At 43.3% G+C, this 71,498-nt stretch overlaps 2 protein-coding genes, 1 long non-coding RNA gene and 2 other non-coding genes across 5 annotated transcripts; 2 read left to right on the forward strand and 3 right to left on the reverse strand.

Moving 5' to 3' along the window:
• Positions 1–3,801: 3,801 nt before the first annotated feature.
• trnae-cuc (transfer RNA glutamic acid (anticodon CUC)) lies at positions 3,802–3,873 on the forward strand. Its single transcript has one exon. It is a non-coding gene; the product is annotated as a tRNA-Glu (tRNA).
• Positions 3,874–22,167: 18,294 nt separating this feature from the next.
• Positions 22,168–27,958, reverse strand: LOC147270661 (carbonyl reductase [NADPH] 1-like). The gene is made up of 6 exons (XM_086203041.1): positions 27,843–27,958; positions 27,532–27,701; positions 27,037–27,144; positions 23,232–23,440; positions 23,069–23,122; positions 22,168–22,920 (listed from the first exon to the last, which is right to left on the reverse strand). The coding sequence occupies exons 1-6, from the start codon at positions 27,953–27,955 to the stop codon at positions 22,747–22,749; spliced, it is 828 nt and encodes a 275-aa protein (XP_086059167.1). The 5' UTR covers positions 27,956–27,958; the 3' UTR covers positions 22,168–22,746.
• A 1,232-nt stretch (positions 27,959–29,190) lies between these two features.
• On the forward strand, positions 29,191–32,899 carry LOC147270662 (SET domain-containing protein 4-like). The gene is made up of 9 exons (XM_086205324.1): positions 29,191–29,204; positions 29,381–29,617; positions 30,006–30,125; positions 30,569–30,698; positions 30,776–30,950; positions 31,102–31,180; positions 31,635–31,715; positions 31,834–31,957; positions 32,036–32,899. Exons 1-9 carry the CDS (start codon positions 29,191–29,193, stop codon positions 32,189–32,191), a joined length of 1,116 nt encoding a protein of 371 aa, XP_086061450.1. The 3' UTR covers positions 32,192–32,899.
• Positions 32,900–34,085: 1,186 nt separating this feature from the next.
• Positions 34,086–35,600, reverse strand: LOC147270663 (uncharacterized). Its single transcript, XR_015115701.1, has 3 exons — positions 35,240–35,600; positions 34,840–34,952; positions 34,086–34,674 (listed from the first exon to the last, which is right to left on the reverse strand). It is a non-coding gene; the product is annotated as an uncharacterized LOC147270663 (long non-coding RNA).
• Positions 35,601–42,073: 6,473 nt separating this feature from the next.
• On the reverse strand, positions 42,074–42,145 carry trnah-gug (transfer RNA histidin (anticodon GUG)). The gene has a single exon. It is a non-coding gene; the product is annotated as a tRNA-His (tRNA).
• Positions 42,146–71,498: the final 29,353 nt, after the last annotated feature.

The raw sequence follows: 71,498 nt of genomic DNA on the forward strand, positions 1-71,498 counted from the left end.
AAAGCTTCGTTCATCAGACTGGTCTGATAGGATCAACTACTGGTTGCTCTGGAGTGGAAACAGCAACCTGTCAGGAAACATTAGCCAGAACAAAGCCAAGATTAAAGCAAGAGCCTCCAGATCAAAGTCAGAATTGATGATGATGTCATCAGGGGGCTTTGATAGTGTCTTTATTTGTACCCAGAATTCTGTCTTTGATCTCAGGAGGACATGAAAGAAAAACAATGGAGGAAAGTAGAGGAGAACATTCAGCTTCATTAGAAACACTTGAACTGTTGAACAGTAGAATTTGTTTGAAACAGTTTACAACACTGAGTGACAGGATTGAAGAGGGAAGATTTTTGTATTTTCAGTTTAATTCTAACTTAAAACTGGGCATGAACATTTTTAGTCGTTCATATTCTAACATACAGAGGAAGTCATGTCATTCCCTTTTTTTTAACCTGTCCTGTTCAGGAAATGGAAATGGAAATTTAGCTGCTATGTTGAATCAGAAAAACCTTTTGAAGTCTACTTTTGCTTCAGTCAGGAAGTGGACTGTTGTTAACTCTCACAATGGTTGGTGATTGTGGAGGAAGACAAAATCCTTATGAACCTCTTTTTAACAGACACACATTTCTGAAGACACTGGTTCATTTTATTTTTCTTCTTCTAGCAGAGGATGGTTTTGATCCATCGACCTCTGGGTTCTGGGCCCAGCACGCTTCCTCTGCACCACTCTGCTCTACCATTGACTGAACAGTCCTTGATTTAGGAGAGCATTCTCTGTGTTTGTCTCTGCCCTGCTCTCCTGCTCTCTTTCCCCCCAATCGGTCAAAGCAGAAGGCCGTCCCCACTGATCCTGGATCTGCTCGACGTTCCTGCCTGTTAAAAGGAAGGTTTTCATCACCACTGTTGCAGGATGTGCTGCTGGTGGAGAATTGTTGGTGTAGATTCATTGAAGGAGTTTGGTGCTGGACCTGCTGTACTAGTAAAGAGTCATGAGATAACTTTTGTTGTGACTTGACACACACACACACACACACACACACACACACACACACACACACACACACACACACATTCATTTCTTCCTGCCATGAACACAGACTGTGTGTTTAATGTTAACAAAAATTCTACTTTGTCAGTGAATGAATTCATTTGATATTGAAGTCTGCAACTGTCAGTGTCTGTCAGGATGGCCGAGCGGTCTAAGGCGCTGCGTTCAGGCCACAGTCTCTCCTGGAGGCGTGGGTTTGAATCCCACTTCTGACAAAGGACATTTTCTCCACATTCCTATGCATCCACAGTGGTAAATTCCAAACCCAGTTGAAGCTGCTCTCCAGTGATGGGAGTGAGTGGTTGAACTGGCAGCAGAGGAGGCAAAGGAGCTTCCCTGTGATGGTCCAACATCGCCTGGTTTCCTCCAACATGGAGCAGCCACCAAAATCTAACTTCAATGTTGGATCAAAGTCTGCTGAAGAAATGTGTTTTCTCTCAAGTCACATTTTGTCCATTAACTTCATCATCAGAGTCACCATCTCATCACATGACTAAAGTCTGGGTTCTGTGTTGGTGGTAAACATCCTTCCACTCACCCAGGCTCCCCACTGGTCTGCACACAGAAATGCATATTTTACTGGTTTAACCAGTTCCTCAAGTAGTTTAGGAAAAAAGACACTTTGTTAGCTCCTGTAAAGGTCCCACTTTGGGTCGTAACACTTTTTTCCTGACTGCTTGACGTCTCAGTCAGAACAGCTGAGATGAGAACTGAATGTCTGGATTTCTTCCTGACATCATCAGGGTCTGAGGAGTTCATTAAAAAAAGGATTCAGTCAGATGGGAGTTAGAACTTGGAGACCAAAGGAAGAACCTCCAAATTCAGGACCCTGAGATCAAAGTGAACACTCTGATCTCAGAGGTCTGGGATATTTCACATCCTGATGGCCCTCCAAAATAAGAGCCCTGTGTCACTGTCTAAAAATCATCATTTGTTTGTGAAAAAATCAGGGTATGTTTGTCAGACTTTGTCAGACCTTTCCCCAAATCATCATTTGTTTGTGGAAATTAGATCCAGAAAACCACTGCAGTCCCTCATACATGATTAGTGCCATAGTTTGTCTCACTTGTTTCATCTTTGATGGTTCCATGGTGGAATGGTGAGCACTCTGGACTCTGAATCCAGTGATCCCAGTTCAAACCTCAGTGGGGCCTCCAGCAGGTCTCTGACAGGTGTTGATAGAGGAGTTGTGGCTGCTGACTACAGTGGAAGACACCATCAACAATGATGTTTAGAAGCTCTCAGCTCCTTCAGTCACATGACTGGGTCATCCTGTCATGTCAGTGATGTCACTTGGCAGGACTGCCATTGCATTCTTAATTCTATAACATCTGAGATTAAAATCTATGGAATTACAACCAACAAGCAGCCAAACACCTGATCAGATGCTCCTTCATCAGGCTGAGGAGAATCAATCTAAACTGGGATGAAGAAAATTAACTGAGAGGAGAAACCTCCTGATTGGCTGACATGGACCCACCTGATCCATGTCAGCCTTGTTGGAGCAGAAAGAGGTGGATCAGAGGAATCAGTGGATCAAGACTCAGGTGGCAGATGAAGAATCTCTGTATTCACAATGAAGTCAGAGAAATCTTCCAACATGAGAGAACGTGACAGACCATTTTATACTGAAGACAGGCTGTGTGTGTGTGTGTGTGTGTGTGTGTGTGTGTGTGTGTGTGTGTGTGTGTGTGTGTCCCTACTGACTGGAAACTGAATAATAACCAGACTGACTTTTATCATTGACCAAGTCTGGTTGACTCACTAAATTCATAACTGAAGTGATTATTTAATTAATAAACAGAACATTTGTCTAAAGTCATGATCAAATTAATGTAAAATCTGAGCAACCAGGGTTTGAAAATGTTCCAATGAGCCAAACCAATGTTGACAGTTAAAAGAAGCCAATGTGGGAGGATTCTTTCTGTCTCAGCAGTAAAGACCAATCCCACAGCTCACGTGAAGCATCAGGTCCTCTGTGAGAGGTGGGAATCCAACCAGGGACCTTTGGATCCACACCAATCTTCCCTGACCTCATAGAAACTGGAACCTTTCAACAAATAAATTCAAATTCAACTCAGCAGCAACTCTAGAACAGTCGCTAACTTGCTAATTCCTGTTAGCTCCAGATCAGACAATGCAGGCTCACCTTCACGCTTGGTTGTACGACCGTCACCAGTTGAAGCTTCTCTGGTTCAACAAACTCTGGGGACTCAAGACACAAGTCAGCACCGGTGCAGGTCCAGATCCAGATGTTAGCTGAGGGGGACAATGGCTTAAGGGAGCTCCAGGGAGCTGGTTTGAACTGGTCCCTCATCTCTGTGAGTAGAAACCATCTGAGGTGGAGGGTGGAGATCTGCTTTGACCTCCTGATCTCCCAGTAAAGCCAGTATAGATGTTGAGCTTGGAGGAGTTGATGGCCTCCTTCATCTTCTTGTTGGAGATGTTTGCTAAACTCAGCACCACCACAGATCAGAGGAAAGTCCACTTGTCAGCTGGAAACTGGAGTTTCTAGTGACCTGCAGGATCTTAGTTGTGGTGGCAGCAGGCCTGTTCCAAGAGCTTTGCTCACATTCCTGATCAGGCTTCATCATGGTTCTGGACCACTGAGTGATAGAAGCTGATCCTGGGGGTGGACTGTCTTTAGGGGGCTGAGGTGTCTGGTGGTCTTGGTGGACCCTCTGTATCTCAAGCTGAGACCACAGAGTCCTGTGTTCTTGAGTCACTGTCTATAGTCTCTGTTGTTGGAGAGCTCAGTGTGGTCCCTGATGGTCTAGTGGCTAGGATTTGGCGCTCTCACCGCCGCGGCCCGGGTTCGATTCCCGGTCAGGGAATGAGTTATTTAGAGGTTGAGGGAGAGGTGATCAGGTGGTCCACATGATGGTGGAGGTGATGAACTGTGAATCCATCATGGCTCCACTCTCACCCCCATTGTAGTGTTCTTGGTTCACTCTGCCATGGCCCCATGTTGAAGGGTGACTGTCTCATTCAGGTTCAACCCTTTGTTAGACTCTATTAAGTCACTGACTCCTGCAAGGACAAACTGTAATCCTCCTTTGTAGCTTTGGCTCCTTGCAGCACAGAAAGTCCATTCACTGATGTAGGAACTGGAAAACTTAGAGCTCCAGTCCTCAGTTCCTTGCACCAAAGAAAGGAGGGAAACGCAATCAATGTTGAATTCATTTACATTTCTTTTATTTGATCAAAGCTAGAACTTAAGAAGCTGCCATCGACCTTGATGACCAACTCCTTCACTGTGTAGTTCAAAGTCCCTGGTTTGATTTGTGTCAGGACTTCAGAAGCTCCAATCCTCTCTAAATTCTAGTGAGGGTGGAAGAGATTATAAATGAGAGAAGCAGGGCCCTCACTCAGAACTGAACCAGCTCAGTTGGGAGAGCCTTAGACTGAAGATCTAAAGGTCCCTGGTCCGATCCCAGGTTTCAGCAGAGGAGCAGCATTGACTTTACTTTCCAGTGGAGGAACTGCAGACATGAAGGAAACTAACATCTTGTCCTGTGCATTCTTGTGACATTCAGGACATTTTTGGAGCCTCTTGTTGGATTTTGCCACAGAGAATCAGAGCCAATCAAAAGCATGGTGGACTTCAACATGGAGGACTGAACAAGTCAAGAAAGCATCAGTTTGACCTTCACAGGTGTTTCTGTTCCTGTCTCAATGCTGTAGAAAGAGCCTGAGGAGCTCAGACGGTAGAGCATCAGACTTTTAATCTGAGGGTCCAGGGTTCAAGTCCCTGTTCAGGTGCTGTGGAGGTTCCAGTGTTTGACAACATGGTACTGGATGAAGCTTAGTGTTGAACAAACTGTCAACATCAAAAGTAGAAGTGTTCTTGTCTTGATGCTGTGAGACTGTTGCTAGGAAAGTGACCAATAATAATTTCATGTGGCATGCAGTTAACAAAACACCCACGTTGATGGTCGAGGGGGCTGGAGCCTATCCCAGCATCTACGGGCCAGAGGCGGGGTTCACCCTGGACAGGTCGCCAAAACCATTCACACTCACATCTACAGTCAATTTAGAGTGTCCAATCAGCCTCATCCCAAATTACATGTCTTTGGACGGTGGGAAGAAGCCGGAGTACCCAGAGAGAACCCACGCATGCACGGGGAGAACATGCAGATTCTGCACCCGAGCCTGGACTCAAATCCAGAACCTTCTTGCTGTGAGGCCACAGTGCTCACCACTGCACCATCATGCTGCCGTGGTCTCATATACTTTTCTAAATTGTGTTTCTTTCATGTCCTCCTGAGATCAAAGACAGAATTCTAGCTACTGTCAAAGCCCTGATGGCATCATCAGGAATTCTGACTTTGATCTGGAGACTCTTGCTTTAATCTGAATTTGATCTGACTAATGTTTTAGTTTAGGTTGCATGATACCGACCACCTCATTTCTCCTGATGGACTGGTGACCTGTCCAGGGTGAACCCTGCCTCTTGAACAATGTCACCTGGGATCGCCCCCCCCCCCTCCATGACCCTTAAAGGATAGAACAGAAAGTGGATGGAGGGATGGACTCAACACTGAAATCAGCTGATCTGATCCACATTCTAATGTTTCCTGTCCCTCTTTAGGAGTCAATGAGAATAGTAGTGTATATAATAATGTATATCCAACCTTGTAGTATCTTTCCAAAGCTTTTAGTATTTCTTCTTGTTTCTACTTGTAGTTTTAGTGTCTGGATCTTTTCTTTTGATGTCCTGCTGTCTGCTCTTTGCTTTTGGAGCTTCCTTCAACAACTACCAGGCCTCCTGGGTACTGTAGGAAACATGGTCAAGTTCTTCTGACTTCTCCAGGAACGTCCTGCTCACATTGGTCTGTCTTCATTTTGACTCCTCCCACTGCCACAATGACCAGCCTTTATACTCTTGGTGACTGGGGCCCTGGTTGCTGCAGGCCTCAACACCAGCCTGTGGTTGTGAGCAGGGCAGAACAGAACTGACAGTATCTCCCATGCAGGACCTGGGTCAGCACCTGGTGCCAGCTGGGGCAACATCCTGGAGTTAATTCAGCCTGTAGAACCAGGTGCTGGTTCCTTCTTTTACCAGGCAGGAACGGGCAGCAGATCCAGGATCAGTAGGTGAAGATGTCTGCTTTGACTGGTAGGAGGAAAGAGAGCAGGACAGCTGGTCAGAGACAAAGACTGATCATGAAGAAGGAGTGCTGTATTCTGCTAGCACATGCTAGTGACAGTCAGAGATCAGGAGTCTCAGCAGGGAAAGATTCATGTCTTATTTCAGAGGACAATTGGACGTTCACTGGAAGACAGTGAATGTTTGAGGGTCAGAGGAGAAAAGAGGACAAGTGCACCTGTTGTGTGTGATGGGGCACCAGCATGGAGGAAGTTGTCAAACATTTTGAGCGAAAAAGCGTGAATCTTCAAGTAAAGAATTAAAATGATTTAGTTAACAATGAGGTCTCTGTCATAAAACAAAAGGAACAACTGACTCCCTCACCATTTCCACCCTCTTCAACAGATTCACATTTCAAAACAACCAGGTTTATTTTGTTCCCTTCTTCTAGCAGAGGATGGTTTTGATCCATCCACCTCTGGGTTCTGGGCCCAGCACGCTTCCTCTGTAAATCCATATTTTGGGTTCTGGCTTGTTCTGCTTTTCATTTTGTGTTTGTATTAAAGTTCTGTTGCTGAAAAAAAGACTTTTTTGCCTTTTTAAAAACACACACACACACACACACACACACACACACACACACACACACACACACACACTACAGCCAAGCATATAGAATGATACAGTCTGAGGTGGTTTTGACTGGTAGGCACCAGTGTGCACTGTTTGGCACTGAAGTCATGTGACTGAAGTCATCCAGTCACGTGACTGAAGTCATCCAGTCACGTGACTGGATGACTTCAGTCACGTGACTGAGGTCATCCAGTCATGTGACTGAAGTCATCCAGTCATGACTGAGGTCATCCATTCATGTCAGTGATGTCACTTGGCAGGACTGTCACTGCCGTCTCATTCTAGAAAAGAATCCAGACTCCACCTGTGGCTCCATGATAACTGATGGACCTCTGGTTGGAGGCTGGACGATGATGTTTGGTCTGGGGGGGTTAAGATGGTGGGGCTGTTTCAGTTCTAGTGCTGAAGGCTTTCACCATGACAGTCAGACTCTCCTCTGTCCTTCATGGTCCCTCAAATGTGCAGTGTGGACCTCACACACTGAATTTAGCCTGAAAACTCTTCATGAACAGCAGGAGACTCAGAGTCTCTGTGGCGCTCGGCTGTTAACAGAGAGGCTGGTGGTTGGAGCCCCCCAGGGACCAGGACCAGGCTCTACTGGTGCTGAGGACTCTGTTGATCAGCTGCTGAGTTGCTACTTGATGTCAACATTGGTCTGTTTCATCCTGAGTAGTTTGATCCTAGCAGAGTCGCTGCATCGATGATCTGAATGTGGACGGACAGACTGACCCTCCACAGCAGACGCCTGTCACAGATCTCTGGATGAGACACTTTGAGGTAAAGCCAGGTTCTGCCAGTCCCACTCACATGTTTCAATCACATGTTCAGAGATGGGTTTGTTGTTCCTGAATCCATTTCTTATTTTCTGATCACCTTGTGGATTGTTCATCATTCTCCTCATCACCATACTTTAGGTTGCAGTACGAACACCTGAGTTAGTCTGGGGTTGCAGGAATCATACAGCATCCAAATAATAGCAGGTTGAAACATTTATTTAAAAGAGTTTAACATGGTTACACACACACACACACACACACACACACACACGCAGCCTTTCTTTGGTATAAAATGGTCTGTCACGTTCTCTCACATTGCACAACAACACAACAAACAAAGACGGCAGGTCCAGTGTGGTCCTGATAAGACCACTGGACTGCAGGGTCCCAGTATCACTGGTGACAATGGTTTTACCAGCTGGGACCTTGGACAAGAACTTCTCAGAGGAAACTCATCATGGAGGCTCAGTGAAGAAAACTAGACCTGAGCTGCCTGCTGGAACCTAGCAGGTGAAGGACAGAGCTCCACCTCTTTAGAGACACCACCACTGTGGGCTCATGTTGGCAAAAGAAGTGGGTCAGTTTTTGACACACACACATCTAAACACACACAAACACACACACACACACACACACACACACACACACACACTTGGATATATATGCCTTTAACTGCCTCAATTACTGCAGGAACCAACCAGAACCATCCAGAACCTGAACCTCTATATCTGATCCTGGGTCTGTTTGTTTCCATAGGCTAGCACACGGCACAGGTCGGCCTGGTTTTAGAAAGTTTCTTGGAATCCTTATTATCAATAAAGTATCAAATATTTTGCATAATAAATGCATGCATGGCCTCATATTTTGCCATTTTAACGTGCTTTAAGTTGACGGTGCCCACCTGTGGTGTCAATGTTTCTATGTTTGTCTGTTCTGGTCTGAATGAAAGAGGAGGTTTTCTTGGTCATGTGACGTGGATGAGAGTTCAACTAGAACTTCCTGATTCAACAGGATTTGAGTTTGTTGGGATTTTGTCAAAGACACCAACCAAACCTCTGAGTGGTGCAGATGTCTGCTGACTCCTCAGAGCAGACTGGAGCTCAGCCTCACTCACCTGTGGGAGCCCCAGCAGAGCCACCGGGTGATGGAGTTTCAGTTTAGGCTCCAAGGTCCTGGATTGAATTGGTGTTTTGTGTTTTTAGGCCTCCTGGCACCGATGAATGAATGAACCATTGTTCCAGAGGGAGCTGGTGTCAGGTCAGTCCCTGTTTCTACAAGACCTCCTGCTGCAGAGCCACACTGGGAAACATCCATCCATCCATTTTCTTCCACTTATCCTGTTTAGGATTGTGTGTGTGTGTGTGTGTGTGTGTGTGTGTGTGTCAAGTCAAGTCACAACAAAGTTCTCTCATGACTCTTTACTAGTAGAGCAGGTCCAGCACCAAACTCCTTCAATGAATCTACACCCAACAATTCTCCACCAGCAAACACATCCTGCAACAGTGGTGATGAAAACCTTCCTTTTCACAGGCAGGAACGTTGAGCAGATCCAGGATCAGTGGGGACGGCCTTCTGCTTTGACCGATTGGGGGGAAAGAGAGCAGGAGAGCAGGGCAGAGACAAAGACAGAGAATGCTGTCCTAAAACAAGGACTGTTCAGTCAATGGTAGAGCAGAGTGGTGCAGAGGAAGCGTGCTGGGCCCATAACCCAGAGGTTGATGGATCAAAACCATCCTCTGCTAAAAGAAGAAAAATAAAATGAACCTGCATCTTTAGAAATGTGTGTCTGTTAAAAAGAGGTTCATAAGGATTTTGTCTTCCTCCACAATCACCAACCATTGTGAGAGTTAACAACAGTCCACTTTCTGACTGAAGCAAAAGTAGACTTCAAAAGGTTTTTCTGATTCACCATAGCAGCTAAATTTCCATTTCCATTTCCTGAACAGGACAGGTTAAAAAAAAGGGAATGTCATGACCAAACTGGGAAACATCGATCCATCCATTTTCTTCCACTTATCCTGTTTAGGGTTGTGTGTGTGGGAGGGGTGAGGGGGGTGGGGTGGGGGGTGGGCTGGAGCCTATCAATGTGAAACATTTGAAATTCAGATCCCTCTTCTTTTGACAATCCTGCTCCAGCAGAGTGGCTCAGCAGAAGAGAGCTGGGCCCAGAACCCAGAGATCAATGGATTGAAACCATCCTCTGCTAAAAGAGCAAATAAAATGAACCACAACCAGGCTCTACAATCAGTACCCCCCCCCCCCTCCAATCTGGGAGCAAAGGTTTGCACCTACAGCTCTTAAGGAGCTTCCTTGGGCCACTCTCCCCTTTTGGCTCCACCCCCTTGAAGGAAACCACCAGGAAGAGGTGAGGACTGACGTGACGACTGAAACTGCCACATTTACATGAGACAAACCTGATCAACACTAAATACCAGGCCTTGCACAGTGATTCCCACTGACTGACACTGGGGTCTTCATTGTCCACAGGCAGGATGGCCGGTCCCCCTGTGCTTCCCAGGTCCCTCCCTGGAACACATGGCATAGAAAATGTTTCACTTGTTTGCTGATTCAATAAACCTGACCATTAACATGTGTGTGTGCCTCTAATTTACATAAACTGTTAATACCAAGACAAATGCTACCTTCAATTAATCATTTATGTCATGGAACCCTTGGTCTCCATTACATTGGTCAACCAGAGAAGCTTCAACTGGTGACGCTCATTCAATCATAACTTGTTCTGTTGATCAGAGGAGCTGCTGGGTGATGAATGCTGATGTTTGTCCACTGGTGTGATAAAGTGTCCCCTGTTACTGAGATGTGAATGAACACCTCCTCAGGTCAAAGCTGCAATGAAGTCAAGTCATAACCCTGTAAAGCACCAAATAACAACAAAAGTTACACTTTACAAGTAGAACAGGTCCAGTTCAACACTCCTTAAATGAATTTACACCCAACAATTCTTCATGAGCAAGCACATCCTAGCTTAGGCCCAACTTTTCTTGGCACTCTCCCAGATCCTTGGGAGCTTCTGGGGGAGCGCTAGTTGGGCCTAAGCTAGGCGCTAAGCTAAGGTGGTCTGCACCAGCTAGTGATGGCTGGCTAGCTCTCGCAGCTTTGGTGCAGAGCCGCTGCAGGTCCAATTCAACCTCGCTAAGCCTCACCTCCAACACAACAAAAAACTACATTTAACACACTTATCAGTATCACTAAAGGAGGCAGAGGAGGGACAAAACATGTGGCACTCTGAGCAGGAGAGAGGAGAACAAGAGGGAGAAGCCATCGTTAGCTTAGCGTGTTTACAAGGCAGAAAGACTGTTGCTACCAGAATGACGGTCTTTTAAACTTCAGCCAAATAAAGCAATTAGGTATTAATTTTTGGTGGGTAATTAGTCAACGAAATAAGGAATTAGCAGGGAGGATCACACTTTAGCGAGCACAATGAAGCAAGGCTCTACGTTCAGCAACACAGAAAAAGGAGTTGAGGTCACAGGCTTCCTGCAACCAAGGTCAAAAATCCAGGACGGACGAATGGCAGGACAACAAAGACAAAGACACAAGAAACAGAGATAATAACCTTAAACTCCATAACAACCATAACAAATATAACCATACAGAACATATATAACAAATATAACAAGAAAAGCATTAAAAAATATGTCACCTCTGGTCAAATACCCTGATTTGCATTTGTGTCTGTCAGCATTTTCATTTTCATGTTAAAGCCTCCAGAATGAGGGGAGGGGTCAGGGGCAGTTTTCTGTGTCGTCTGCAAACTGAATTACAGGAAACCTGAACTTCCACTGTCAATGTATCCAACTGATGAATAATTGTTTGATCTATACATAGATAACTTGTAGTTATTGCACACACACACACACACACACACACACACACATTTTGTGAAACAACTCAGGAGTCATCAGGTGTTTTACTCAGAGGGATTCATTCATGATAAATGAGCATGGAGGAGACGCAGTAATCATCAACACAAGCGTCACATGAGCAGGTCACCACCCACTGTCACTGATTGGTTCTTGTAAGAATCACTCCTAACGCCATCAGGAGGTCATTTTTTGTCCTGCCCTGTCTCAACTGTTGGAGCACAACTACAGCCTGAACTCTGCCACTACCTTATCCCTCCCTAACAACCTCATTCAGACCCACTATCTGGACTAGCCTGACCCCCCTGACCCTCATCAGTCACTCGTAGTGCCTCACACTGGAGGGAATAGGAGCATCTGTGAGCTCTGACTGTTGGGATGCACATCCATGTGATGGAAGAGCTGTTTTAAACAGGGAATCATTTGACCTCTTGACCTGTGTGGGCAGGTACAGAGGGACAATTCCATCATGAACAATAATATTACTAAACAAATGGGTCTTTAGCTTCTTTCTAAAGGTGTCCACAGCGTCCTCATGTCCAGTGGGAGAGCATTCCAGAGTCTAGGAGCTGCAACCTGGAAGGTTCACTCTCCTTCAGTAAGGGACCCCACAGGTATCACTAAAGTGCTTTAGACTGCAAAGCACTCAGCTAATCAAGCTGGGATCAACTGCTGTGGTGATCAAGGTATCATCATATATAACAAACAAAGAAAACAAAGTTGAGGAAAAGCACACAAAGAAAAAACTATGAACATAAACAGAGCATCTTCTACACCAGATGTCACAGGGCTCAGTAGACCTCTGGTTTGACCCATAGCAGGTCCAGTCTCCAGGGTGCCCCCATCATTCTGCTTTTCAGTTGCAGGACATGCAGCAGAATCCCATCGCTCCTCTGCAGAAGAACATATGAGAGCGTCTGCTTGCTCTTCTCTGGCTGGACGTAGAGGAGAGTCTGCTTGCTCTTCTCTGGCTGGACGTAGAGGAGAGTCTGCTTGCTCTTCTCTGGCTGGACGTAGGGGAGAGTCTGTTTGCTCTTCTCTGGCTGGACGTAGGCGAGAGTCTGCTTGTTCTTCTCTGGCTGGACGTAGGGGAGAGTCTGTTTGCTCTTCTCTGGCTGGACGTAGGGGAGATTCTGCTTGCTCTTCTCTGGCTGGACATAGGGGAGAGTCTGTTTGCTCTTCTCTGGCTGGACGTAGGGGAGATTCTGCTTGCTCTTCTCTGGCTGGACATAGGGGAGAGTCTGTTTGCTCTTCTCTGGCTGGACGTAGGGGAGTGTCTGTTTGCTCTTCTCTGGCTGGACGTAGGGGAGATTCTGCTTGCTCTTCTCTGGCTGGACGTAGGGGAGAGTCTGCTTGCTCTTCTCTGGCTGGACGTAGGAGAGAGTCTGTTTGCTCTTCTCTGGCTGGACGTAGGGGAGAGTCTGTTTGCTCTTCTCTGGCTGGACGTAGGGGAGAGTCTGCTTGCTCTTCTCTGGCTGGACGTAGGGGAGAGTCTGCTTGCTCTTCTCTGGCTGGACGTAGGGGAGAGTCTGCTTGCTCCTCTCTGGCTGGACATAGGGGAGAGTCTGTTTGCTCTTCTCTGGCTGGACGTAGGGGAGAGTCTGTTTGCTCTTCTCTGGCTGGACGTAGGGGAGAGTCTGTTTGCTCTTCTCTGGCTGGACGTAGGGGAGAGTCTGCTTGCTCTTCTCTGGCTGGACGTAGGGGAGAGTCTGTTTGCTCTTCAGAAGTTTGCTGGACCTTCACTTGAAGGTCATGATTTTCCTCTTTCAAACAGCTTTTTAAATCATGAAGATTTCCCAGGATTTCCCTCTGAGCCCTGTTCCTTTTCTTCTTTTGTGTTCTCAGTGCACATCGAAGACTCTGAACTTCACCGTTCAGACTGTCACACTTTGTGGGGTCCTGGTCCTTCCTTGATTCAAGGTGGGCCAACTCAGCAGTGAAGGTCTCTGTCTCCTGAGATGCAGTAGAAACTCGTCTCCTCAAACATCCATTTTCTGCCTCTCTCTCCTCACTCTGGGATCTCAGCTGTTCAAGAGTCGTCTTCTTCTCAGTGAGTTCTTCTCTCATTTTGTTCTTCTCTGCCTGGATGGAGTTGAGCTCACACTTGAGGTCACACTTCTCCTTGTAAACCATCTTCACCTCAAGCTGAAGATTGTGGACTTGTGTGTTCAGGTCTCTGATCTGAACCTGGTTCTCCTCCCTCACAGATTCAAGGTTGCCCACCATGGCAGACATGTTCTCTACCAGCTGATATGCAATAATCTTCTCTTGTCCAAGACTAGAAACCTGTCCCCACAAATTCTGGTTTTCTGTCCATCTCTTGTCACACAGAGACTGAAGCTGATCAAGTGCACTTTTCTTCTCAGTCAGGTCTTCCTCAAGACATTTCATCTCCACCTGTTCACTCTCCCTCAGAGACTGAACCTGGGTCAGCTCTTTTCTGAGCTCATTGTTCTCTCCATCAACCTTCCTCCCCTCACACTGAAGACTGTGGACTGTTGCGTTCAGATCTTCTATCTGAGTCTGGTTCTTGTCCTGGACCGTTTTGAGGTTGGCCACCACAGCAGTGAGGTTCTGGAGCTCCTGGATTGCTCTTTTATTCTCACGTTCAAGAGGAGAAACTTGTTCCCTCAAATTCTGGTTTTCTGCCTGTGTGTTGTCACACAGAGACTGAAGCTGCTCAAGTGCAGCTTTCTTCTCAGTCAGGTCCTCCTGCTCTGTCAGCCTTAGAGATGGAGGAGCAGGATCACATTGACCAGGATCATTCAGTGGATAAATACAGCTCCTACTGAGATCCACCAGATCTCTGAATGCTCCAACTATACAATCCAATGGAGTCATAGCCTTCTGTCCTGGGTTGATCTGAAGATCTTGAGCCAGACTAAATCTCCTGGAACTGTCAAGTGTTTAAAGACCAAAACTGCCCCAGAAATGTGGAGTCTGGGTTCTTTTCTATAATGTGATGGCAGTGACAGTCCTGCAGAGTGACATCACTGACATGACTGGATGACTTCAGTCACATGACTGGATGACAGTGTAGATGCCAATGCAGAGGTTGGGGAAATAGTCTCTGAGAATCCAGCTTGAAGCCACGCCCTCCTTGTTCTTCAAAAACCCAAACAGCGACCATCAGTCTCCCTGAAATCCTGTACTTGGGTTCAGTGTTGCTGTTCCATTTTGCAGCAGTAGGTGTCGCTGTGATCCCAGGTTCAGTTCAAGAGTCCCAACTCCAGCTCATGTTGGTGACCTCAGTGGCAGGTAAAATGGTGCTTCAGTGGATCATGTGATCAACTCATGTGTGTCCTCACTGCTCCACGGGTCTGTCAAATGTTCTGTAAAAAGTTGGACCCAGCAGAGCTGCTAGATTAGGAGTTGATGGAGTCGTTGAAGCCCTGATTTCTGGGTCTCACAGTCTTTTTACTCTCTTGGCTCCACCCACACAGGGAAGGAGAACATCCTCATAGAGAGTCAGTGTTTTTCCATGTTTAACCCAATCAGCTCTCAGTGGTTAAGAACAGGTGAGTTAGTGAGTGTGGTTCGTTCTAATCTGATGTCCAAGCTGCAGGGAACAGCAAAGCCAAACAGTACAGAAGCCTTTCAGCATTCATGCAGACTGGAAAGAGGCTGAAATGCTCCCTGCTTCTGGAAGGAGCAGAGATGGAGCCAGAAAAAACACAGAATTTACCCAGACTCTGATTTGAACTAGCAAGAGACTCAAGCTGGTCATGAAGTATGATTGGCTGCCTCTTCGTGATGTCATTCACACACACCTGTATAATCAGGATGTGAGCTGAGGGGTGGAGATCGATGAGTCCTGGAGACGTTCAATAATGTCCACAACTTTGGCACCAGGAAGACAGCAGGTGATGGCACCTGGGAGTTCAACAGACCTGATGATTGAACCACCAATCACAAGGATTTCAGCCTCCATTGTAAACAGAGAGTTTAGATGAGAGAGAACCTGCTGTCAGCCTCACCAGTCAGGGCAGTGGCAGAGGCAGCAGAGTCGAATGAAGCAGGACCACCTGGCAGGTCTCAGCTGGAGGTGATGTCATCACTGGCCTCAGTCCTCACCAGTGCTCTGCCTAGCAACAGGGACGATGGAGAGAAACCAGTAGAAGCACTCTGAGAGTTGGAGACAGCAGGAGGAGAGACACCACGACAGAGATTCCCATGGGAAACTGTTGGATCCACTCAGGACAAACTGGACAGACACAGATCAAAGACAGAATTGATGATGATGTCATCAGGGCTTTGATGGTGTCTTTATTTGTACCTAGAATTCTGTCTTTGATCTCAGGAGGACATGAAAGAAACCCAATTGAGGAAAGTAGAGGAGAACATTCAGCTTCATTAGAAACGCTTGAACTGTTGAACAGTAGAATTTGTTTGAAACAGTTTACAACACTGAGTGACAGGATTGAAGAGGGAAGAGTTTTGTATTTTCAGTTTAATTCTAACTTTAAACTGGGCATGAACATTTTTAGTAGTTCATATTCTAAAATACAGAGGAAGTCATGTCATTCCCTTTTGAAGAAAATAAAAAACATGTGAAGCTCCTCCCCCCAGCTCCAGATGGACAGACAGACATGAGAGTGGCCAGGAAGCAAAGAAGTGTTGTGCTCCTCTCCAGTGCTCTGGTGTTGTTGTGTTCTTCTCAGCTCCATCATGAAGACCTGCTGGCACTGGGCGCTGGTGGAAGTTTGCAGCTCTCACTGGAAAGTCCTGAGGCTCCTCCCACTCTGAAGCAGGCAGTTGCTCCCAGCCAGCCCACACTTTCACTCTCTGGTGTAGGAGTGAAGAACAAAATCAGAATCAAGAACCATCACTGTTTCATTGGGGCTCCTTTCTCCTTGTTCTGATCCAGAAACTCAACAGCTTCTATCATTGATTTGACAGGAAATGTTGATGACACACTGGGATTTTTGTTCTCCTGCTGTCACTGTCAAGTGCAGCTTAACATGAGAGGCAGCAGGATCATTCATGTGTTCATGTTTCCAGCAGACAAGGAGGGAACCTGGGAGGACTTCAGGGACTTTGATCAGTGGTTCTCACTTCAGGTCTGAAAGCTTTTGTTTATGAAGTTTGAACGGAGCCAGGAGTTGAACCTAGAATCTTCTGATCCAAAGTCAGACGTGTTGTCCATTGCGCCACCAGACCTACAGAGGGGAGGGGCTTCTACAAAAAGAGTCAACATTTGTATGAAAGAAAATTTCAACGCTATGGTGGCATTTTCTGTTTTTGTGCTGTCTGATTGTCTAAATATCAGGTTTAGATCAATAAATGAACACTGGAACACCAAAAGAGAAAACAGTAATTAATAAAAGATGATCAACTGTTTTTTAATAAACATTTATTATTTAACATGAAACGACTGACTTTTTAAAGAAGAAAATAAGAAAGAGAACCTGCATCATCCCAGCCATGAAGACCTCAACATGGTTGAAGAGAAAGTCTTGGGGTGGATTCTTGTGTTTTGCAGCATCCTTGATGAGTCTGCATAGAAACATTGGTGTTGTGGACCCACATCCACCAGGAGTGGAGCTCAACCAAGAAGAGCAAGAGGGGAATGTTTCTGGAGGAGTTTAGTTAGGAGTTAGTTTATTTGACAGCTGATTGGAGACGTGGGTCAAAACTGACCGTTACCATGGAGATGGGAACAGAAAGCTGACACAAGAGGAAGGTTCCAGCTCTGAAAAAGGAGTTTGATCAAAATCTTGAACTGACAGCAGAAATATCCTTTTGTATGTTGACCTTTGTTGACAGAAGTCACTTTAGCTTGGCAGTGAAAAGAATGGCTGCTAGCTTGACAAAGAACTGCACAAGATTGAGATGCTAACTTCCTGTTGGACGAAAAAAGATCCAGACATAATCCTCCTCTGAGTCCACAGACCTGAGCACCGCTGCTCTGACTACCAGGTTACCTCCTGGTTATCAGGGTGAAGTCAATAAAATAATTAATAATAATAATAAAAGAAATAAATAATACTAAATCAAGGCCAGTTTAATAAATGGTACAGCAGAGAGGAGCAGAGGAAGCGTGCTGGGCCCAGAACCCAGAGGTTGATGGATCAAAACCATCCTCTGCTAAAAGAAAGGAGCCAAATAAACCTGGTTGTTTTGAAATGTGGATCTGTTAAAAAGAGGTGGTGAGATGCTAACTTCCTGTTGGACTATAGAAAGACCTCATCTTGGAGATGCTAACTTCCTGTTGGACGACTGAAAGACCTCATCTCGGAGATGCTAACTTCCTGTTGAACTACTGAAAGACCTCATCTTGGAGATGCTAACTTCCTGTTGGACGACTGAAAGACCTCATCTCGGAGATGCTAACTTCCTGTTGGACTATAGAAAGACCTCATCTCGGAGATGCTAACTTCCTGTTGGACTACTGAAAGACCTCATCTCGGAGATGCTAACTTCCCGTTGGACTACTGAAAGACCTCATCTCGGAGATGCTAACTTCCTATTGGACGACTGAAAGACCTCATCGCAGAGGCCCTCAACAGATGATGTGGCACGATCTACCAGCAGCACTTTACTGCCACCTTTTGGTGAGGAACACCCATAAAATAGAAAGTGGTCCAAAAATTGAAACCAACAGATGTCAATATTGGCCCCAACAAAACAAAACAACAACAAATGTTCAAACGCACTCACAATTTTAGGTCGACTGTGTACATGATGGATTCCTGCTTGAGGCTCGATGTCTACTTTACACTGAAGGAAATCAGTCAGTTCTCTTAATCTCTTGAATCATTTCCACATTTATAGTTTGTAAAATTGAAGTGTGTTTATGTGCGTTATTTATTTTTGTTGTTTTTTTGATAATATCGTGTTCTACAGGCACCTGAGACCTCCTGGTCTCGTTTTCTTCCAGTAAACAAGTAGAAGCGCCTCTAAACTCTTCGGAGGGACGATTCATTCTGTCTTAAATGCCCACAAACGATTAACCTCACGAACTCAGAGCTCGAGACCTCACAAAGACACAAAGCCGCTTCTTCCATTCATTCATATCTGCTGCTTCAGGAGCTGCAACATCATGATTCTGCAGCTTTGGCAAACAGGTGACCGGTGGCGCACATTTACATTTTCATCCTGTGATTTAAACAGATACACCCACATGCATGCGTCAGTTACAAGAGAAAACACACACACACACACTTCTAAAAGCCCAATCTTCACACACATTCCCAAAAGCACACAGCCTGTTGATGTTACATGACATGTCAGACGGAGCTGTTACTTCACTTTCTATAGCAGCCGTGTTAGGCACTTTTAATCCTGTCTCTGTTCTCGCCGCATCCACAGCTTCTTCACTTATTCTTCGCTGCTCTCTCTCTCTCTCTCTCTCTCTCTCTCTCTGTAGGACTGTTTTCTTTGCCAATTCCCTTTAATACAACTATGATCATAAAATAATAATAACAGTAATAAGTTACATTTGTGAGGCAACTTTCATTCAGAAAATTGCAGCTCAAAGCAATTTACAACAAAGATGGAGGAACATTAAAAACATGTAAACAGAATCTCTATATCATTTTGCTACCCCCAAAAAAAGGGTTTCCCTCTCAAAACAGTGTCTGTTTTTCCCTCTTGCGTCGCTAATCTGTGACTCCAGAAAGCAGAAAGAGCCAGCCACGTATATCTAGCTTGAAGCTAATGGAGACTGACAGCTCACAACTGCTAAACAGTGTCTGTTTACAAACCCTTGCGCTCATCTTCTTTGTCCAATCGTATGATCACAAGTCCACACTTTGATTTAGCATAAAAACCAACGAGGTAGAAGTGGTTCAACTGAATGCAGCAGCTGGTTGTGCTCAGTGCTAACGAGAATAAGCCCCAAACCAAAAACCCAGTGTTTTGTTGGTTTATTGGTAGTTATTACTTATTCTGAGGCCTTTTAATGAGAAAGCAGTGGCTGTATACGTCCAAAGGTGGAATATAGTCCGATAAGAAACTACAAATGACCAACAGAAGCAGCACAATCGTGTAGTCGGTAGTTGAATATCAAATGTATGCGTACACAAATGCAGTCCAAAATATTTCTTTTGAAAAACATGGACTAAATACGATTTTCGCCTGGTTAATCCAAGCAATCCTGAACTTGACTATGAATTAAAGTGTGTTTTATCTTGCAATCTTAAACTTAGCTTAGGCAAATATTTGACTCAAGTTTGTCCGAGCCAAACTGAAGTCCTCCAGAACGATCATAGCGGAGCAGTGTCCAGGCCCGACACCTTCATTCACCTCCAAAACTTGATTCTGTGCTCCTCTAACGATGATCTTTGCACCACTGTCCGCCAGACACATGCTTGTGATGTAGGTCCCAGCTATGACCACTAGATGGTGGTGTTTCCCCTCATCACTCCCTGAACCACCTCCTGCCTGCTCTGGGTCTTGCCCCTGCTGAAGTTGTACTTCTCAGCCCAAAGCTGCCCGGTAGTGCCGAGTGTCAGCTTGGTGTCTCCTCTGGGACAAAGTGGGGAGTCCGGAGCTGCGGGGACAGGTTGCAGGAGTGGACGCTCGGCCGTCCCACAGAGCTGACACATCAGCGTCCCCCCGCTGAAGCAGCTTCTGACGTTGATGCTGCGTTTACGTCCCTGCGAGGGAGTACAGTCAGAAAAAAAACTGATGGTGTGAGCACAATTGTCAGAGAGGAGCTGGAAAAAAATGGCACAAAAGGCAAGATTTTGACTTTGTTGTCTTGCATTTCATGGACTCACACTCCGTCTGTGACATATAAACATGGCATTTAATCACTAACCCTTGAACTCAGCAAGCATCAGATGAATTCAAACAGCAACCAACAACTTGAGAATGTCCTCATTTGACTTTTTAGTTTCTTTATCAGCCTCGACCCCAAAGACCAGAACCTGGATCTCCTCCAGTCTCCTGCTGCTGGGCATCATTTGGTGTATTTAATAATGCAAGGGGAGGAATGAACAGCAGTGAGAGCGACGGTGACATCTAGTGGTGGCGGTAGGAACGACAGCAGCACTGACCCTTCCAGACTTTTTCATTAAACTACCTTGAAATGACACAAATGACAGAATCTGACCATTGCGGTTGTATTTTCTGATATCGTTCATTTGTCCTTTTATGTGCTTTGTCTTTTATGAATATTTTACCAGTCTTTTTTCACGAAAAGCTTGTTGCTGTATTTGTTCTGTGGTTCAATGGACAGTAATTGAGTAGAAGTACATTATTACTTGAGGAGACATTTCACCCAGAGATCAGTTGTTTTTTTTAATCAAGTATTTCTTATCAGGCTTCTTGAATTTGTGAAACTTTCTCCTGCGTGACTTCAACGTTCAGGAAACGCCAGTCACAGCAGAACCACACAAAACCTCCATTAACAAACTCTCCCGTTCCAGAGCAGCTCGTCCACTATCGTCTCTGAAATCTACCCAGTCAACATTCCCCAGTGTGACCCATTATTATAAAGTCATTTATTATATTTAACTATCTAGCGCCTGGGCAAGGTGAGATCAGCATCGGTCACAGCTGTCAAAAACCATCCTGGTCAATAATTATTAGCCACTGTGTGTGTGTGTGTGAGGAGTATTGATCCCTGTGTGTGCTGAATTACTTGTGCTATTTCAGCTCTGCAGGGACAATAAAGTAATTCTAACGCTCATGCAGCAATTCCAAGCAAAGACAATGGTGGTCACTGCGATTATCACAGCCAGAGTGTGACAGCTTCCCTCAGCAGACAGCAGGATTACAGGATTATTGTCCCGCTGCCAACTAGTTTCATCTACAAGGTTATCAGAGCTTTTCTGTCATCTGACAGGACTACAAGTCCCACAAACACGGCGCCCGCCGCCACAACCCAGGTCAGGATTCAACCTCAGAGAGAGGGAGAGGGAACCATAGCTGATAAACTCAAGCGTAACAATTTGGATTTTCACTGGAAAATGTTTGTACAAATTCTTGTCTTATCACTCTGAAAACAATATCTGATTTCAATTCTCTCTCTCACTTGTTGCATTAACGCCGGCTCCAGGCCAAAATGATAACAAAAGCGTGGATGTGAACGTTGGAATGCTGAAACACCCCTGAGGAAGGTCGGCGCTGTGGCCAAAGGGTCCAGCGGTCCCCCTACTGGTGACCTGCAGGATCCGGCTGGAGGTGTCAGCTGTCAGTGACCATGACGCCTCCAGAATCGTACTTGTTTTTGAAAGAGTTACTTCACCCAGAAAGTGTATTTTACTGGTAAAGTACTCCAAAAGACTTGTTCTTTAACTTTTCTGCTTATTTGTGAAAGTCCCAGCCACGTATGTCTGCAGCAAGTCTGTCTAAAAATGTTGGTGAACTCAAGCACATCATCTGGTCTGCATCCAGCGTCGGCCCAATAATCCACAACCACGGCTGTCAGCTGTCGGTCTCCATTAGCTTCAAGCTAAATATATGTGGCTGGCTCTTTGGCAGCCATGCTAGTCGTGCATGCTGAGCTCCAGAGTCTTTAGTGTCACATTTTAGGCAATAAAATAGTCGGTTGCTTTACATTTGTGTTGCTGTCATGGTTTCATGCATGTTTGTGTTGTTGACTGAGAGGAAAATGAACGTTAGTATGTGGCTAAACTGGTTCGCTAACATTACAAACACTTGTATTTATCTTGTATATTGACCCTCTATTATGTGTCTGCTCATTAATACGTTGACAAAGTGCCACTTTAGAAGTGCATTTATTATCAAATCATGTTTACATGAAAGCAGTACAATGTCTTTGATGTAAAAGCACAGGATTATGGGAAAGCATTCTTGAGCAGTGAAGCATTTTATTCCCTTTGACAACATTGAACATTTGTCCCAAAGGCACATTTTCCTTTTTCCAGTTTTCAGGGTAAAAAAAAGAAAAGTAAAAATGCTCATAATACCAAAGGCAACGTCAACCAGAGTGACAACTGGGTTTAATCAAAAACACCAGCGTCTAGCCGGCGGTTAGAGGGCGGAATGCACGATTATTTTACACTCAGCGGGAACAGAGATGCAGCTTCCTGGTTTAGTTTGACTAATTTGGGTTTTGTGTTCTTCAGGTTTTGGTTTAAACTCCATGATAGAAGGAATAATCTGAGAAAATAGATGGCAGCTTTGAACTGTTCCAGCTTCCACATACGGAAACAAGACACAGAAGCCAAATGTGAGCCAGAAGTTTAGGTCTTTGATTTGCCCTCAAGGAGAAGTAGAATCAACAACGCCAAAAAGTCTTAAATGCCACTTTAAATTGGGGGGGTGGATGAGGGGGGTGTGGGGTCAATGGGGTCCAGAATTCGTGTCAGTCAGATCAGTGCTGACAATGTGGGGCAGCGATCTTGCTCCCGTTCACCATGCCTGCACTTGTTTTTCAGAGACAAACTTCCCGTGAGGCTCTGTGGCTCCAGCGGGCAGCAGCGCCAGGTAGACTGGCGTCTCAGCGCCCTCGTCTGGTGACTTGGGGGCTTTGGAACCCGCCATGTCAGTGCGCACCCACCCTGGACAGCAGGCGTTCAGCAAGACCTGTGCGATGGAGGAAATGTGACAAGAATGAACGAGAATTTCACTGAACAGGAAAGGAGGTGAACAGGCTTTTCAGTCGTTGCAGACTTTTAACTGTAAAAACACAGCAAATCAAAACTGATGGAGCCTCTTGTTGAGAGCTGGTCACCTGGTCATGTGGTCTGTCCTTAGACAGGCGGCGAGCCAGGATCATGGAAAGAGTCTAAAAACACACACACACATCAGTGCATAAAGCAAGAAGCTGTGGAATATTGCGGTGCAGACGCTGATGAATGAATCCGTCTCCTGCTTTGTTCATTTCAGCTTCATACCGTCAGTCCTGTCTTGGACACACCGTACGCCGTCTCAGGCCAGCCGTCCTTCTTATGTTCGCCCTTCTGGGTCACGTCAACAAACCGCTGCATGAGTCCCACCAGCTCCTCCTCCGTGATGTCCTCGCTACGGAAACGCTCCTGGAGCGCCGGGCTGCACTGCTTCAAGGTATGAGAGCCGACGAAGCTGGACATGTTCACCACACGACCTGAAACCCACCAACCAAAATGGCTGACGTTCACGGTGATTCTGGTTGGGTTTCTCTGCTACCTGACAAGGACCCGGGTTTGAGTGAAAGCTAGAACTTTCCCACAGGGTTCTAAGTTTACAGGTTTGATGGACGTGATTGAGAGGTTCCGTTCCAGAAGTTCCTGTAATGTTCTGCTTTACCTGTGTCCATCCATCCATCGTCATCTTCCACTTATTCCTCACTAGTAAGGGTCGCGGGGGGTGGAGCCTATCCCAGCGTCAACGGGCGAGAGGCGGGGTTCACCCTGGACAGGTCACCAGTCCATCGCAGGACCAACACATAGAGACAGACAACCATTCACACTCACAGTCACACCTGCAGTCAATTTAGAGTATCAATCAGCCTCGTCCCCTCTTGATGTCTTTGGACTGTGGGAGGAAGCTGGAGAACCAGAGAGAACCCACACAGGAACAGGGAGAACATGGAGACTCACACAGGAAGATCCAGTGCTGGAGCCGGGACTCGAACCCGGAACCTTCTTGCTGTGAGGCCACAGTGCTGACCACTGCACCACTGGGCCACCCCTCTATCTGTGTGTGATTGTTAATAGAAGCCCTGCAGCGTTCTTACTCCAAATTAAACATTCGTGTCACTTTCCAACTGACTGGTCCTCGTCCAACCTCTCCACCTCCTGGGGGAATAAAGGCAAGGCAAGGCAAGGCAATTTTATTTGTAGAGCCCGTTTTCACCAACAGTTTGTCTCAAAGGGCTTCATGGCATCTTAACAACATCCTCTGCCCTTAGACCCTCACATTGACTGAGGAAAAACTCCATAGAAAACCCTTTTAACAGGGAAAAATCTGAGAAACCTCAGGGTGAGCAACAGAGGAGGGATCCCTCACCCAGGACGGACAGACGTGCAGTAGATGTTGTTACAGACAAGAAAACAGTTTACAATACAAAATGTGGGAAACACGGAAATGTTAATAACAGTTGAAGAAGGAAGCTTCTGGTAGGGGAGGCAGGGAGAGCAAACCAGCTTGATGGGGGACTGGATGGCAGACTGGTTCATGGAAGGGGAGCGCAGGCCGGTGTAACAGTAGGGAATAAGAGGGGGGGGGGGCGATGCAGGCGGCGGTTGGGGCTCTGGTGGATCTGTGGAAACACAGAGAGACTGCGAGACACCAAGGCCAAACTACAAAGTGCAACAAGTAGTGGTAATGACAGTTCCAAAAATGTGCAGGGAGGAGAGGAGGAGAGAGGGGGAGAGGAGAGGAGAGGAGAGGAGAGGAGGAGAGAGGGGGAGAGGAGAGGAGAGGAGGGAAGGGCTCCATGTAACCTGATGTGTCCCCCAGCAGTCTAAGACTATAGCAGCATAGCTATCAATGGTTCAGAGCTACCTGAACCAGTCCTAACTGAAGGCTCTGTCATAGAGGAAGGTCTTAAGCCTGGACTTAAACGTAGTTAAAGTGTCTGCCTCTCTGACCCATGGAGAGATGCTGGTTCCACAGTAAAGGAGCCTGGTAACTAAAGGCTCTACCTCCCAGTCTGTTTGTATTGATACTGGGAATCACAAACAGACCTGCATTCTGGGAGCGGAGTGCTCTGGTCGGACAGTACGGACTAATGAGCTCTTTCAAATAGGATGGAGCTTCATCATTGAGAGCCTTATAAGTCAGCAGAAGGACTTTGAAGTGGATTCTAGATCCTACAGGAAGCCAGTGGAGAGAAGCTAAAGTGGGAGAGATGTGTTCTCTCTTCTTAACTCCCGTCAAAACCCTCGCTGCAACGTTCTGGACCAGCTGGAGACTCTTTAGAGAGTATTTAGGACATCCTGACAGGAGAGAGTTGCAGTAGTCCAGCCGAGAAGTGATAAATGCATGCAACAGTTTTTCAGCATCACTCTGGGAAAGGATATTCCTAATCTTAGCGATACTTCGAAGATGGAAGAAGGCGGTCCTAGTCACATGCTTTATGTGGGAGCTGAAGGAAAGGTCCTGGTCAAAAATGACCCCAAGGTTCCTTGCAGTTGTACTCGAAGTTAGGGTGATGCCATCTAGAGTAGAGATCCGATTCAAGAGTGTGTCCCTGTGGTGTTTAGGTCCAAAAATGATTACCTCAGTTTTATCTGAATTGAGCATTAAGAAGTTAGAAGACATCCAGGATTTAATGTCTTTCAGGCAGTCTTGCAGATGAGTAAGCTGGCTTGTGTCGTCTGGCTCCATCGACAAGTAAAGTTGTGTGTCATCTGCATAACAGTGGAAGTTGATCGAGTGCTTCCGGATTATGTCACCTAATGGGAGCATGTAAAGAGTGAAGAGAATCGGTCCTAAAACTGAACCCTGTGGTCCACCATATGTAACTCTGCTATACTCCGAATGGTCATTATTAACATTAACAAACTGAAACCTGTCAGATAAGTAGGACTTAAACCATTTTAGGGCAGTTCCTTTAATTCCAATGTCATGATCTAGTCTCTGTAGCAGGATGCTGTGGTCGATGGTGTCAAATGCAGCACTGAGGTCCAAAAGGACAAGCACAGAGACAAGACCTCTGTCTGAAGCTATAAGAAGATCATTAGAGACTCTGACCAGTGCTGTTTCAGTGCTATGGTGTTCCCTGAATCCAGACTGGAAGGCTTCAAAGAGCTCGTTGCTGTGCAGATGTTCATGTGGCTGCTCCAGGACAACCTTCTCAAGGATCTTGGAGATGTAGGGGAGGTTGGATATTGGCCTATAGTTGGCTAACACATCTGGGTCAAGAGAAGGTTTTTAAGTAAAGGGTTGATGACAGCCACCTTAAAGGCCTGTGGCACATAACCTGTGACTAAGGAAAGATTAATTTGGTTCAATATAGAAGTGTTAACTAGAGGAAAGGCATCCTTAAGGAGGCTTGTCGGGATGGGATCCAGCAGACAAGTGGCTGACTTGGAGGAACCGACTGCAGAAGTTAATTCTGACAGGTCGATGGGGGAGAAGCTGTCCAAGTATGCACCAAGTCTGGGAGGTGCTTCTATGGGGACTGTAGTCTGTCCTCCATTACTGGCAATCTTCGTTCTAATATTCACAATCTTTTCAGTAAAGAAAGAAAGGAAGTCGTTACTGCTGAGAGTTGGGGGGATGCATGGCTCAACAGCACTATGGTTCTTGGTGAGCCTGCCCACGGTGCTGAAGAGGAACCTGGGGTTGTTCTTATTCTTTTCTATCAGGGATGAGTAGTAAGCGCTTCTGGCATTACGGAGTTCTTTTTTATATATTAATAAACTCTCCTTCCAGGCTTGGTGGACTTCCTCGTGCTGGCTGGAATGTGTCTTCCTTTCCAGTTGTCTGGTCTTCTGTTTTAAGGCACGCAACAGCTTTTGTCTCTTCAGACGTTTGATTTTCTCTGTCAAACTGGTTTTGGCACCTGAACAGACATGTGAGGACGGCTGTTACAACACGCTTGGTACAAGTCAAGAAGAAACAGCAGGACACCGAACACCAGAGCAAGAGGATCAAGCAGAACCGGGCAGAACAGAACTGCTCTCAAGAAGTCGCTTTCAACGCCGGCGTGCGGGAGCGATGCACGGAACATCCCAGCCGTGCTTTCATCACACCCGTGTCCAGTATCTTTACCTCCAGCTTTAACCAGCGGCAGGAAGTGAGTCAACATGTCTCTGGTGGCGAAGAAGTTCGTCTTGAGCGTGACCTCGGCCTGGACGGCGAATGGAGTCGTGTCCGCCACTGTGGGGGGAGGGGGGATTATTATAACATGTATATTCTACAAATATATTATCAACTGATGCTATTAGCATTAGTTATGATATTCAGACGTCCTACACACTGAAAGAACACAACATTGTGAATTTGAAAAAATATTCAAGAATCTGACTGAATGGAAGTAAATCGATTCAGATCTCAGTATTTAGCCTGAAGGAGCCACTCGTCAGTTCAGGACGTTAAACGCTGCGACTGATCCTCAATCCAGCATTCAAATATGAGATTAACAACAAAATCAGAACAAAACAAACACATTTATTGTAACTAGGAATCATTATGCTGGTTAATCATTCGTCATCTGTCTGAGGTAAAGTGTGAGTCATGCAGCTGAATCTATCCGCCTCCTTCCACCTTTGAAGGCGATCCCGGCGTTGTTGACCAGGACGTCCACGCCGCCATACTTCTCCTTGAAGAAGGCAGCGGCGGTGGCGATGCTGCTTAGGTCGTTGATGTCCAGCTGGTGGAACAGGGGTTTCAGTCCCTCCGAGGCCAGGGACTCCATCGCCTCCTGGCCGCGGCCGCTGCAACACAACCAGACAACACGTTCCTCTCCATTCACAGAACCCGAGCCAAGCACCAGAATCCCTCGTCGGGACAATAAATGATCCCTAACAGCGGCGAGCGTCCCCGTGCTCCCGCAGAGGCACCTGACTGTTACCTACACGTCTCTGGCTGTCAGGTAAACGTCTCCTTGGAACTGTTTGCAGAGCGCCCGGACGATGGCCAGGCCAATGCCCTTGTTACTGCCCGTTACCACGGCAACCTTGGAAGACATGGCTGTCCCCTGACGGACAAACAGAGACGTTTGAATACTGAGTGAACAGAAGAGGCTGTAACGTCACAAGTTACAAGACACAAATGGCTCCCCAGGCTGTTCTGTTCCTGAAATTTGCTGAGTCATAATGACAGGTTCTGAAGTAACAGCCTCAAACCCAAATCTAACTGTGCAGTTACTAACATGTATCAAGTGGAATCATGTCCAGGACCCGGTGTAAGGTGCTCTGAACACTGTTACACAAAGAAGCAGGACAAACGTTACTGCAGGTGTCACCTGGAAGCTGTTGTTCTTTCATTTTGTGCTCAACCTGACGCCCAAAATACATCAAAGGGCTCAATTTAGCTGTTTTGGCAGAACCATTTGCTCCCAACTGTAGGAAAAGTGCCAAGTCACAGCAGCAGCACTGGGATGACCTTTGACCTCCATGCAGCTTTTCATTTGTAATTTGATAGAGCACGGACACAGTTGCTGGCTGCTGCGAACAGCCGTGAAATTAGAGACAGAATCAGCAGTTAGTTCCCGTTTCATGAGGCATTTTGACATTTTAGCTCAAACGGCCACGAGGCCATGCGGGAATCGTCATCATACGGGAACTGAATCAGCTTTGACAAACGTGCCGGCTCGTTAACTTGCTAGCTAGCTAGCGCTCTTTAGCGGTGCTAACTATCAGCTGTGGGTGAATCGATCTTACTGATGTAGTCTGGCGTCCCGGTGAGGAGCGACGGTCCCGAGCTGGTGACGCTGCAGAGGAAAATTGGAGAAAACGAGCGAGTCGAATTGCGAGCTGTGCGCAGCTTGAGTGTGCGGAACCGGAAAAACAAGCTAACCACGTGGTGTTGGAGGCACCGCAGCGGCCGTGCAGAATGAAGACGCGGTATAACTGACGATTATTGAGGTGAAGTGTTGACTTGTGAACTTCATATGAACAATTAAACTCCCTCATTAGACATCTAATAATTTGCTTTTTACCTGCGTTTGTTCTGACGTTTTGGAGAAAATGTCGGTGACGATCTCGCTGAAGTTTATTAGATTCACTGGTACGCAGAAATGTTGGAGGATTCCACTTCAATCGAGCTTAAAACGTCGGTCACTGTGTTTGTAAGAGTTGTAAAGTTAATATACGTTTTTCTTGAGGTTGAAGTGTTTGATTTTATTGTAGTACATTATAAAAAAGCTGTTCTTAATATTTCACCCTTAATTTTTGTGAATGTGAAACGCTTCTGCTGTGGACTATGATTTTGTCAGGGTAAAATTTACGTCTAGATCAAACTAGTGGCGTGTGTTTGGTTTAAGTGGTCCAGTGACGATGGACAAAGTCATGAAAGTGCATGAACCCTGGTTCTGTTTGTCTGTGTGATGAGGTAGAAGTACTAGTAATAGTACATAACATTGTAAAACATTACTGCATATTTGTCTGTGCAGCTGGAAGCCCCGCCTCTCTCCTTTGTTGGTGCTCTGCATCTTCCTGGTGTGTGAGCGTCACAGAGGAGAGGCTTCTGATTGGTCCGCCTACATAGACGTCCTGCCCACCACCTACACCTGCCCGGCTTACTTCACTGATGATGTCATAGCTCTCCTGCCTGCCAGTGTGCGGAGGCGGGCTCTCGAGCAGAGGGAGGCGTTGGGAGAGATTCACTCGTCCAATCAGGACTTTTTTAAGTGAGCTTACCAGAGACTGTTGCCTGGAAAAAGCACAAGCTAACATGGCTAGCACGCTAACACCAATATTCTGTACGACCAGAAAAGAAAGTGACGGTTTATATCAACAACTAGTTTATCATCGTGTGTCGTCATATTTATACCACTATTTATACGTTATATTTATACTTCATATTTCAGCAAAGACACATAAACCTGCTGTCTCAACCTAACTTTTCCTAAATCAAAAATATAACAGTAACTAAAAATACCTGACACAAAAGAGCCATTTCTGCAACTTTTTGCAGTACTTTTCAAAATCGAGGTTGCACAGTTGACAGCAGTTTATATTCATACTTAGGACATTCAAATGTACTGTTGATTATACAGTGACTCGCTGATCCTGTAGGTCCCTGCAGCCGATCCTGGATCAGCCGATCCTGGATCAGCCGAATCTGGATCAGCCGATCCTGGATCAGCCGATCCTGGATCAGCCGGTGGAGGACGTGTTGAGCTACGAGGCTCTGAGGTACGTTCAGGCGCTGACTCGGGACACAGAAGGGGTTTCATCCTGGTGTCATTCCCAGGACAGCAGGACCTTTCTCGTGTTTCTCTTTTTACCCCCAACAAGAACCTTGTGTTGGTTCTGGGCGGTTCTGGTCCGTCTCTGTGTCAGTGTGCTGACATCTGCCGCTGACGTCACCGTCTCCTGACGTGGCGCTCTGTGCAGCTGTTGTAAACGCTGGTAAAGTTCCTCCCTGGCTTTGTGTTTGTCTTGACTTCTACTTCCCGGGGCCTTCGCTGGGTCGGTGGTCGTGGTGCTGGTGTCTCTGAGCTTCTGTGTTCAGCCAAACATGAAACTGTTTTATTTTGTTGAATCACTGCAGTGACAGAGCACTTTCATTGTCTTACCCGTGAAAAAGCAGCCGACTCTGAGGGGTGATGACGCTGTTCCCCCTGTCCCTCCCCTAGGTGGGCGTGGTGTAGCGTCAACACTCGCTCGGTCTTCATGTCTCACCGGTCCAACAACTTCCTGTGTGGACAGGATGTTTATGCTTTAGCTCCCTTCCTGGATTTGCTCAACCACCGTCCTGATGTGCAGGTAAACGTCGCCCTCTTATAAACAGAAACTGGCGTTGCCGAGGTCACAGCAAACTTTCTTACATCATTTCCTTTCAGGTGAAAGCAAGTTTCAATGACGCCACTAAATGTTACGAAATCAGGAGCGTCTCCGGGACTCGGCGCTTCCAGCAGACGTTCATCAACTACGGTTCCCATGACAACCAGCACTTGCTTTTGGAGTATGGCTTTGTTGCCCTCGGCAACCCTCACAGCGTGGTCTATGTGGACACAGGTGAGCTGAAGCTGAGCACTGGTGTAGTTCTGAATGTTTCAACTCAAGATTTATGTGAAAACATCACATCTTTATGACGGCTGGGATGAACTCGTGCTGGTAAGAAACGAAACGACCATCAAGCTTCGCCGTCTCCGTCTCTCTGCCGCAGATTTGCTGTGTGAGGTTCTGAGAGGCGACGAGAGTTTGGAGCAGAAGAGAAAGTTTCTCAGAGAGAACAACTTCCACCAGTAGGATTCACCAGCTTGTCATGTCTGAAGACAAAATATAGAAGTACTATTACTCTTTTTGCTCCTGTTGGTAACATGAACGACTGGCACGTCACTGCTGTGGCTTGAGTGTGGTTACGGTGCAATAAAGTCGACGCTCCAATAAAACATCACAGGATTTCGTAGGTCAGAATGGAACCCTGAACACTCCTCAACAGTTTTTACGGCACAAATTGCCACTCACCTTCACCAGTTAGCGACCTGTGTAACTTCAAGCTTGTTAGCATTTGGGTTTTTTGCAAATCCTTTGGCTGACGAGGGAAAACGCATCACAGCACATTCAGTCAGATAAAAACATCTCATCCGTCTTCCCACACTTTTATTTCACATTGTCATGTAACCCTAAATCAACCTCAGGCTTTAAACAGATGAAAGTACAATGAAAACAGCGCCGCCTGTCTCTCCCTGGCGGTAGTAATCTGACGGTGAGCAGCGACGGTCCTGGCTGGAGGCTGATGACGGCGCTCCGACTGTTGTCTCTGCCACAGACGCTGTAGTAAGACGTAGTAACACACACACTCACACGCAGTCGCACGCTATCTTAAAAGAACCCATCAATCAGTTTGTGTGTCTCGTTAAGTTACAGTCTGGGATGTGTGTGTCTGTTCTTTTAGTCCCCAGTGGAGGGCAGTGTTGCTTGGCCAGATGGGGAGTGAGGAGAGAGAGCGCTGGAGTGTTCAGACAGCAGAGTGTGTGTGTCAACGACTGCTACAAGATACACACCAAGCTCTGGACGAGGTTCGAAAATCTACACACACACACACACACAACAGCAACTACCAGACCATTTTCAAATGAGTGTGTGTGTGTGTGTAGATTTCTCGAAGTCTCCTGGGGTGTGACCTGTCAATCAAGGAGCAGCTAGATGTGGTGATGTCACTGCGACAGGAGGAGAGGTGCATCCTGGGAAGTAGTCTGGAGACATTGCAGGACTCCCTGAGACAATCAAATGTCGCCATGGCAACCCGATGATGCTGCAAACAGACATGTGATAGGTGCTCTGGCCGTTAGGATCTAGAGTGAACCAGTTCATCGGCTGGCCTGATCTCTGTTCCGCCTGCTGATGAGGACGTGTGGACATCAGGTACCCAGGAGATCAGGGGTTTGATTCCAGGTGTGCAGTTGGAGCACGTTTGGAAAAGCACCGGCCATGTTAACAGCTGCAGCGTCCTTCAGGCAACACTGAGCTGCTGTAGCGGCTCAAATCAATCTCGTTGGGCCTCGTCGTCAACATGGCGTGCTGGGTGGGAAACATCCGGCTGTGTGTTTAAGAGGGAAACTCATTCATCAGAAAGGAGTGATGATTCTGGAAGAGAGGAGTTCTGATCCATCCGTCATGGCGTGTGATTCATGCTACTCTGAAACGCATAATACTGTTTTGTAGCTTTCACTCTGACGTGTGCATGTCACAGTGGCGTCTGAGCACCAGACTCCTCGGTTCCTCCCCTCCAATTACATCACAAGCCAGCTGAGTAAGACTTCGCCAGAAGAAGAAGAAAGAAAGAATCTTCCTTTTAATTACATGAGTTTTACAGTCGTGCAAAGAAAGATGTGTGGATTCACAAAGGGGGGAAAAAAGAAACAAACTAAACCTGAAGGCTGCAGACCTCAGAGGACTTTGTTGGAGCCGACGCCCCAGAAGGAGCTCAAATCAAATGTGTGACCCGCATCAAACCTGTTTAGGAGCTAAATGTGACATTTGAGAAAACAGCACAGTCAAAAAAATGTCCGCATTTGAAGAAGAGACAGTTGAAGAGGTTCCTTAGTAATGAAAGTGCTCTTTAAAGTTTTGAGTTTTAAAGGATCAGGTCCAGGTCTCACCGCCTCAGACATCCAGCAGCAGCAGCATCTCAGCTGAACTACGGCCTTTTTCTTTTTGCGACGCTGCACGCTCTCCATGGCGACCGTAGCTTCATAGAGAGGGACCGCCTCCTCAGGCTGGGGTCTGGAGACGGAGGATCACTTTTGATTATGACAGAACAGGACTTCCTGTAAAAGCCACAATCATGTTTTTGATTGTGGCTTTCTTTTCTGGTCAAGTGAAACAGAGCTGGGATAGGATGGGTGGACTTGTGGTTGAGTTCGGGTGACGGGGTTGATCTGTGGCGTGCGGACGCTCCTCGTTCTGTGGATCAGGAGCTACGGGCTGGTTACAAACCACACTCAGATACCAGCTGGAACCACATGGAACCCGAGGTGGATGTTGCTGGCCTCCTTGTGTGTTCCTCTGGATAGAAGCCACACAGATTTTGGACCCTCAAAACAACGCTGAACAGATCCCCTTTGTACTCCTGAGTTAACCTTGAGCCACACCCCGGTCAGATCAAACCAGTTACCCAAGTAGTGTTTTCTTGTTTGAAAATTCAAAGAAGACAATAATATGGAGTGAAATGGAAAAGAAATTTGGCAAAAAGTCTAAAGACACCAACTCCAGTGCTGCTTTTCCCGCATCGACCAGGCACATTCCAGGGAACCAAGAAGGGGAATGCGCGTTTAGAACGCTCTTCTCCTTTCTGTCCCTGCTTGTCTCGGGATGTGTCGATGACAGGAATCTAAATCCTGAGGTATTCCTTTGTCTCCCTGATCTTCCTGCTCTATTGAATTCAACAGCATCTTAAAACGTAGACCTTCTTAACCTTTTGGCAAAATATGAGGTGAATATGAGTTGTTCTCAATGATAAATTCTCAAATAAGTGTTTCCCTTAAGAAAAATCTGGAAGTGACTTCAACTTGAAGCTTAAATGTGTTGCGTTAGCATGAATGTTCACTAAATCTGCCATCAAAACGAAGTCAAAACCAGGGAATTCTTTTGATTTGTGGATTTGAGGACAGAGAAGCAAGTCTGCCGAGGTTGGACGTACTTGAGTATCCCAGCTGACATCTTCTCCACGATGTCCTTCAGAATGTCTGACACACGACTGTTAAAGACGTCATACAACAGATGCAATGATGTCACACCTTCCTCGTTTGATCTGATCTAACCACACTTTGGTGTCTTTTCCTCCATCCGGCTCTTTGTTTATTTGCAGGGGTGAAACCTCAGAGGAGGTGGTCTTCTGAGTCCTTTACAAACTGACTCTGGTACAGTTTGTGGCTCAAAGGTGATCTGAGGTGGCTGTGCACCAGCTGACTGGGTCCTGTGAGAGAAACAAACTGGAGCAACTCGCGCAGTTGATTGCTGCGAGTAGAAACATGAACTTGTCCAACACAGCAGACGCGGCACTACCTGATCTCACCGCACCTGCAGTGGCTGACAGAAAGTGAACCAAGGTTGAACTGATAGGGACCAGAAGCCACGAGCCGTTGCTAAGGAGACGGCCTCAGGTTGCAGTCTGCTGGTGAAGGATACGGAGGTACCGCCCCCGCTGGGCCAACGAAGCTGTCCAGACGTCAGCGTTGAGGAACGAGACCGTGGCTGCTTTTAAATACATTGAACTGCAATCTGGAGGATCCAGCTGGGGAAGCCAGTTGAGGAGCGTCAGTGACAAACTCAGGTAGGACACCAGAGGACACGTTACTGTTTAGTTCATGTGTTTAGTTCATGTTGGGATAAAAATGCTGGAACAGTTGGACAGGACCCTGCTATGAAGCTGCTTTCAGGCTGGACATGCACAACTCACCTGCAGGTCCTGGTGGGATGTGACCCAGTGCCCCCCCACTCCCAAAACACTGATGATGTCATGCTTGTGTGGGAGGAGCTTCATGTCCTCTGGCTCTTGTTCTTGAAGACGCACTTAACATGACAAGAAACACAGAGCAAACATTGTAAATAAGAATTCCTGTTGCTGGGAAAGGAACGGCACTCGTGCGCAGCTAAAAGAGCAAACATGATGTGTGGAGGCAGCAAGGCTTCACGTCGATCCTCCATTCGATCATTTCATGGCCACAGTGTACAACTCTCGCGAAAAATATTCACTAACTGAAGTGAGGGAGCAGGCTAATCTGGATGGTCCCTCCAGGGCTCTGAACACGGTCCCGCTTGCACCAGCATTAACGAGGTCGTAGAGGAGGTGTGTTTACCTCCAGAGTCGATGACGATGTCCACTCCCAGTCCTCCGGTCTCCTCCGGGACCGCCGACAGCAGGTCTGACGAGTCTTCGTAGACCGCAATGACTCGGGCTTCGTAACAAAGACACTGTCAGTCATTCTGCTGCGTCATGTCAGTGCTTTGTTCAAAATTCTAGTCTGAAGCTGGCAGCAGTTGCACTTCAGATTGCATCCACAAGGTGTCGGCGTGTGTCAGGTCAAAACTTGATTATTTGAAGGAGTCAGACTGGGTGTTCGGAGGTTACATGAGCAAACTTCTGCTTCTCACTCAGAAGAAGCTTCTCATTAACATAGCAGGTCCGATTTTTGTGTACTGGTACGGCTTCAGTGAGATGCTGACCCCAGTCCAGCTGGGTTGTGTAGGACGGAGAAGGAAGGAATATGAGAGAAAGATAGAACAGGTCTCACCAACAAGAGGATCCTGAACACCTGAGGAAAACATGGCAGGAAGAAAGAGAAAAGAAAGGGAAGTGCACATGAAAAGGTTGAAGCGACGCAAAGCTACCAGCAAAAGTCTGTTCTTAAAATAAACCCTGTGATTCAGCAGATTCAGGTTTCAGCTGCTTATTCTTGGCCTGCCACAAATTAAATCAAATATACCAGCAAGAAAACCGCAGTCATGCGTCAGACTGACAGCGGATGATTGAAATGTTCAAAGTCGCGAGTGGCGTGGGCGCGTCTGTACTAGTAAATGTATGGCGTGACTGTTGGAGCTTTACTGTGTCCACAGAAAAGGTTCACAGTCCAAAAATGATGACAGAAAACTATCAAGACGGCAGTCACAGATGTTTTATTGAAAGTAAAATAAATGTGTCGTATTGAGTTTGTGATCCTTGATTTGTGAAAATCCTATTTTGTCTTTCAAATACTCACAAATAACAGACATTTAGTGACTCCAGAACGCAGGAAGAGCCAACCACGTACACTTAGCTCAAAGCCGTCTGAACCCACGCAGGCACAGGGAGAACAACAAACTCCACACAGAAAGATCCCGCGCCTGAGCCAGGACTCAAAACCTGAACCTTTTTGCTGTGAGGCCACAGTGCTGACCACTGCACCACCGTGGAGCCCACGCATGGATTGATAGTAAGTTAAAAAAAATTGCTAAATCTGACATGAAACCAAGTTAATATAACATTGATCTCAAATAATGGCCCCCAGGCGTTTAAACAAGCCTGGCGTTTATTTCAGACAGGCGTCTATTTTACAAAATGAGGTCGGACCCTCGGCCATCAAATGAGACCTGGCGGCACTTTGACACCAGGCTGTTAATTGATGATTTACAGTATTTATTTTACTGACTACTTCATTGACAGGTGGTACAAATGTCTGGTGTTTCCTGAACTTAACTGAGTGCTGCTCAGTAAAGTTGCCATGACTTGAGATTCTCTTCCTGCTGGGTCCATTTCAACATTCTTATCCTTCCTATCACTGGAGATAAAGTATCAGTCAGGGCTGTACTTGATTAGTACTGCATATAGTACACATCAGTCACTGCCATTACACAGTGGAATGGTAGTTGAAGTACTGTTTACCATCAAGCTGAAAACTGTTGTGGTCGTGTTGACGTTGACGTGTTATCACCTTGTAGATCTGCTATTTTGGCCTCATGAGACTGTCGTGGAAGTGGAAGGATACGGGCCTCAAGTTGTCACGCCCCTTTCCTTACTAATAAAGTGTTCTTGTGTAAAGTGTTCTCTGGACAATCTTGATATTTGCACTACTGTTCTTTAAAGTACTACAGTATATTGTTATACCTTGTATACCTATTGCTAAAAAAATAATAATAGTGGCCCAGTGCTGGCCAGTGCCAAAATAAAAGCCTGTTACCAATCGACACCTGGTCTCTTTTCAACACCCGGGGTCCACATCGACTTTGGAAAAATAAACGCCGACCAACTACTAACTGGTCATTTACGGTACGACACTAAACAGTGGTTGAGGGAGAGCAAAGCTGGAAATAAGACATTACTGCAAGGGCAATAAATCTAAAACAAAAAAAGTTTTTTTTGTTTTTAAAGTTTTCTGTCATTTTCTGTCTCAAATACTTGACAAGTTCCAACCTGGTCCAAAACCTGCTCACCTCTCTGGGGTCAAGTGTGTCTGCACCGTCTGACCAAACTGCATCAGTGGCGCTCCCTCCATGACAGTCGAATGTGTGAGTGTGATTTCCTCAAATCAACTCTGGGCAGTGTTGATTGGAAGAAGAAGAAAAGTGGAAAAAAAGTGCTGTTAAGTAACATTAGAACCAGGCTCTGACCAAAGTCTGGTGCTTTTCAAGTTTCAGTCAGTGAGTAATGTTCTATTCATTTATGTCACTCTATCTCACATTGATACAGGGATTGATATTTGGAGAAAGTTCAATCATTCAGCTGCAGGTACAGTGACTTACAACACTGCAACAACAACAAAAAATCACCCTCCACAAACACTCTTGTCCAACTTTTGTGCCCAAATTTTCTCCTCCTGAGGCACCAAATCAAGTCAAGTCATTTTATTTGTTAGAACCAAATCACAACAAAGTTCTCTCAGGACTCTTTACTAGTAGAACAGGTCCAGCACCAAACTGCTTCAATGAATCTACACCCAACAATTCTCCACCAGCAGCACATCCTGCAACAGTGGTGATGAACACCTTCCTTTTAACAGGCAGGAAGGTCGAGCAGATCCAGGATCAGTGGGGACGGCCTTCTGCTTTGACCGGTTGTATTTAAAGCTCCATCAGATTGGAACAACCTTTCCTCCTCACTTGGGTCTCTCTCTTCCTTTCTCATCTTCAAATCATCAAGCATTTTCAAACATCTGCTCTCGTTTCTGATGCACCTCCCCTTTTCTCTCCAGGATTCACTCTCTACTTGTTCTTGTTTGTTCTCTGTACTGTAAATATGTGGATATTTGTGTATGAATATGCATTGTGTACTTTAATGGTGCATGGAAGCAGTATTTCTTTAGATGGGTGTTTAAATGTATGAGTATGTGAACACAGGCCCACTCTTATTCTGCAGTGGGATCTCTGATCATACTTTGTATAATACTGGATGGTGGTGGTGGTGGGGGGGGGGGGGCTTTGGGGAACATTGTTGGCCTGTACCTGGGTGTATGATGTGTGTGTCCTTGTGTTGAAAATAGAATCTACTTTTATTATTGTTGTATTGTTGGTCATTATTTGTCAGGACCCCCTCCAAAATGAGATGGTGCATCTCAAGGGGCTGCCCTTGAAATCAAGAATCAAGAATGAAGGTGTCTGCTGGTCTTGGTGGACCCTCTGCTTCTCCAGCTGAGTCAACAGATTCCTGTGTATCCTGAGTCATTGTGTATCCTGGCTGCATTCAGCGCTTTCACCGCTGCAGCCCAGCGTGATTGCCAGTCAGGACAGGTGTTATTAAAAATGGTAGAGGGGACAGTTTTGGCAGGACAAGTTGCTCCACATTCAGGAGATGGTGGGAAGTTTAAAGGCTGATGACAAACTCCTTCACTGTGTGGGAGGTTCAGAGTCCCTGGTTTGATTGCAGCTTTGACCTGAGCAGGTGTTAATCCACATCTCAGTAACAGGGGACACTTTATCACAGCAGTGGACAAACATCAGCATTCATCACCCAGCAGCTCCTCTGATCAACAGAACAAGTTAAAGTATTCTCAGAAGGACGGCATGGATCCCTCTACCTCTCACATGCTAAGCTAGCACTCCACCATTGGAGCTAAGTCCCTGCTAATGAGCACAGCAGATAATGCAGGTTGACCTTCATGCATGGTTTAATGAGCGTCACCACTTGAAGCTTCTCTGGTTCAACAAACCCTTGGGACCAAGACAGGAATTGGAACCTGTGCAGGTCCAGACCCATACTGAAGTTGGTGGAGACAATTGTTTAAACCAGGGACTGAATGAAAAGACTTGCCCAGACTCCAGCTCGCTCTTCTGAACCGACCCCTCATCTCTGTTGGGAGTAAATATCAGAGGTGGAGGGTGCAGGTTCTGCTTTGACCTCCTGACCTCCTGGGTAAAGCAGTGGAGATGTTGAGCTTGAAGGAGTTGACGGCCTTCTTCATCTTCTCATTGGTTTGCGAAACTCAGCATCATGAAGTGTTGCTGAAATTCAACATGTCAGCTGAGGCCAGAGATTCCTGCATTCCCTGAGTCCTTGAGTGTCGTCTCTGTTGTTTGAAAGCACAAAGCTGTTCCTGATGGTCCAGTGTGTCCGATTCTGGGCTCTCACAGCTGTAACTGTGGTTTGAGCTCCGTTAAGGGACTGGATTTGTGGAGAGAACCAAGCATCAGAATTGACAGTTTCAGCAGGAAAAGTGACCATTGCTCCACAACCTCAGTCCCAGGATTCATTCCTGCTTCACCCAGCATGGCCCTATGATCAACAGAAATGAACTGCCAGTGGAGGTCCTCAGTAATCCAGGTCATGGTTTCTCTAGATTGCTGTGTTGTAGTCAGGACACTTGCAAATATCAGCCTCTTTCCTCCATGATCTCTCTTTCTTTCTGTTCTCTCCATTTCTCCTCTTCGTTTCTACTCCTTGCTGACTGTTGTTCCTCATTTGTGGCAGAGTTCAGTCAGTGGACCGGACATTTTGCCACTACACTGTCCATCATCAGGGCATTTAACATCCAGGACTGGCTCCCAGATCATGGCCATGACCTCATCCCCTGCACCAGTGGACAGTTCATCAAGGATGGCAAACATGTGGGTCTCAATTCCCCTCCATCTTTGTAGGTTGGTTACATTTCCTCCTGGTCTTTAATACATCTTTAGTTGACATTTTTCTGTTGAGCCCAGTTTGTTGACTGCCAGGCTGTCTTACTTTTCAATGGCACAACAGCAGACAGCAAGAGGGTTGCTATGGTGCAGCTGGTAAAATCCCTATCTATGGTCTGCAGAAATATGCTGGGAGTTCTTTTTTATTATGAACCAGAATTCAAAGACTGACCAAGGAAACCAAAGCTCAGAATTTAGAGATCAAAGAAAGAAATCAAAGACAGAACCTGAAGATCAGGAAATGGCACAGATCAATGAGATCCATGGACTCATCAGTGAAGGTTTTCTTTGGTTCACGGTCACTTGTTGTCGTACTGGTGTGATGATGTCAGACCCTTCTCATTCAGTTCAAACAGACTCCAAAGTGTAGCTGTGATGCAGAGGGCAGCAGCCTTGTGCTTGGTACCGTCATGGTTCTCTGCATTGTTAGCAAACTCACCAAAGACCTCCCTGAAAGCAGGATCATTTTCCCACAGTGCTTTTTTAACCAAGTACCAATTTGTCCCTCTTTAAAAAAAACAACAAACAAAGATGAGGTCAGACTGAGATGGACGAGATGATATGGATGTGATTTATGGCTTTCAAACACCAAATATTCAATTTTTCTTCAGGGCTTTTGAGAGGTTCTGGGTAATGAATGAAAATTTAAATTGGGCAAAAACGACATGCGGGGTCACTGTGTGTGTTTACACGTGTGTGTATTTCTGGTTTTATTGTGTTGGAGACCATTTCCATCATCAACACTGATCAGGAGTCCTCTTCCTCATGGGGACCAAAGACCGGCCCTGATGCAGCGCAATGCAGTTTGTGAGTTCTTTCAGAGTGAAGGTCTGGATTGAGTTTAGTTTCAAATAAAGATTAAGATTCAGTTGGTTAAGATTAAGATTAAGATTAAGGTTAGGCTGCACATAGAATGAAGTTGATCGAATGTTCTCATAAGAATAGCTGGGCACACCTGAGTGTGTTTACATGCAGACTTCCTCTTGTGACAACTGATGTCATTGGAAACCATCTTGAGGACATTTGGAGAAAGTTCAATCATTCAGCTGCAGTTACAGTGACTTACAACACTGCAACAACAACAAAAAAACACCCCTCCACAAACACTCTTGTCCAACCTTTGTGCCCAAATTTTCTCCTCATGAGGCACCAAATCAAGTCAAGTCAGTTTTATTTGTTTAGAACCAAATCACTACAAAAACAGCCATGAAGTTGATCTGGTTGGCACTGGTATTTTTTCTTGCTGCAGCTCAGGAGTGATTCAGGAGAAGAGTTTCAGAACAGCCCAGGTTGGGGACTGGAATTTTGAAGTTTCCCCTGGAACCAAACAACCTTGGGAGGTAAAACCTCCAATCCTAGCCACTCAGATGCAGCAGCAGAAGAAGCTGTCATCTACCCTGACAGTCAGAGCATCAAGTCAAGAAAACATCAACCATCTTGTATGTGGAGTCTGGATTCTTTTCTAGAATGAGACGGCAATGACAGTCCTGCCAAGTGACATCACTGACATGAATGGATGACTTCAGTCACGTGACTGGATGACTTCAGTCACATGACTGGATGACCTGAATGAATAAGAAATCAAATATAAAAATGCTTTATTTTAAGATCTAGAATATCTTGTGAATATCTGGAGCTTCATTCCAGCAGCAGACCTCCTCAGGTGATGACTTCATATTTGACATGTTTACCATTCAATGAGACTCATTGTCAGTCCATTGAAATCTACTGGTGTTCCTGGTGAGTTGATTTAACAACATGAGCTGACAGAATCTACGTTCAGGTAGGAACCACCACATCCAGGGGTCTGGACCTTAGAGCAGACAGAGCCATCAAAGTAGCAGACTAAGCTAGCAGACGTTAGCATTGAGAAGAAACTGATACCTGAGCCTACTTTTGGGTCTGGTCAAGTGATGACACAATAATGTGACATCATTTTCAGACTGACGCCTGCTCAGCACTGACCAAACACTGCCCTATTGCATTGTGGGAAATTTCTGCGTGGCTTGTGTCCATCAATACACACAAAGAAATTTATCTCATGCTGCCGTGACCCGGATTCGAACCGGGGTTGCTGCGGCCACAACGCAGAGTACTAACCACTATACGATCACGGCTTCCTCAACAGCAGTTTGAGCTTCGATGTCTTTGTCTCATTGAGTGTTGCGGCGAACAGCTGTTGAACAGCTGATGCGCGACTGCGGCGGCCCCTGATGCAGGAGACGGGCCAGGCGCCGTTCAGAAGGTGGTGGATATTATTCTTGGTGTTTTTAGGGCATGTTTCGGCCGGTCAAATCCTGATCGGGGCCAGTTTGGTTGTGTTGTCTGCAGCATTATAAAGGTGGGTCAAACAATTTAGGTTGAGACGAAGGACGGCACGGGCAGAGCAGACGCAGGTCTTCATTCCACCCGCAGAGCTGTAGAGCATGGATCATGTCAAGGACTAAATGAGGGGAAAGAGAGCAGGAGAGCAGGGCAGAGACAAAGACAGATAATGCTCTCCTAAAACAAGGACTGTTCCGTCAATGGGAGAGCAGAGTGGCGCAGAGGAAGCGTGCTGGGCCCATAACCCAGAGGTCGATGGATCGAAACCATCCTCTGCTAAAAGAAGAAAAATAAAATAAACCTGCATCTTTAGAAATATGTGTCTGTTAAAAAGAGGTTCATAAGGATATTTTCTTCCACCAGAATCACCAACCATTGTGAGAGTTAACAACAGTCCACTTCCTGACTGAAGCAAAAGTAGACTTCAAAAGGTTTTTCTGATTCAACATAGCAGCTAAATTTCCATTTCCATTTCCTGAACAGGACAGGTTAAAAAAAAGGGAATGTCATGACTTCCTCTGTATGTTAGAATATGAACTACTAAAAATGTTCATGCCCAGTTTAAAGTTAGAATTAAATTTAAAGTAGAAAACCTTCCCTCTTCAATCCTGTCACTCAGTGTTGTAAACTGTTTCAAACAAATTCTACCATTGAACAGTTCAAGTGTTTCTAATGAAGCTGAATGTTCTCCTCTGCTTTCCTCAATTGTTTTTCTTTCATGTCCTCCTGAGATCAAAGACAGAATTCTAGGTACAAATAAATATACTATCAAAGCCCCCTGATGACATTATCATCAATTCTGTCTTTGATCTGGAGGCTCTTGCTTTAATCTTGGCTTTGATCTAACTAATGTTTCCTGACAGGTTGCTGTTTGCACTCCAGAGCAACCAGTAGTTGATCCTATCAGACCAGTCTGATGAACAAAGCTTTTCACTGTCAGTGGAATCACTGGGAAAAGAAACTCCTCCTGTCAGATGAAGGCTTCACAGTGTTGAGGAGGGTTTGTTCAAATGATTCTAGAAGAATAAATCAAAACCTCATCATTGAACATGAACATTAATCACTGATGACTGTTTGAACTGAACCTACTGGATACTGTGGTGCCTGATGAGGAGACAACTTGGGTACAAAGTTGCAGAAGAGGGTTTTTGGAGAGGAGATTTAGATGAGATGGTTTCCAAATCAAATCGGTTGTCACAAGGGAAAGTCTGCATGGAAACACACACACACACACACACACACACACACACACACACACACACACACACACACACACACAGAGTCCTACTGACTAACCCATGTTTTTCTTCACTTAAACCACCACTGGAGTATTGAAAGAGATTGCATGAGACACCATCAACTTAAATTAAAAACCCCTGACTGCCTTTAATTCCCTCCTGGCTGCAGGAAATTAGACAGACCAGCCCCCATAGCGGGCCTGCATGATGGTGCAGTGGTTAGCACTGTGCCCTCACAGCAAGAAGGTTCCGGGTTTGAGTCCTGGCTCGGGCGCGGGATCTTTCTGTGTGGAGTCTCCATGTTCTCCCCGTGCCTGCGTGCATCCTCTCTGATACTCCAGCTTCCTCCCACAGTCCAAAAACATGCAATTTGGGGACGAGGCTGATTGGATTCTCTAAATTGACCGTAGGTATGAGTGTGAATGGTTGTTCGTCTCTGTGTGTTGGCCCTGTGATGGACTGGCGACCTGTCCAGGGTGAACCCCGCCTCTCGCCCATAGATGCTGGGATAGGCTCCAGCCCCCCCCCGCGACCCTTACTAGTAAGGAATAAGCAGAAGATGACGATGGATGGCCCATAGAGTGGAGGTGAGACCACAACCATGCTCTACAATCAATATTTACATCAAACCAGCAACAACTTAACCTGACTAAATATATACATGATTCCAGACTACTACACCAACTCAGTCATACATCCACATAATCATTCAATGAACCTTGTCTGTGATTGTACCCCCTCCCCCATCTGGGAGCAAAGGTTTGCACCTACAGCTCTTAAGGAGCTTCCTTGGGCCACTCTCCCCTTTTGGCTCCACCCCCTTTAAGGAAACCACCAGGAAGAGGTGAGGACTGACCGTGATGACTGAAACTGCCACATTTACATGAGACAAACTAGATCAACACTAAATACCAGGCCTTGCACAGTGATTACCACTGACTGACACTGGGGTCTTCATTTTCCACAGGCAGGATGGCCGGTCCCCCTGTGCTTCCCAGGTCCCCCCCTGGAACACATGGCATAGAAAATGTTTCACTTGTTTGCTGATTCAATAAACCTCACCATTAACATGTGTGTGATCCTCTAATTTACATAAACTCTTAATACCAAGACAAATGCTACCTTCAATTAATCATTGATGTCATGGAACCCTTGGTCTCCATTACATTGGTCAACCAGAGAAGCTTCAACTGGTGACGCTCATTAAACCATGCATGAAGGTCAAGGTGCATTATCTGCTGTGCTCCTTAACAGGGGAATTAGCTCCAATGGTAGAGCGCTAGCTTAGCATGTGAGCAGTAGAGGGATCGATGCCCTCCTTCTCAGAATACTTTAACTTGTTCTGTTGATCAGAGGAGCTGCTGGGTGTTGAATGCTGATGTTTGTCCACTGCTGTGATAAAGTGTCCCCAGCAAGTCATCACCCTGTAAAGCACCAAATAACAAAAGTTACACTTTACAAGTAGAACAGGTCCAGTTCAACACTCCTTAAATGAATTTACACCCAACAATTCTTCATGAGCAAGCATATCCTAGCTTAGGCCCAACTTTTCTTGGCGCTCTCCCAGATGCTTGGGAGCTTCTGGGGGAGCGCTAGTTGGGCCTAAGCCAGGAGCTAAGCTAAGTTGGTCTGCACCAGCTAGTGAGCATTGGCTAGCTCTCGCAGCTTTTGGTGCAGAGCCGCTGCAGGTCCAATTCAGCCTCACCATAAGCCTCACCTCCAACACAACAAGAAAACTACATTTAACACACTTATCAGTATCACTAAAGGAGGCAGAGGAGGAAGAAAACATGTGGCACTCTGAGCAGGAGAGAGGAGGACAAGAGGGAGAAGCCATCGTTAGCTTGGAGTGGAGAATTTACAAGGCAGAAAGACTGTTGCTACCAGAATGATGGTCTTTTAAACTTCAGCCAAATAAAGCAAGTAGGTATTAATTTTTGGTGGGTAATTAGTCAACGAAATAAGGAATTAGCAGGGAGGATCACACTTTAGCTAGCACAATGAAGCAAGGCTCTACGTTCAGCAACACAGAAAAAGGACTTGAGGTCACACGCTTCCTGCAACCAAGGTCAAAAATCCAGGACGGACGAAGGGGAGGACAACAAAGACAAAGACACAAGAAACAGAGATAATAACCATAAACTCCATAACAACCATAACAAATATAACCATACAGAACATATATAACAAATACAACAAGAAAAGCATTAAAAATATGTCACCTCTGGTCAAATACCCTGATTTGCATTTGTGTCTCTCAGCATTTTCATTTTCATGTTAAAGCCTCCAGAATGAGGGGAGGGGTCAGGGGCAGTTTTCTGTGTTGTCTGCAAACTGAATTACAGGAAACCTGAACTTCCACTGTCAGTGTATCCAACTGATGAATAATTGTTTGATCTATACATAGAAAACTTGGAGTTATTGCCCACACACACACACACACACACACACACACACACACACACACACACACACACACACACACACACACACACATTTTGTGAAACAACTCAGGAGTCATCAGGTGTTTTACTCAGAGGGATTCATTCATGATAAATGAGCATGGAGGAGACCCAGTAATCATCAACACAAGCGTCACATGAGCAGGTCACCACCCACTTTTATTGATTGGTTCTTGTAAGAATCACTCCTAACGCCATCAGGATGTCATTTTTTGTCCTGCCCTGTCTCAACTGTTGGAGCACAACTACAGCCTGAACTCTGCCACTACCTTATCCCTCCCTAACATCCTCATACAGACCCACTATCTGGACTAGCCTGACCCCCCTGACCCTCATCAGTCACTCCTAGTGCCTCCCACTGGAGGGAATAGGAGCGTCTGTGAGCTCTGACTGTTGGGATGCACATCCATGTGATGAAGAGCTGTTTTAAACAGGGAATCATTTGACCTCTTGACCTGTGTGGGCAGGTACAGAGGGACGATTCCATCATGAACAATAATATTACTAAACAAATGGGTCTTTAGCTTCTTTCTAAAGGTGTCCACAGCATCCTCATGTCCAGTGGGAGAGCGTTCCAGAGTCTAGGAGCTGCAACCTGGAAGGTTCACTCTCCTTCAGTGAGGCTGAATCCCTGTGGTCAGGGAGGATAAGGGACCCCACAGGTATCACTAAAGTGCTTTAGACTGCAAAGCACTCAGCTAATCAAGCTGGGATCAACTGCTGTGGTGATCAAGGTATCATCATATATAACAAACAAAGAAAACAGAGTTGAGGAAAAGCACACAAAGAAGAAGCTATGAACATGAACAGAGCATCTTCTACACCAGATGTCACACGGCTCAGTAGACCTCTGGTTTGACCCCTAGCAGGTCCAGTCTCCAGGGTGCCCCCATCATTCTGCTTTTCAGTTGCAGGACATGCAGCAGAATCCCATGGCTCCTCTGCAGAAGAACATGTGAGAGCATCTGCTTGCTCTTCTCTGGCTGGACGTAGGGGAGAGTCTGTTTGCTCTTCTCTGGCTGGACGTAGGGGAGAGTCTGTTTGCTCTTCTCTGGCTGGACGTAGGGGAGAGTCTGCTTGCTCTTCTCTGGCTGGACGTAGTGGAGAGTCTGTTTGCTCTTCTTTGGCTGGACGTAGGGGAGAGTCTGTTTGCTCTTCTCTGGCTGGACGTAGGGGAGAGTCTGTTTGCTCTTCTCTGGCTAGACGTAGGGGAGAGTCTGCTTGCTCTTCTCTGGCTGGACGTAGGGGAGAGTCTGTTTGCTCTTCTCTGGCTGGACGTAGGGGAGAGTCTGCTTGCTCTTCTCTGGCTGGACGTAGGGGAGAGTCTGCTTGCTCTTCTCTGGCTGGACGTAGGGGAGAGTCTGCTTGCTCTTCTCTGGCTGGACGTAGGGGAGAGTCTGCTTGCTCTTCTCTGGCTGGACGTAGGGGAGAGTCTGTTTGCTCTTCTCTGGCTGGACGTAGGGGAGAGTCTGCTTGCTCTTCTCTGGCTGGACGTAGGGGAGAGTCTGCTTGCTCTTCTCTGGCTGGACGTAGGGGAGAGTCTGCTTGCTCTTCTCTGGCTGGACGTAGGGGAGAGTCTGCTTGCTCTTCTCTGGCTGGACGTAGGGGAGAGTCTGCTTGCTCTTCTCTGGCTGGACGTAGGGGAGAGTCTGTTTGCTCTTCTCTGGCTGGACGTAGGGGAGAGTCTGCTTGCTCTTCTCTGGCTGGACGTAGTGGAGAGTCTGTTTGCTCTTCTTTGGCTGGACGTAGGGGAGAGTCTGTTTGCTCTTCTCTGGCTGGACGTAGGGGAGAGTCTGTTTGCTCTTCTCTGGCTAGACGTAGGGGAGAGTCTGCTTGCTCTTCTCTGGCTGGACGTAGGGGAGAGTCTGTTTGCTCTTCTCTGGCTGGACGTAGGGGAGAGTCTGCTTGCTCTTCTCTGGCTGGACGTAGGGGAGAGTCTGCTTGCTCTTCTCTGGCTGGACGTAGGGGAGAGTCTGCTTGCTCTTCTCTGGCTGGACGTAGGGGAGAGTCTGCTTGCTCTTCTCTGGCTGGACGTAGGGGAGAGTCTGTTTGCTCTTCTCTGGCTGGACGTAGGGGAGAGTCTGCTTGCTCTTCTCTGGCTGGACGTAGGGGAGAGTCTGCTTGCTCTTCTCTGGCTGGACGTAGGGGAGAGTCTGCTTGCTCTTCTCTGGCTGGACGTAGGGGAGAGTCTGCTTGCTCTTCTCTGGCTGGACGTAGGGGAGAGTCTGCTTGCTCTTCTCTGGCTGGACGTAGGGGAGAGTCTGCTTGCTCTTCTCTGGCTGGACGTAGGGGAGAGTCTGTTTGCTCTTCAGAAGTTTGCTGGACCTTCACTTGAAGGTCATGATTTTCCTCTTTCAAACAGCTTTTTAAATCATGAAGATTTCCCAGGATTTCCCACTGAGCACTGCTCCTTTTCTTCTTTTGTGTTCTCACTGCACATAGAAGACTCTGAACTTCACCGTTCAGACTGCCAGTCTTTGTGGGGTCCTGGTCCTTCCTTGATTCAAGGTGGGCCAACGCAGCAGTGAAGGTCTCTTTCTCCTGAGATGCAGTAGAAACTCGTCTCCTCAAACATCCATTTTCTGCCTCTCTCTCCTCACTCTGGGATCTCAGCTGTTCAAGAGTCGTCTTCTTCTCAGTGAGTTCTTCCCTCATCAGGGAAGAACCCAGCAGAAGAAAATCTGCATCTTGAACCATGGAAAAGAAAAGACCCGGCCAGAAACTCAGTAGTATTTAAACACACACTTCTTCAGATTAAATGTCACCCACACGGCTCATCAGCAGTCCAGCTCTCACTTAAAAGAAACGGGGACAGCACGGGAGCTCAGCATGACTTCTTTTCCCTTTTTTTTTCAGTTGCAACGTAGCGAGGCAGCGGCTAACAAGCTAGCTAACCGCACTCGTTAATGGCAAAACTTACAGGTTGCTTGCATCCTCTTAAAGCACAGTCCGCAAATCGACCCACAGGAAAAAAGAAAGAAAGGACTCCGGTCTCCGCGCAGAATTAAAAACAGCATCTGTCTTGCTCTCTTACACCAAAAGCTCATTCTAGCTGCAGTGAAATGTCTGCGTGCCGCTACTTCGTTCAAGTCCGGAAGAGAGAGAGAGAGCGGAAGGAGACCCCTGACCTTGACGCGTCTGATCTGTTACGTTGCGTCAAGTGAACTTCGCATGTCACCCCAATCTTTTACTACACTTTTTTTTTTATTTTAAAGGCACATTCACATGAAATAAAATACCCTTTTTAACAAATATAATAATTTGTGTATTATTAATGTTTTTAACCTATTTATTGACCCTTTTTAATATTTTTAACCATGAACTAATTTATTTATTCCATGTAAAATCATTTTAGGCTATTTATTTAATCAAACTTGATGTTTTTGTATTTATTTATTTAATAAATTGAGGAATCTGGACTTTTCCAAATAGAGCCTAGTAACCTGGGTTACAATACCAATTACCATTCACAGTCACAGTCCAACCTACACCTTTGTAATGGCTGTACATGATGTCATCATAAAAACCCTTCCTCCAGGGAATTGTGAGTCATGTAATGTGCTATAGGGCCGAGTCGCTGTGGTTCTATTCCTTCTACAGCAGCCACGGAAATATGGGGCGAGGTTTTATCAACCTGAAACAGTGACAAAGCCAAACCTCCAACGTTTGGTAAATAGAAAACACCTTTTGGGGTTCTTGCCAAAGTATCTGAGAACACAGAGAATTGTGATCCCGTATTTGGGTCTAACAGTTTGAAGCAGGCAACATCTGTTCCTGTCATATCAACATGTAGAGTTACATGGAGGTCTTGTAATCCTGTTAACCTGGAATGATCTGGCAGGTCTTCTTTTCCTGCTAAGAAATCATCCGTCTGAATCCAGGACACCGTCAGCATCTGATTGAAAAGGAGTACATGAGAGAATAATACCATCCTGTATTTACAGCCTGTAGCATGTTGAAGAAGCATTCAGAGTCATGGTCAGGGACTGTGGTATGAACGCCTTCAGGAGAACAATGAATAGTTGCACGCCACTTGGTGAACAAATCCCGACCCAGTAGATTACTTGGTGAGTTATCAGTGATTACAAATGGATGCTCTCATGAAATGAGTCCAAATTGAACTTTGGCTGGTGCTCCAATGGACTTTGCATAGTTGCTCCAGCAATTGCTACTGTTTTTATATTTTCAGAAGTAGGAACTAATCCTACACGGTTAGCATCTGACTTATTAATGGTGGAAACTGTTGCACCTGTGTCCCCTAAGAGTTCAGCAGATTTTCCATCTCCTGATAATTCAACTTTAGGTTCAGCAGTTAGAGTTATTTGAGAGCATTCAGTTACAACTTTCTGTTTTTCATTTTCATTGTTGCACACTGGAAGACACTGAAGTGCTGTCCTATTGTTGAGGGGGATGCCACAGGTTCAGAGGCGGTCCTGGTCTGGGGCCCTGTTGAGTCTGAGGTCTGGGGTGCCAGTTTCCTCTTCCTGTTGGTCTTGGCCTTCAACCCCTCTACCTCTTCTAGGATACAATCCTCTTCATTAATCGCTTCTTCTCCTTCATCATTTAACACATTTTTGTCCTGGTATCCTAGGTTTCCAGGCTCTAGTTCTTCTTCTAAATGCAGGGCTCCATTGAGCAGTGGGAGAGAGTGAGGCAGACAAGTTCTGCTCTCTTTTAGGAAGCTTAGACAGTTCACCAAGTGACGGAACAGGACTTTGGAGATCATCATTGGCAGCAGCAGCTGCTCAAGCAGAGGTGGAGGACTGAGTAGGTTTGCTACTGGGAGTCTGCTGCTGTAACTGGTAAAAGGTGTTCTCCTACCAGTCTACATGATCAGTGGAGTCGTTGCATCGAGTCTGTAACCTCAGGTGTTTAGGATCCCATCCTCGTCGCCATTAATTGTGGTCAAGTGGCCCTGCGTGGGGGGGTCGTCCGGCGGAGCAGTGAACAGAAAGGAGGCGTGGTCTCTTTCTCAAACCTTACACACTTTATTCATGCATGAGAGAGAAGTTACAGCACTCATAGAGCATCAGAAGTTCTCTGATGTTTCTGAGGAACAGTCAGCTATTTATCACTGTGGGGAGGGGACATACAGATTGGAGGTAGAGTCATGTCACATCCAAGAATTCTCAAAATCTCAAAACAGGCGCCCAGGTTGAGGTCAAATAGTTCAGATTATTCAAATTAACAAATGCAACCATCAATCTGCCAACCACAAAGTAAGTTTACAACTTTGAGACCTGGAGCATGAGGGTACACACTTCAGCTCCTGTGGTTTGACCCAAATATATTTTAACGTCCATGAATAAGCATCCTATTCTGCATGAATAGCACATTTACAACATGAGCAAACATTCTCTAAGGTTTTAATCGTCTCAGCTGTGACGCTCTTCCACATTCTGCCTGACGTTTGCAGAGAAACATAGAAACCAACAGGTCATCTTCAGCTGCACAGTCATCAATTTCCATTAGCTCATTTCTGAAGAACTCACATTAAATAATAGAAAAAGATACATAAGAGAAACATAGAACAGGAGAGTGCTCAAACAATAAAGAAACTAAGCGAGATTCTACAGAATGAAAGGAGATCCCTGACATGGCCGGATTCCTTTCCTTTGCTAATTAATTAGTAAGATCATGATTAGAATGTTAGCATTTTACAGTTCTGTGACCTCAGAATATCTGGGACTCTAAAGGAAATCACTTACATGACTGGAATCCCAGGACCCTGTTCTTCTGGGGGGGGGGGGGGGGGGGGTTGACGCTCCCCTCGCTGTGTCTCTTGTATGGCAGCAGGTATCTGGAGGGCAGGGAGCTGTTCATTCCTCCGAGATGGAAGCACCTGGGTCCAGAGCTCTCTTCATTAACTGATATTAAGTGTTTTTCTGTTGTCTTATATATTATCTTTTAATAATACTTTGTACTCACGCATACTTACAAGTCAAGCATATACATGATATAAGCTTACGTAGATCTAAAAGACAATTGTTCTTGGAATGTCTATCTGTGTTATCTCCACTATTTATGAGTTCCTTCCTGGTGTCGGAACGGTACCAACTAATCCTGGTGCTCAGGAGATTTGTGGGACCCCCTTGTAAAACCCCTTTAACTACTTCCAGATGTTCAAGAGTTCAAAAAAGGTGACTTGCAGCTAAGTCATTGATTCTGCCTGGGATGCATGAGCAGGAGATCCCGGATCAATCACTAACATTCAAGAAGTACATTGATGAACTAAATACAGTGTTGGATCTTTTTCTACCTCTTTGGGAACTGCCATAGAAACAACTTTGTTACAGTGATGTAGTAAGAATTGCGAATGAACTCAAAATGATGCTCACAGTGATGTAGTGAGAGTTGCTAATAAACTACATGATGCTTACAGTAATGTAGTAAGAGTTGCTAATAACCTCAAAATAATGCGACAGTGATGTCAGAAGAATTGCTAATAAACTCAAAATGATGCTAACAGTAATGTAGAGAAAGTTGCTAATAACCTCAAAGTGATGCTTATAGTCATGTAGTAAGAGTTGCTACGATACTTAAAATAATGCAACAGTAATGTAGTAAGAGTTGCGATGAACCTCAAAATAATGCGACAGTGATGTCGTAAGAATTGCTAATGAACTCAAAATGATGCTAACATTAATGTAGTGAAAGTTGCTAATAAACTCAGTGATGCTTACAGTAATGTAGTAAGAGTTTCGAAGAACCTCAAAGTGATGCTGACAGTCATGTACTAAGAGTTGCTACGAACCTCCAAATATTGCGACAGTGATGTCGGAAGAATTGCTAATGATCTCAAAATGATGCGACAGTGATGGAGAAAGAATAGCTATTGAACTCAAAATAATGCTAACAATAAAGGAGTGAAAGTTTCGAACAACCTCAAAGTGATGCTGACAGTCATGTCGTAAGAGTTGCGACTAACCTCAAAATAATGCTCCGGTGATGTTGTAAGAATTGCGAATGAACTCAAAATGATGCTAACAGTAACGTAGTGATAGTTGCTAATAAACTCAAAGTGATGCTGACAGTAATGTAGTAAGAGCTTCTACTAACCTCAAAATAAAGCAACAGTAATGTAGTAAGAGTTGCTACGAACCTCCAAATATTGCGACAGTGATGTGGGAAGAATTGCGAATGATCACAAAATGATGCGAAAGTGGTGCAGTAAGAATTGCTAATGAACTCAAAATGATGCTAACAGTAATGTAGTGAAAGTTTCAAATAACCTCAAAGTGATGTTGACAGTCATGTGGTTAGAGTTGCGAGTAACCTAAAAATAATGCTGACAGTAATGTAGGAAGAGTTGATAATAACCTCAAAATAATGCGACAGTGATGTCGTAACAATTGCTAATGATCTCAAAATGATGCAACAGTAATGTAGTAAAATTGCTAATAAACTCAAAATGATGCTAACTGTAATGGAGTGAAAGTTTCGAATCACCTCAAAGTGATGCTGACAGTCATGTAGTAAGAGTTTCTACGAACCTCAAAATAATGCGACAGTGATGTCAGAAGAATTGCTAATGATCTCAAAATGATGCGACAGTGATGTCGTAAGAATTGCTAATGAACTCAAAATCATGCTAAAAGTAATGTAGTGAAAGTTGCTAATAAACTCAGTGATGCTTACAGTAATGTAGTAAGTGTTTCGAACAACCTCAAAGTGATGCTGACAGTCATGTAGTAAGAGTTGCTAATAACCTCAAAATGATGCGACAGTAATGTAGTAAGAATTGCTAATGATCTCCAAATGATGCAACAGTGATGGAGTGAGAATTGGTAATGAACTCAAATTGATGCTAACAGTAATGTAGTGAAAGTTTAAAATAACCTCAAAGGGATTCTGACAGTTTTGAATGAAGGTTGCTACGAACCTAAATATAATGCAACAGTGATGTTGAAAGAATTGTTAATGAATTAAAAAATGATGCTAATGGTAATGTAATGAAAGTTGCTAATAATTCTACAGTGATGTAGAAAGAATTATTAATGAAATCAAAAATGATGCTACAGTGATGTTGTACGAATTGCTAAAAAACTCAAAATGATGCAAACAGTAATGTAGTGATAGTTGCTAATAAACTCAATGATGATTAGAGTAATGTAGTAAGAGTTTCGAACAACCTCAAAGTGATGCTGACAATCATGTAGCAAGAGTTGAAACGAACCTTAAAATAATGCAACAGTAATGTAGTAAGAGTTGCTACTAACCTCAAGAAAATGCGACAGTGATGTTGGAAGAAATGCTAATGAACTCAAAATGATGCTAACAGTCATGTAGTGAAAGTTTCGAATAACCTCAAAGTGACGCTGACAGTAATGTAGCAAGAGTTGCTAATAAATTCAAAATAATGCGACAGTGATGTGGGAAGAATTGCTAATGATCTCAAACTGATGCAGCAGTGATGTAATGAAAGTTTCGAACAACCTCAAAGTGATACTGACAATCATGTAGCAAGAGTTGATACGAACCTTAAAATAATGCAACAGTAATGTAGTAAGAGTTGCTACTAACCTCAAGAAAATGCGACAGTGATGTTGGAAGAAATGCTAATGAACTCAAAATGATGCTAACAGTCATGTAGTGAAAGTTTCGAATAACCTCAAAGTGACGCTGACAGAAATGTAGCAAGAGTTGCTAATAAATTCAAAATAATGCGACAGTGATGTGGGAAGAATTGCTAATGATCTCAAACTGATGCAGCAGTGATGTAGTGAAAGTTTCGAATAACCTCAAAGTGATGCTGACAGTCATGTGGTTAGAGTTGCTACGAACCTCAAAATAAAGCAACAGTGATGTCGGAAGAATTGCGAATGATCTCAAAATGATGCTAAAAGTCCTGTAGTAAGAGTTGCTAAGAAACTCAATGATGCTTACAGTAATGAAGTAAGTGTTTCGAACAACCTCAAAGTGATGCTGACAGTCATGTAGGATGAGTTGCTACGAACCTCAAAATAATGCGACAGTGATGTCAGAAGAATTGCTAATAAACTCAAAATGATGCTAACAGTAATGGAGTTAAAGTTTTGAATAACCTCAAAGTGATGCTGACAGTCATGTAGTAAGAGTTGCTACAAACCTTAAAATAATGACACAGTAATGTGGTAAGAGTTGCTAAAAACCTCAAAATAATGTGACAGTGATGTCAGAAGAATTGCTAATGATCTAAAAATGATGCGACAGTGATGTCGTCAGAATTGCTAATAAACTCAAAATGATGCTAACAGTAATGTAGAGATAGTTGCTAATAAACTCAAAGTGATGCTGACAGTAATGTAGGAAGAGTTTGTACGATACTTAAAATAATGCAACAGTAATGTAGTAAGAGTTGCTACGAACCTCAAAATAATGCGACAGTGATGTCAGAAGAATTGCTAATGATCTCAAAATGATGCTAAAAGTAATGTAGTGAAAGTTGCTAATAAACTCAGTGATGCTGACAGTCATGTAGTAAGAGTTGCTACGAACCTCAAAATAATGTGACAGTGATGTCAGAAGAATTGCTAATGATCTCAAAATGATGCGACAGTGATTTAGAAAGAATTGCTAATAAACTCAAAATGATGCTAACAGTAATGGAGTGAATGTTTCGAACAACCTCAAAGTGATGCTGACAGTAATGTAGTAAGAGTTGCTACGAACCTCAAAATAATGCGACAGTGATGTCAGAAGAATTGCTAAAGATCTCAAAATGATGCGACAGTGATTTAGCAAGAATTGCTAATAAACTCAAAATGATGCTAACAGTAATGGAGTGAATGTTTCGAACAACCTCAAAGTGATGCTGACAGTAATGTAGTAAGAGTTGCTACGAACCTCAAATAATGCGACAGTGATGTCAGAAGAATTGCTAATGATCTCAAAATGATGCTACAGTGATTTAGTAAGAATTGCTAATGAACTCAAAATGATGCTAACCTGAATGGAGTGAAAGTTTCGAATAACCTCAAAGTGATGCTGACAGTCATGTAGTAAGAGTTGCTAATGAACTCAATTTAATGCTACTGTGATGTCGTAAGATTTTCTAATGAACTCAAAATGATTCTAACAGTAATGGAGTGAAAGTTTCGAATAACCTCAAAGTGATGCTGACAGTCATGTAGTAAGAGTTGCTACAAACCTCAAAATAATGCGACAGTAATGTAGTAAAAGTTGCTACGAACCTCAAAATATTGCGACAGTGATGTCGGAAGAATTGCTAATGAACTCAAGATGATGCTAACAGTAATGTAGTGATAGTTGCTAATCAAGTCAGTGATGCTTACAGTAATGTAGTAAGTGTTTCGAATAACCTCAAAGTGATGCTGACAGTCATGTCGTAAGAGTTGCTAATGAACTTAAAATGATGCGACAGTGATGTAGTAAAAGTTGCTACGAACCTCAAAATAATGCGACAGTAATGTAGTAAGAGTTGCTACGAACCTTAAAATAATGCAACAATAATGTAGTAAGAGTTGCTACGAACCTGAAAATAATGCAACAGTAATGTAGTAAGAGTTGCTACGAACCTCAAAATATTGCAACAGTGATGTCGGAAGAATTGCTATTGAACTCAAGATGATGCTAACAGTAATGTAGTGATAGTTGCTAAGAAACTCAGTGATGCTTACAGTAATGTAGAAAGAGTTTCGAACAACCTCAAAGTGATGCTGACAGTCATTTAAGAAGAGTTGCTAATGAACTCAATTTAATGCTACAGTGATGTCGTGAGAATTGCTCAACAACTCAAAATGATGCTAACAGTAATGTAGTGATAGTTGCTTATAAACTCAAAGTGATGCTGACAGTAATGTAGTAAGAGTTGCTACGAACCTCAATATAATGCGACAGTAATGTAGTAAAAGTCGCTACGAACCTCAAAATATTCCGACAGTGATGTCGGAAGAATTGCTAATGAACTTAAAATGATGTTAACAGTAATGTAGTGATAGTTGCTAATTTACTCAGTGATGCTTACAGTAATGTAGTAAGAGTTGCTACGAACCTTTAAATAATGCAACAATAATGTAGTAAGAGTTGCTACGAACCTCAAAATAATGTGACAGTCATGTCAGAAGAATTGCTAATGAACTCAAAATGATGCTAACAGTAATGTAGTGATAGTTGCTAATCAACTCAGTGATGCTTACAGTAATGTAGTAAGAGTTTCGAACAACCTCAAAGTGATGCTGACAGTCATTTAGTAAGAGTTGCTAATGAACTCAATTTAATGCTACAGTGATGTCGTGAGAATTGCTCATAAACTCAAAATGATGCTAACAGTAATGTAGTGATAGTTGCTAATAAACTCAAAGTGATGCTGACAGTCATGTAGTAAGAGTTGCGACGAACCTTAAAATAATGCAACAATAATGTAGTAAGAGTTGCTACGAACCTCAAAATATTGCGACAGTGATGTCGGAAGAACTGCTAATGATCTCAAAATGATGCTAACAGTAATGTAGTAAGAATTGCTAATGAACTTAAAATGATGCTAACAGTTATGTAGTGATAGTTGCTAAGAAACTCAGTGATGCTTACAGTAATGTAGAAAGAGTTTCGAACAACCTCAAAGTGATGCTGACAGTCATTTAGAAAGAGTTGCTAATGAACTCAATTCAATGCTACAGTGATGTCGTGAGAATTGCTCAACAACTCAAAATGATGCTAACAGTAATGTAGTGATAGGTGCTAATACACTCAGTGATGCTTACAGTAATGTAGTAAGAGTTGCTACGAACCTTTAAATAATGCAACAATAATGTAGTAAGAGTTGCTACGAACCTCAAAATAATGTGACAGTCATGTCAGAAGAATTGCTAATGATCTCAAAAAGATGCGACAGTGATTTAGTAAGAATTGCTAATGAACTCAAAATGATGCTAACAGTAATGGAGTGAACGTTTCGAATAACCTCAAAGTGATGCTGACAGTCATGTAGTAAGAGTTGCTACAAACCTCAAAATAATGCAACAGTAATGTAGTAAAAGTTGCTACTAACCTCAAAATATTGCGATTGTGATGTTGGAAGAATTGCGAATGAACTCAAGATGATGCTAACAGTAATGGAGTGAAACTTTCGAATAACCTCAAAGTGATGCTGACAGTCATGAAGTAAGAGTTGCTACGAACCTCAAAATAATGCGACAGTAATGTAGTAAAAGTTGCTACGAACCTCAAAATATTGCAACAGTGATGTCGGAAAAATTGCTAATGAACTCAAGATGATGCTAACAGTAATGTAGTGATAGTTGCAAAGAAACTCAGTGATGCTTACAGTAATGTATGAAGAGTTTCGAACAACCTCAAAGTGATGCTGACAGTCATTTAGTAAGCGGTGCAAATGAACTCAATTTAATGCTAGAGTGATGTCGTGAGAATTGCTCAACAACTCAAAATGATGCTAACAGTAATGTAGTGAAAGTTGCTAATAAACTCAAAGTGATGCTGAAAGTAATGTAGTAAGAGTTGCTACGAACCTCAAAATATTGCGACAGTGATGTAGGAAGAATTGCTAATGAACTTAAAATGATGCTAATGGTAATGTAGTGATAGTTGCTAATCAACTCAGTGATGCTTACAGTAATGTAGTAAGTGTTTTGAATAACCTCAAAGTGATGCTGACAGTCATTAGGAAGAGTTGCTACGAACCTCAAAATAATGCGACAGTGATGTCAGAAGAATTGCTCAAGATCTCAAAATGATTCGACAGTGAATTAGTAAGAATTGTCATGAACTCAAAATGATGCTAATAGTAATGGAGTGAACGTTTCGAATAACCTCAAAGTGATGCTGACAGTCATGTAGTAAGTGTTGCTACGAACCTTAAAATAATGCAAAAATAATGTAGTAAGAGTTGCTACGAACCTCAAAATAATGCCACAGTAATGTAGTAAAAGTTGCTACGGACCTAAAAATATTGCGACAGTGATGTCGGAAGAATTGCTAATGATCTCAAAATGATGCGACAGTGATTTAGTTAGAATTGCTAATGAACTCAAAATGGTGCTAGCAGTAATGGAGTGAACATTTCGAATAACCTCAAAGTGATGCTGACAGTAATGTAGTAAGAGTTGCTACGAACCTTAAAATAATGCAACAATAATGTAGTAAGAGTTGCTACGAACCTCAAAATATTGCGACAGTGATGTCGGAAGAATTGCCAATGATCTCAAAATGATGCGACAGTGATGTAGTAAGAATTGCGAATGAACTCAAAATGATGCTAAAAGTAATGGAGTGAAACTTTCGAATAACCTCAAAGTGATGCTGAAAGTCATGTAGTAAGTGTTGCTAAAAACCTCAAAATAATGCGAAAGTAATGTAGTAAAGGTTGCCACGAACCTCAAAATATTGCGACAGTGATGTCGGAAGAATTGCTAATGAACTCAAGATGATGCTAACAGCAATGTAGTGATAGTTGCTAAGAAACTCAGTGATGCTTACAGTAATGTAGTAAGAGTTTCGAATAACCTCAAAGTGATGCTGACAGTCATTTAGTAAGAGTTGCTAATGAACTCAGTTCAATGCTACAGTGATGTCGTGAGAATTGCTCAACAACTCAAAATGATGCTAACAGTAATGTAGTGATAGTTGCTAATAAACTCAAAGTGATGCTGACAGTAATGTAGTAAGAGTTGCGACGAACCTTAAAATAATGCAACAATAATGTAGTAAGAGTTGCTACGAACCTGAAAATAATGCAACAGTAATGTAGTAAGAGTTGCTACGAACCTCAAAATATTGCAACACTGATGTCGGAAGAATTGCTATTGAACTCAAAATGATGCGAAAGTAATGTAGTGATAGTTTCTAAGAAACTCAGTGATGCTTAAAGTAATGTAGTAAGAGTTTCGAACAACCTCAAAGTGATGCTGACAGTAATTTAGTAAGAGTTGCTAATGAACTCAATTTAATGCTACAGTGATGTCGTGAGAATTGCTCAACAACTCAAAATGATGCTAACAGTAATGTAGTGATAGTTGCTAATAAACTCAAAGTGATGCTGACAGTAATGTAGTTAGAGTTGCTCCGAACCTCAAAATATTGCGACAGTGATGTCGGAAGAATTGCTAATGATCTCAAAATGATGCGACAGTGATGTAGTAAGAATTGCTAATGAACTCAAAATGATGCTAACAGTAATGGAGTGAAACTTTCGAATAACCTCAAAGTGATGCTGACAGTAATGTCGTAAGTGTTGCAACGAACCTCAAAACCATGCGACAGTAATGTAGTAAAAGTTGCTACGAACCTCAAAATATTGCCACAGAGAGATCGGAAGAATTGCTAATGAACTCAAGATGATGCTAACAGTAATGTAGTGAAACTTTCGAATAACGTCAAAGTGATGCTGACAGTCATGTACTAAGAGTTGCTACGAACCTCAAAATAATGCGACAGTGATGTCGAAAGAATTGCTAATGAACTCAAAATGATGCTAACAGTAATGTAGTGATAGTTGCTAATCAAGTCAGTCATGCTTACAGTAATGTAGTAAAAGTTGCTACGAACCTCAAAATAATGCGACAGTGATGTCGGAAGAATTGCTAATGATCTCAAAATGATGCGACAGTGATGTAGTAAGAATTGCTAATGAACTCAAAATGATGCTAACAGTAATGGAGTGAAAGTTTCCAATAACCTCAAAGTGATGCTGACAGTCATGTAGTGATAGTTGCTAATAAACTCAAAGTGATGCTGACAGTAATGTAGTAAGAGTTGCTACGAACCTCAAAATATTGCGACAGTGATGTCGGAAGAATTGCTAATGATCTCAAAATGATGCGACAGTGATGTAGTAAGAATTGCTAATGAACTCAAAATGATGCTAACAGTAATGGAGTGAAACTTTCGAATAACCACAAAGTGATGCTTACAGTCATGTAGTAAGTGTTGCTACAAACCTCAAAATAATGCGAAAGTAATGTAGTAAAAGTTGCTGCGAACCTCAAAATATTGCGACAGTGATGTCGGAAGAATTGCTCATGAACTCAAGATGATGCTAACAGTAATGTAGTGATAGTTGCTTAGAAACTCAGTAATGCTTACAGTAATGTAGTAAGAGTTTCGAGCAAACTCAAAGTGATGCTGACAGTCATGTAGTTAGAGTTGCTAATGAACTCAATTTAATGCTACAGTGATGTCATGAGAATATCTCAACAACTCAAAATGATGCGAACAGTAATGTAGTGATAGCTGCTAATAAACTCAAAGTGATGCTGACAGTAATGTAGTCAGAGTTGCTACGAACCTTAAAATAATGCAACAAAAATGTAGTAAGAGTTGCTACGAACCTCAAAATATTGCGACAGTGATGTCAGAAGAATTGCTAATGATCTCAAAATGATGCGACAGTGATGCAGTAAGAATTGCTAATGAACTCAAAATGATGCTAACAGTAATGGAGTGAACGTTTCGAATAACCTCAAAGTGATGCTGACAGTCATGTAGTAAGAGTTGCTACGAACCTCAAAATAATGCGAAAGTGATGTGGGAAGAATTGCTAATGAACTCAAAATGATGCTAACAGTAATGTAGTGATAGTTGCTAATCAACTCAGTGATGCTTACAGTAATGTAGTTAGTGTTTCGAATAACCTCAAAGTGATGCTGACAGTCATGTAGTAAGAGTTGCTAATGAACTCAATGCAATGCTACAGTGATGTTGTGAGAATTGCTCATAAACTCAAAAAGATGCTTCGTGTAATGTAGTGATAGTTGCTATTAAACTCAAAGTGATGCTGACAGTAATGTAGTAAGAGTTGCTACGAACCTTAAAATAATGCAACAATAATGTAGTAAGAGTTGCGACGAACCTCAAAATAATGTGACAGTGATGTCAGAAGAATTGCTAATGATCTCAAAATGATGCGACAGTGATGTAGTAAGAATTGCTAAAGAACTCAAAATGATGCTAACAGTAATGGAGTGAAACTTTCGAATAACCTCAAAGTGATGCTGACAGTCATGTAGTAAGTGTTGCTACAAACCTCAAAATAATGCGAAAGTAATGTAGTAAAAGTTGCTACGAACCTCAAAATATTGCGACAGTGTTGTCGGAAGGATTGCTAATGAACTCAAAATGATGCGAAAGTAATGTAGTGATAGTTTCTAAGAAACTCAGTGATGCTTAAAGTAATGTAGTAAGAGTTTCGAACAACCTCAAAGTGATGCTGACAGTAATTTAGTAAGAGTTGCTAATGAACTAAATTTAATGCTACAGTGATGTCGTGAGAATTGCTCAACAACTCAAAATGATGCTAACAGTAATGTAGTGATAGTTGCTAATAAACTCAAAGTGATGCTGACATTAATGTAGTAAGAGTTGCTACAAACCTTAAAATAATGCAACAATAATGTAGTAAAAGTTGCTACGAACCTCAAAATAATGCGACAGTGATGTCAGAAGAATTGCTAAAGATCTCAAAATGATGCGACAGTGATGTAGTAAGAATTGCTAATGAACTCAAAATGATGCTAACAGTAATGGAGTGAAAGTTTCCAATAACCTCAAAGTGATGCTGACAGTCATGTAGTAAGAGTTGCTACGAACCTCAAAATATTGCGACAGTGATGTCGGAAGAATTGCTAATGAACTCAAAATGATGCTAACAGTAATGTAGTGATAGTTGCTAATCAAGTCAGTGATGCTTACAGTAACGTAGTAAGTGTTTCGAACAACCTCAAAGTGATGCTGACAGTCATGTAGTAAGAGTTGCTACGAACCTCAAAATAATGCGACAGTGATGTCAGAAGAATTGTTCATGAATTCAAAATGATGCTAACAGTAATGTAGTGATAGTTGCTAATCAAGTCAGTAATGCTTACATTAATGTAGTAAGAGTTGCGACGAACCTCAAAATAATGCGACACTGATGTCAGAAGAATTGCTAAAGATCTCAAAATGATGCGACAATGATTTAGTAAGAATTGCTAATGAACTCAAAATGATGCTAACAGTAATGCAGTGAAAGTTTCCAATAACCTCAAAGTGATGCTGACAGTAATGTAGTAAAAGTTGCTACGAACCTCAAAATATTGCGACAGTGAGATCGGAAGAATTGCTAATGAACTCAAGATGATGCTAACAGTAATGGAGTGAAACTTTCGAATAACGTCAAAGTGATGCTGACAGTCATGTACGAAGAGTTGCTACAAACCTCAAAATAATGCGAAAGTAATGTAGTAAAAGTTGCTACGAACCTCAAAATATTGCGACAGTGTTGTCGGAAGGATTGCTAATGAACTCAAAATGATGCGAAAGTAATGTAGTGATAGTTTCTAAGAAACTCAGTGATGCTTAAAGTAATGTAGTAAGAGTTTCGAACAACCTCAAAGTGATGCTGACAGTAATTTAGTAAGAGTTGCTAATGAACTAAATTTAATGCTACAGTGATGTCGTGAGAATTGCTAAACAACTCAAAATGATGCTAACAGTAATGTAGTGATAGTTGCTAATAAACTCAAAGTGATGCTGACATTAATGTAGTAAGAGTTGCTACAAACCTTAAAATAATGCAACAATAATGTAGTAAAAGTTGCTACGAACCTCAAAATAATGCGACAGTGATGTCAGAAGAATTGCTAAAGATCTCAAAATGATGCGACAGTGATGTAGTAAGAATTGCTAATGAACTCAAAATGATGCTAACAGTAATGGAGTGAAAGTTTCCAATAACCTCAAAGTGATGCTGACAGTCATGTAGTAAGAGTTGCTACGAACCTCAAAATATTGCGACAGTGATGTCGGAAGAATTGCTAATGAACTCAAAATGATGCTAACAGTAATGTAGTGATAGTTGCTAATCAAGTCAGTGATGCTTACAGTAACGTAGTAAGTGTTTCGAACAACCTCAAAGTGATGCTGACAGTCATGTAGTAAGAGTTGCTACGAACCTCAAAATAATGCGACAGTGATGTCAGAAGAATTGTTCATGAATTCAAAATGATGCTAACAGTAATGTAGTGATAGTTGCTAATCAAGTCAGTAATGCTTACATTAATGTAGTAAGAGTTGCGACGAACCTCAAAATAATGCGACACTGATGTCAGAAGAATTGCTAAAGATCTCAAAATGATGCGACTATGATTTAGTAAGAATTGCTAATGAACTCAAAATGATGCTAACAGTAATGCAGAGAAAGTTTCCAATAACCTCAAAGTGATGCTGACAGTCATGTAGTAAGAGTTGCTACGAACCTCAAAATAATGCGACAGTAATGTCGGAAGAATTGCTAATGAACTCAAAATGATGCTAACAGTAATGGAGTGAAACTTTCGAATAACCTCAAAGTGATGCTTACAGTCATGTAGTAAGTGTTGCTACGAACCTCAAAACCATGCGACAGTAATGTAGTAAAAGTTGCTACGAACCTCAAAATATTGCGACAGTGAGATCGGAAGAATTGCTAATGAACTCAAGATGATGCTAACAGTAATGGAGTGAAACTTTCGAATAACGTCAAAGTGATGCTGACAGTCATGTACGAAGAGTTGCTACGAACCTCAAAATAATGCGACAGTGATGTCGGAAGAACTGCTAATGATCTCAAAATGATGTGACAGTGATGTAGTAAGAATTGCTAATGAACTTAAATGATGCTGACAGTAATGTAGTGATAGTTGCTAAGAAACTCAGTGATGCTTACAGTAATGTAGTAAGAGTTGCTACCAACCTCAAAATATTGCGACAGTGATGTAGTAAGAATTGATAATGAACTCAAAATGATGCTAACAGTAATGGAGTGAAACTTTCGAATAACGTCAAAGTGATGCTGACAGTCATGTACTAAGAGTTGCTACGAACCTCAAAATAATGCGACATTGATGTCGGAAGAATTGCTCATGAACTCAAAATGATGCTAACAATAATGTAGTGATAGTTGCTAATCAAGTCAGTAATGCTTACAGTAATGTAGTAAGAGTTGCTACGAACCTCAAAATAATGCGACAGTGATGTCAGAAGAATTGCTAAAGATCTCAAAATGATGCGACAGTGATGTAGGAAGAACTGCTAATGAACTCAAAATGATGCTAACAGTAATGTAGTGATAGTTGCTAATCAAGTCAGTGATGCTTACAGTAATGTAGTAAGTGTTTCGAATAACCTCAAAGTGATGCTGACAGTCATGTAGTAAGAGTTGCTACGAACCTCAAAATAATGCGACAGTGATGTCAGAAGAATTGCTAAAGATCTTAAAATGATGCGACAGTGATTTAGTCAGAATTGCTCATGAACTCAAAATGATGCTAACAGTAATGTAGTGATAGGTGCTAATCAAGTCAGTGATGCTTACAGTAATGTAGTAAGTGTTTCGAATAACCTCTAAGTGATGCTGACAGTCATGTAGTAAGAGTTGCTACGAACCTCAAAATAATGCGACAGTGAGATCGGAAGAATTGCTAATGAACTCAAGATGATGCTAACAGTAATGGAGTGAAACTTTCGAATAACGTCAAAGTGATGCTGACAGTCATGTACGAAGAGTTGCTACGAACCTCAAAATAATGCGACAGTGATGTCGGAAGAACTGCTAATGATCTCAAAATGATGTGACAGTGATGTAGTAAGAATTGCTAATGAACTTAAATGATGCTGACAGTAATGTAGTGATAGTTGCTAAGAAACTCAGTGATGCTTACAGTAATGTAGTAAGAGTTGCTACCAACCTCAAAATATTGCGACAGTGATGTAGTAAGAATTGATAATGAACTCAAAATGATGCGAACAGTAATGGAGTGAAACTTTCGAATAACGTCAAAGTGATGCTGACAGTCATGTACTAAGAGTTGCTACGAACCTCAAAATAATGCGACATTGATGTCGGAAGAATTGCTCATGAACTCAAAATGATGCTAACAATAATGTAGTGATAGTTGCTAATCAAGTCAGTAATGCTTACAGTAATGTAGTAAGAGTTGCTACGAACCTCAAAATAATGCGACAGTGATGTCAGAAGAATTGCTAAAGATCTCAAAATGATGCGACAGTGATGTAGGAAGAACTGCTAATGAACTCAAAATGATGCTAACAGTAATGTAGTGATAGTTGCTAATCAAGTCAGTGTTGCTTACAGTAATGTAGTAAGTGTTTCGAATAACCTCAAAGTGATGCTGACAGTCATGTAGTAAGAGTTGCTACGAACCTCAAAATAATGTGACAGTGATGTCAGAAGAATTGCTAAAGATCTCAAAATGATGCGACAGTGATGTAGAGATAGTTCCTAATAAACTCAGTGATGCTTACAGTAATGTAGTAAGTGTTTTGAACAACCTCAAAGTGATGCTGACAGTCATGTGGTCAGAGTTGCGAGTAACCTCAAAATAATGCGACAGTCATGTAGTAAGAGTTGCTATGAACCTCAAAATAATAAGACAGTGATGTCAGAAGAATTGCTAAAGATCTCAAAATGATGCGACAGTGATGTCAGAAGAATTGCTAATGATCTCAAATGATGCTAACAGTAATGGAGTGAACGTTTCGAATAACATCAAAGTGATGCTGAAAGTCATGTACTAAGAGTTGCTACGAACCTCAAAATAATGCGACAGTAATGTAGTAAAAGTTGCGACGAACATTCAAAATACTGCGACAGTTATGTCAGAAGAATTGCTAATGAACTTAAAATGATGCTAACAGTAATGTAGTGATAGTTGCTAATCAACTCAGTGATGCTTGAAGTAATGTAGTAAGTGTTTCGAATAACCTCAAAGTGATGCTGACAGTCATGTAGCAAGAGTTGCTACGAACCTCAAAATAATGCGACAGTGATGTCAGAAGAATTGGTAATGATCTCAAACTGATGCGACAGTGATGTAGTAAGAATTGCTAATTAACTCAGTGATGCTTACAGTAATGTTGTCAGTGTTTCGAAAAACCTCAAAATGATTCTGACAGTCATGTAGTAAAAGTTAATACGAACCTCAAAATAATGCGTCAGTACTGTCGTAAAAGTTGCTACGAACCTCAAAATATTGCGACAGTGATGTCGGAAGAATTGCTAATGAACTCAAAATGATGCTAACAGTGATGTAGTGATCGTTGCTAATCAACTCAGTGATGCTTACAGTAATGTAGTGATAGTTGCTAATAAACTCAGTGATGCTTACAGTCATGTAGTAAGAGTTGCTACGAACCTCAAAATAAGGCGACAGTTATGTCGGAAGACTTGCTAATGATCTCAAAATGATGCGACAGTGATGTCATAAGAATTGCTAATGAACTCAAAATGATGCTAACCGTAATGTAGTGATAGTTGCTAATAAACTCAAAGTGATGCTGAAAGTCATGTAGTAAGGGTTGCTACGAAGCTCAAAATAATGTGACAGTGATGTAGTAAGAATTGCTAATGATCTCAAAATGATGCGACAGTGATGTCGTAAGAATTGCTAATGATCTCAAAATGATGCGACAGTGATGTCATAAGAATTGCTAATAAACTAAAAATGATGCTATCAGTAATGGAGTGAAAGTTTTGAATAACCTCAAAGTGATGCTGACAGTCATGTACTAAGAGTTGCTACGAACCTCAAAATAAGGCGACAGTGATGTTGGAAGAATTGCTAATGATCTCAAAATGATGTGACAGTGTTGTAAGATATGCTAATGAACACAAAATGATGCTAACCGTAATGTAGTGATAGTTGCTAATAAACGCAAAGTGATGCTGACAGTCATGTAGTAAGGGTTGCAACGAAGCTCAAAATAATGCGACAGTGATGTCGGAAGAATTGCAAATGAACTCAAAATGATGCAACAGTAATGTAGTGATAGTTGCTAATGAACTCAGTGATGCTTACAGAAATGTAGTAAATGTTTCGAAAAACCTCAAAGTGATGCTGACAGTCATGTAGTGAGAGTTGCTACAAACCTCAAAATAATGCGACAGTGATGTCGGAGGAATTGCTAATGAACTCAAAATGATGCTAACAGTAATGTAGTGAAAGTTTCGAATAACCTCAAAGTGATGCTGACAGTAATGTAGTAAGAGTTGCTACGAACCTCAAAATAATGCGACAGTGATGTTGGAAGCATTGCTAATGATCTCAAAATGATGCGACAGTGATGGAGTAAGAATTGCTCATAAACTCAACATGATGCTAACAGTAATGGAGTGAACGTTTCGAATAACCTCAAAGTGATGCTGACAATCATGTAGGAAGAGTTGCTACAAACCTCAAAATAATGCGACAGTGATGTCAGAAGAATTGCGAATTAACTCAAAATGATGCTGACGGTAATCTAGAAAAAGCTGCTAATAACCTCAAAATAATGCGACAGTAATGTAGTACAAGTTGCTTTGAACCTCAAAATATTGCGACAGTGATGTCGGAAGAATTGCTAATGAACTCAAGATGATGCTAACAGTAATGTAGTGATAGTTGCTAAGAAACTCAGTGATGCTTCCAGTAATTTAGTGATACTTGCTAATAAAATCAAAGTGATGCTGACAGTAATGTAGTAAGAGTTGCTACGAACCTTAAAAAAATGCGACAGTAATGTAGTAAAAGTTGCTACGAACCTCAAAATATTGCGACAGTGATGTCGGAAGAATTGCTAATGAACTCAAAATGATGCTAACAGTAATGTAGTGATAGTTGCTAATCAAGTCAGTGATGCTTACAGTAATGTAGTAAGTGTTTCGAACAACCTCAAAGTGATGCGGACAGTCATGTAGTAAGAGTTGCTACGAACCTTAAAATAATGCAACAGTAATGTAGTAAAAGTTGCTACGAACCTCAAAATATTGCGACAGTGATGTGGGAAGAATTGCTAATGAACTCAAAATGATGCTAACAGTAATGTAGTGATAGTTGCTAATCAAGTCAGTGATGCTTACAGTAATGTAGTCAGAGTTGCTACGAACCTCAAAATAATGTGACAGTGATGTCGGAAGAAATGGTAATGAACTTAAAATGATGCTAACAGTAATGTAGTGGTAGTTGCTAATCAAGTTCGTGATGCTTACAGTAATGTAGTAAGTGTTTCGAATAACCTCAAAGTGATGGTGAAAGTCATGTAGGAAGAGTTGCTACGAACCTCAAAATAATGCGACAGTAATGTAGTAAGAGTTGCTATGAACCTCAAAATAATGCGACGGTGATGTCAGAAGAATTGCTAAAGATCTCAAAATGATGCGACAGTGATTTAGTAAGAATTGCTCATGAACTCAAAATGATGCTAAGAGTAATGGAGTGAACGTTTCGAATAACCTCAAAGTGATGCTGACAGTCTTGTACTAAGAGTTGCTATGAACCTCAAAATAATGCGACAGTGATGTCGGAAGAATTGCTAATGATCTCAAAATGATGCGACAGTGATGTAGTAAGAATTGCTAATGAACTCAAAATTATGCAACAGTGATGTCGTGAGAATTGCTCATAAACTCAAATAATGCAAACACTAATGTAGTGATAGTTGCTAATAAACTCAAAGTGATGCTGACAGTAATGTAGTAAGAGTTGCTACGAACCTTAAAATAATGCAACAATAATGTAGTAAGAGTTGCTACGAACCTCAAAATAATGTGACAGTGATGTCAGAAGAATTGCTAATGATCTCAAAATGATTCGAAAGTGATTTAGTAAGAATTGCTAATGAACTCAAAATGATGCTAACAGTAATGGAGTGAACGTTTCAAATAACCTCAAAGTGATGCTGACAGTCATGTACTAAGAGTTGCTACAAACCTCAAAATAATGCGACAGTAATGGAGTAAAAGATGCTACGAACCTCAAAATATTGCGACAGTGATGTCGGAAGAATTGCTAATGAACTCAAGATGATGCTAAAAGTAATGTAGTGATAGTTGCTAATCAACTCAGTGATGCTAACAGTAATGTAGTAAGTGTTTCGAATAACCTCAAAGTGATGCTGACAGTCATGTAGTAAGAGTTGCTACGAACCTCAAAATATTGCGACAGTGATGTCGGAAGAATTGCTAATGAACTCAAGATGATGCTAACAGTAATGGAGTGATAGTTGCTAAGAAACTCAGTGATGCTTACAGTAATGTAGTAAGAGTTTCGAACAACCTCAAAGTGATGCTGACAGTCATTTAGTAAGAGTTGCTAATGAACTCAATTTAATGCTACCGTGATGTCGTGAGAATTGCTCAACAACTCAAAATGATGCGAACAGTAATGTAGTGATAGTTGCTAAAAAACTCAAAGTGATGCTGAAAGTCATGTAGTAAGAGTTGCTACGAACCTCAAAATAATGCGAAAGTAATGCAGTAAGAGTTGCTACGAACCTCAAAATATTGCGACAGTGATGTCGGAAGAATTGTTAATGATCTCAAAATGATGCGACAGTGATGTAGTAAGAATTGCTAATGAACTCAAAATGATGCGAACAGTAATGAAGTGAAACTTTGGAATAACCTCAAAGTGATGCTGACAGTCATGGAGTAGAAGGTTGCTACGAACCTCAAAATATTGCGACAGTGATGTCGGAAGAATTGCTAATGAACTCAAAATGATGCTAAATGTAATGTAGTGATAGTTGCTAATCAACTCAGTGATGCTTACAGTGTTGTAGTAAGTGTTTCGAATAACCTCAAAGTGATGCTGACAGTCATGGAGTAGAAGGTTGCTACGAACCTCAAAATAATGCGACATTGATGTCAGAAGAATTGCTAAAGATGTCAAAATGATGCGACAGTGATGTCGGAAGAATTGCTAAAGATCTCAAAATGATGCGACAGTGATGTCAGAAGAATTGGTAATGATCTCAAAATGATGCTAACAGTAATGGAGTGAAACTTTCGAATAACCTCAAAGTGATGCTGACAGTCATGTAGAAAGAGTTGCTACGAAACTCCAAATATTGCAACAGTGATGTCGGAGGAATTGCTAATGATCTCAAAATGATACGACAGTGATTTAGTAAGAATTGCTCATGAACTAAAAATGATGCTAACAGTAATGGAGTGAACGTTTCGAATAACCTCAAAGTGATGCTGACAGTCATGGAGTAAGTGTTGCTACGAACCTTAAAATAATGCAACAATAATGTAGTCAGAGTTGCTACAAACATCAAAAAAATGCGAAAGTAATGCAGTAAAAGTTGCTATGAACCTCAAAATATTGCGACAGTGATGTCGGAAGAATTGCTAATGAACTCAAGATGATGCAAACAGTAATGTAGTGGTAGTTGCTAATCAAGTCAGTGATGCTTAAAGTAATGTAGTAAGAGTTTCGAACACCCTCAAAGTGATGCTGACAGTCATTTAGTAAGAGTTGCTAATGAACTCAATTCAATGCTACAGTGATGTCGTTAGAATTGCTCATAAACTCAAAATGATGCTAACAGTAATGTAGTGATAGTTGCTAAAAAACTCAAAGTGATGCTGACAATAATGTAGTGATAGTTGCTAAGAAACTCAGTGATGCTTACAGTAATGTAGTAAGAGTTTCGAAAAACCTCAAAGTGATGCTGACGGTCATTTAGTAAGA

The sequence above is a fragment of the Aulostomus chinensis genome, chromosome 1 (genome assembly GCF_037954235.1).
Source record: "Aulostomus chinensis isolate RoL2024-O1b breed Wild chromosome 1, RoL_Achi_v1.0, whole genome shotgun sequence".
NCBI classification, from domain to species: domain Eukaryota; kingdom Metazoa; phylum Chordata; class Actinopteri; order Syngnathiformes; family Aulostomidae; genus Aulostomus; species Aulostomus chinensis.

Excerpts from the sequence above, each read along its gene's own strand:
- LOC147270661 (XM_086203041.1), bottom strand. The coding sequence starts at position 27,955 with ATGTCTTCCAAGGTTGCCGTGGTAACGGGCAGTAACAAGGGCATTGGC. Across the intron at positions 27,145-27,531 it reads CGCCGGGATCGCCTTCAAAG|TGGCGGACACGACTCCATTC; the intron begins GTGGAAGGAGGC and ends CTCCCCCCACAG. Across the intron at positions 23,441-27,036 it reads GCCGCTGGTTAAAGCTGGAG|GTCGTGTGGTGAACATGTCC; the intron begins GTAAAGATACTG and ends GGTGGGTTTCAG.
- LOC147270662 (XM_086205324.1), top strand. Across the intron at positions 30,951-31,101 it reads CGTGGTCTATGTGGACACAG|ATTTGCTGTGTGAGGTTCTG; the intron begins GTGAGCTGAAGC and ends TCTCTGCCGCAG. Across the intron at positions 31,716-31,833 it reads TCTCTGCCACAGACGCTGTA|TCCCCAGTGGAGGGCAGTGT; the intron begins GTAAGACGTAGT and ends CTGTTCTTTTAG.